This window comes from Eucalyptus grandis, chromosome 5 (assembly GCF_016545825.1).
Source record: "Eucalyptus grandis isolate ANBG69807.140 chromosome 5, ASM1654582v1, whole genome shotgun sequence".
Taxonomy (NCBI): domain Eukaryota; kingdom Viridiplantae; phylum Streptophyta; class Magnoliopsida; order Myrtales; family Myrtaceae; genus Eucalyptus; species Eucalyptus grandis.
In genome coordinates, this window is record NC_052616.1 from 45,709,689 (window position 1) to 45,781,777 (window position 72,089).

At 38.6% G+C, this 72,089-nt stretch overlaps 3 protein-coding genes across 3 annotated transcripts; all 3 read right to left on the reverse strand.

Annotated features, from left to right (window-relative positions):
• Positions 1–14,960: 14,960 nt before the first annotated feature.
• On the reverse strand, positions 14,961–28,833 carry LOC104447177 (UDP-glycosyltransferase 13). Its single transcript, XM_018873458.2, has 2 exons — positions 27,526–28,833; positions 14,961–15,104 (listed from the first exon to the last, which is right to left on the reverse strand). The coding sequence occupies exons 1-2, from the start codon at positions 28,831–28,833 to the stop codon at positions 14,961–14,963; spliced, it is 1,452 nt and encodes a 483-aa protein (XP_018729003.2).
• A 7,432-nt stretch (positions 28,834–36,265) lies between these two features.
• Positions 36,266–38,984, reverse strand: LOC104445237 (UDP-glycosyltransferase 13). The gene is made up of 2 exons (XM_010059060.3): positions 38,285–38,984; positions 36,266–37,375 (listed from the first exon to the last, which is right to left on the reverse strand). The coding sequence occupies exons 1-2, from the start codon at positions 38,861–38,863 to the stop codon at positions 36,563–36,565; spliced, it is 1,392 nt and encodes a 463-aa protein (XP_010057362.1). The 5' UTR covers positions 38,864–38,984; the 3' UTR covers positions 36,266–36,562.
• A 1,452-nt stretch (positions 38,985–40,436) lies between these two features.
• On the reverse strand, positions 40,437–53,703 carry LOC104445238 (UDP-glycosyltransferase 13). Its single transcript, XM_010059061.2, has 2 exons — positions 52,342–53,703; positions 40,437–40,667 (listed from the first exon to the last, which is right to left on the reverse strand). Exons 1-2 carry the CDS (start codon positions 53,701–53,703, stop codon positions 40,437–40,439), a joined length of 1,593 nt encoding a protein of 530 aa, XP_010057363.2.
• Positions 53,704–72,089: the final 18,386 nt, after the last annotated feature.

The following is a 72,089-nucleotide window of genomic DNA, read 5'->3' on the forward strand; positions in this document are numbered from 1 at the left end:
TTTTGAAAGATCGCCTTCGGTCTTTGGTCGAAGGTCAAACAGAAGAGTTCATGAAGTGGGCAAATTCAAAAGCAACACACCTCTCTAAAGCAGCTTTTGGAGAAGCCAAGCTTCATACTATTGGTTATACCCCCAGGCGAAAAGCCACTGGAGAAATTGGGAATGATAGACGATATATGAAGTTACCTTTTATAGTAAAATGGGTTCGAGATAAGGGGCACTAGATAAAATCACAAGTGAAGGCAACTTCCATTTCCGTGACTTTGATTCGTGAACTGGATGAGCTCAAACAGTTGAATGAAGGAGAAAACAGAAATGAGATTTATCTAAAACTCTTGAAGACAAGAAGCATTTCATGCTCAATTCACTTTGGTGAATTAACTTGGTTGATATAGAGTCAATTTTGTGGCATGTTTGCCTAGTAGCTCTTAAAGACCCTAATGCTTCCAAGAGTATTCTCAAGCTTCGTGCTCACTGAAAGTCCACATTCGTCATTTGCCAAGATATAGAATTGCCCAAAACTCTACCTCAGAACACATTAAATAACTGCCAAGCTAGTATGTTCGATGCAAATGATAGGCTTTGAACACACTACTTTGGCTAAATTCCAATTATGTCAGAAGCCCTTGCTTGAAAAAGAAAAAAAATGCAACGACCATAGGGCTTAAAGAAAGCCCACTATATGAGAGAGGGCAAGTACACACAGCAAAGATGCTTGGTAAATTGAACATTATGAACTTTAAGTTTCATCTACTCTGATGTCACCCTCATGTTGCAAGCTATTCGCTCTTCAGTAAGCAGACTTAGAACCTTGAAACATTGTCCCAACTTTCTCCAAAGCTTTAGCATAAAGCATGAGAACATCCTTGTGAGCATTAAGGTCTTTAAGAACTACTTGGCGGACATGTGATAAAGTTGACTCTATATTAACCACGCTAATTTGCCAGAGTGAATTGAGCATGACATCTTTTTTGTCTTCTAGAATTTTTAGACAAATCTCATTTTTGTTTTCTTCTTCATTCAATTGTTTGAGTTCATTCAGTTTATGAATCAAAGTCACGGCATCAAAAGCTGCCTTAACTTGCGATTTTATTTGGTGCCCCTTATCTCGAACCTATTCCGCTGTAACTTCATATATCATCTGTTCTTTTCAAGTTCTCTAGCACCTTTTTGCATGTAAGTATAACTAATAATATGAAGCATGACTTCTCAAAAAGTTGCTTTGGAGAGGTGTGTTTCTTCTGAATTTGCCTACTTCACAAACTCTTATATTTGACCTTCGATAAAAGGCCTAAGGCGATCCTTCAAAATATTTATAAGTTTTTCTTCCTTTTCATTTTGTAGCGCCTTTTTTTTTTCCAAACTTTTTGCCAATAGACCACATCATCTTGAGAATCTTCTTTAGCTTCAATCCTTGTGGAAGAAGCCAACGCATGTTGCCTAACATAATATTCAAACAAGTCACTCCCAAAAGGCATCCTAAACACGACTGAGGGTTCCAACATGGTGTCTTGGGTAACTCTTGCCTTTCGATGCTTGACATACACCTCTTTAAAGTAGCTTTTGGAGAAGCTAGGCTTCATACTATAGGTTATACCTCCAGGCGAAAAGTTGCTAGAGAACTTAGGAATGATAGACGATATATGAAGTTACCTTTTGTAGTAAAATGGGTTTGAGATAAGGGGCACTAGATAAAATCACAAGTGAAGGCAACTTTCAATGTTGTGACTTTGATTCATAAACTGGATGACCTCAAACAGTTAAATGAAGGAGAAAACAGAAATGAGATTTATCTAAAAACTCTTGAAGACAAGAAGGATGTCATGCTCAATTCACTTTGGCGAATTAACATGGTTGATATGGAGTCAACTTTATGGCATATCTGCCAAGTAGTTGTTAAAGACCATAATGCTTCCAGAGATGTTCTCAAGCTTCATGCTCAGACGAAAGTCCACATTCGCCATCTGTTAAGATATAGAATGGCCCAAAACTCTACCTAGGATAAAAACACATCAAATAACCGCCAAGCTACAATTATGTTTGATGCAAATGACAGGCTTTGAACACACTACTTTGGCTAAATTTCGATAATGTTAGAAGCCCTTGCTTGAAAAAGAAAAAAATGCAACAACCACGGGGCTCAAAGAAAGTCCACTATACGAGAAAGATCAAATACACATAGCAAATATGCCGGGTACATACAACACTATGAACTTGAAGTTTCATCTGCTCTAATGTCACCCTCATGTTGCAAGCTGTTCGCTTTTCTATAAGCAGACTTAGAACCTTGAAAAATTGTCCCAAGCTTCTTCAAGGCTTTAGCACAAAGCTTGAGAACATCCCTATAAACATTAGGGTATTTAAGAACTGCTTGGCGGACATGTGATAAAGTTGACTTTATATCAACCATGTTAAGTCGCCAGAGTGAATTGAGCATGACATCCTTCTTGTCTTTTAGAATTTTTAGATAAATGTCATTTTTGTTTTCTCCTTCATTCAATTATTTGAGCTCATCTAGTTTATGAATCAAAGTCACGACATCGAAAGCTGCCTTTTGTTGCAATTTTATCAGGTGTGCCTTATCTCGAACCCATTCCGCTACAAAAAGGTAACTTCATATATTATCTATCATTCTCAAGTTCTTTAGCAGCTTTTTGCATGTAGGTATAATTAATAATATGAAGCATGACTTCTCCAAAAGCTGCTTTAAAGATGCATGTTTCTTTTGAAATTACCCACTTCATAAACTCCTTTGTTTGGCCATTGACGAAAGACGGAAGGCAATCCTTCAAGATGTTTATAAGTTTTTATTCCCTTTCATTTTGTAGTGCCTTCTTTCTTTCATGAACTTTTTGTTGGAGAAATCCTTCTGGAATATTTTGAAGCTGACAAAACGTTTCTATCGCCTAGTCCGAGGTTTTGCAGACTCTACTATTAAAGTTTGAAGACCTCCTGGACTACCGAGACTCAAGACTCAAAATCTATTCTCATTGACGCTTTCTAATCCGTTGAAGAAAGGCTATCCAGAATTGCTTCATTAAGGATTTGGCCTTATCGATCGGAGAAGATCTCTTGGTGGATATGACATAATGGATTCCTTTATTCAAATCAAGAATGATTAAAGATCTGATGATTGGCGAAGTATTCTTGGAAGGTTCTACTTATGAAAACCAAGATCCTGATTGTATGGGCGAGCAGGATTGATGGGCTATCGACATGTTCCTTTAATAGCTCGAATAATCTTCCTAATTGATTCTGTCCAACGGGAGGATTGGAATAATTCCTTTGGTAAGTGCCAACGGGTATGATGGCATAAAGGAATATAAAAGGAAGACGTTCTAGTTGTTCGAGGTGGTGCACGATAGAAGAATTCCAAAGTCTGAAGCTCTTTGATTCTTAGTCAATTCACTTATTGAGCGAAATATTGTACGCAAAAGAGAGTCTATATTTTGAGATACCTTGAGGAAGTGTTGTAGAATATCTACACTGTGGAATCAAGGGAAAACATTGCTGTAACATCTCTTTTGTTCATAGTGAAAGCCAGCCGGTGGGTTGTCAGTGCAGAAGAGTGGACGTAGACTTGAAATAAGTCGAACTACTATAAATCTTGTGTTCAATTTTCTCTTCCATACTCTCTGCTTTACTTTGTTCATAGTTCGTTTTGTTAACTAAAGGAGAACTTCCTTTTTATTGTTTGCCTAGTATTGCTTTCATATCTCGAGAAATTATTTAAACACCTATTCACCCCCCTCTAGGTGCTATTACTAGCTATATCAATTGGTATCAGAGCTTGTGTACTCACTTTGTTTGAAGTGTTTTACTTCAGAGTTAAAGATCCATGGCTAGTATGCTAGCTCCGTGGCTGGTGGAAGGGCAAAGCAATACCAGACCACCTTACTTTGATGGAAAGGATTACAACATCTGGAAAAACAAGATGAAAACGTTCCTACGATCAAAGGATCCTTTGAAATGGGACGTTGTAGAAAAAGGAATCACTCCTAAAGCTGCATCTGTCTCAAAGAGAGGAAAAGAAACCGTTGAGTCAAGTGAAATGACTCAGGAAGAGATAATCAAGAGACAAGCTCTTGATGCAAAAGCAATTTATTCTTTATATTGTGCTTTGTCACCTACCGAATATAACAGAATATCTTCGTGTGTTACAAAGAAAAGAAGTCTAGGATAGATTACATATCACTTATGAAGGAACTGATCGAGTGAAAGAGACTAGAATCAACATTCTCCTCGGTCAATATGAAGCCTTCAAAATGAAATTAGGAGAATCTATAACTGACATGTTTAGTCGTTTTATAGAAATTGTGAATGGTTTTGAAAATCAAGGTCAACCAATTTCTGATCTCATGAAGGTAAACAAGCTACTATGTGGACTCTCCAAGGATTGGAATCACATAAAGACCTCAATAAGAGAGACACAAAGAATCATGCCGCTATCTCGTCGATGAGTTGGTTGGAACTCTTCGCCTTATGAAGTGGAACGAATCAATGAAGACGAAGATCCTAAAGGTAAGAAATCCATTGCCTTAAAATCCAATGATGATTTTGATGTCACAAATTCTGAAGACGATATGGACAATGAGGAGCTTGCTCTCATGATAAGAAGATTCAGAAAGCTAAATAGAAAAGGAAGAAGATTCAATCCAAAGAAACAGAGTTTTCAAAAGCAACAGACCAAGTCTGTTGATGATGATGAAAAAAGCCTTGTATGGATTAAAGTAAGCACCTCGAGCTTGGTACGAAAGGCTGAGTAAGTTTTTAATTCAAAATGGCTTTGAAAAAGGTAAAGTAGACACTACTCTGTTTATCAAAAGAGAGAGCAAAAGTTTTCTGCTTGTTCAAATATATTTTGACGATATCATTTTTGGATCATCTAATGAAAGTTTGTGCAAGAAATTCTCTAAGTCTATGCAGGATGAATTTGAAATGAGCATGATGGGTGAACTAACCTTCTTTTTTGGACTTCAAGTGAAACAATTGAAGGAAGGGACTTTTATTCATCAAGAAAAGTATGCTAATGATCTTGTCAAAAAGTTTGGACTGGAAAATTGCAAAAAGACTGAAATACCAATGTCAAGTTCCTTGAAGATAGACAAAGATGAAGGATGAAAGAAAGTTGACCGAAGCTATACATGAGTATCATCGGTTCACTTCTTTATCTTACGCTTCTAGACCGACATTTTGTTTAGTGTTTGCATTTGTGCGATTTCAAGCGTACCCTAAAGAATCTCATCTAAGTATCGCAAAGCGTATTATCAAATACATTGCTTCAACCTCAAGCATCGGCCTTTGGTATCCTAAAAAGGGAGACTTTACTCTTCTTGGATACTTAGACGCAGATCTAGCCGGTTGCAGAGTTATAGAAAGAGCACCTCGGGTACCTGTCAGTTACTTGGAAGCAGGATGTTGTCTTGGTTTTCAAGGAAGCAAAATACAGTAGCTTTTTCTACAAAGCGAAGTAGAGTATGTAGCTCTCGGAAGTTGTTGTTCACAAATTCTGTGGATAAAACAACATTTAAGAGATTTTGGAATTGAAGATTCATGCACGGAGATTAATTGTGATAACACTAGTGCAATCAATCTTACCAAAAATCCGATTCTTCACTCAAGAGCAAAGCATATAGAAATTCGACATCACTTCATTAGAGATCATGTTCAAAATGGAGAAGTTTCGATTCGCCTTGTTGACTCAAAGAACCAATCGGATATATTTACAAAGTATTTGGAGAAAAATCAATTTGAAATCATCTGTTCCAGACTCAACATCTTGAAGCTTGAAGAAGTTAAAGTCTAGAGACTCTCGCCTCGGACAATCATGGTTCTTGACTTCAAGTAAGGAATCTTTCGAAGACGAGAAAGATGTCGTCTTCAAGAAAGTCTTCGAGAATCGCAAGCAGGGGACCATGACGAATGAGTGAGGGGCCTACTCATTTTGATCTCACCGAGGAAGAGAAGTCACTAATTCAGCAGCAGAGCCCACAACATTCTCAGCAGCGTCATTCTCCACCATCTAGTCCATAGGATGCTGGTCATCAACAAGAAGAAGAAATCATTGAAAACGCAGATCCTGTAAGAGTTCAAAGGCCCTCTTTTATTTATAAGCTTTACCATGCTTTAAAGAGCACTGGTACTCCATTGAACTACATCGATGAGTTTCTTAAGGACAAGGGATATGAGAATGAGTACATCTTTTTGCGAAAAATGGCGAATTTGGAAATTGCTCCTAAGGGGTTGGCAGAAAAAACCCTTGCAAATATCCCAAGTGATCCTCGTGTTAGGCGATTTAATCCGATAGATGGGAATGATGATGACATATTGTACAGAGAATTTCAATCGAGAATGGGTGTTGTGGCGAAAATTCGAGGAAAAAGAACAGATTTTTTTAGATCGAAGGAACAGAAGGATCTATACTCCAAATTGTTGAAGCGTGGGGTGATAAACCCTAGGAGTGTGGATTTTGATTTCTTTGATGCCGTGAATGTCAATTTGAGGGAAAAGTTCAGTTTTCTTCAACTTGAACAGTTCTGTTTTGACACCACAGAAGCCTATGCTCAATTAACTGCATATTTCTATTCAAATCTTAGTTTTTTGGATGCGAATAGAATCTCTTTCAGTGTCCGAGATCAGGACTTTGTAGTGGATGTGGATATATTGGCGGATGTGATTGGGGTTGAGAGAGGGAGATATCAACCCATTAGTGTCTCTATAGCTTGTGCCACATTGGAACTTGTTAAAAACAGAAGGACAGAGGAAAGGATTTCCTACTCAAGGATGTGTGCGCTCAACGTTCTGCTTCACAAGATTATGATTAATTGTCTCAGACCGAAATCAACTTCCAAGACTGATGTTTCTAATTCAGAGGCAAAGCTGATGTACGCCATCAATGCTGGGAAAAAGTTTTCTCTTCCTCACACTATTCTGTTCCACATGTATAGAGTAGTGGTGAAGGACAAGGGCCAACTTCCTTATCCAGGTGTTGTGTCAAAGATATTCAGACATTTGAATATTCAGCCTCCACAAATTCTCTGTGTTCGACCATGTGACAAAATGGTGGTAGGACTGAAAATGGTGTCCAAAATGCGTCTGAAAGAATTCGACAAGGCGTTGGAGAAATTTAAGGAGAAAACCCCTGTCAAATCTCATCAAGTCTCTTCTGCAGCGAAAAGAAAAGGGAAGGAGCCCATGGTTGCTCAATCCAAAAAGAGAAAAGCTCTCATTACTGATGAAGATGATGAGGATGACCTCACAATTTCTGCTATAGCATTGAAGAAGCCGAGTCGTTGCTTTCGGAATCAATGGAACGACATGAGAAAGAAGCAGAGGAGAGAGAAGAACAGGAGAAAGAAGAAGAAGAAACAAAAATAGAGGAGCAAGAAGCAGAGGAGAAGGAAGAAGAGGAGAGAGAAGCTAAAGAAAGAGAAGCAGAGAAGGAAAGGTTTGAAGAAGAAGAAGACAGAGAAAATCAACGAAGGAGAGCATGAGGAATTCGTTCTCCACCAAGCCATGGAAACGGAGATGGTGAGAACAGAGGAATGTCCTCATATCCCGTTAACATGAAGGAGTTAGCCGCTCTTCAGCAGATCCAGAGGACATTCATGCCTCTCAATTTCCTGAGGAGGGACATGATACTTTATCGCCAAATCTTCGTGATTATGCTGATATACCATCATCTGCCTTTACTCCATCAGATCGTGCCGAAGCTAGTACGTAGACTGATAACTTAGCAGATTTTCGCAGAATCATTGATGTTCTCTTGGAAATGCGGGGTCAAATATATGCTTTGGAAAGCGAAGTTCAGAACTTGAAGAATGCAGGACAAGCTTCTTCCGTTTCATTATCTGATCAGATCCAAGCCTTTGCTCTTCAGAATCAAGCCAATGCTAAAGATGAAGAGGTGGATCAACTGAAGGAAGAATTGAAAAAGCTGGAAGGCATCATCCAGTCCATGGGATATTTCCAGCTTGTTCGCATTCCCAAGCAAACTTGACTCCATTCTATTCCCATCTCAACCTTTTTTATGATGACAAAAAGGGGGATAGATGCGAGATTTGAAATCTTTGAACTTAAACTTGTTGAATTTTTAGTTTGTTTTGATGTGTGACTTGTGTGTCTGTGTCTGGATGAGGATTGACTGATCGTGGATTTGAATTTGACTGCTACTTATATTAAGTACTATTGATATCTTATGAATGGCTTTACTCTTATGCAAGACTAACCTATTTTTTGTGGTTGCAGATTCTAGTGTTATCATTAAGCCATTAATCTTTATGAGATATCCATATTTGCTTGAGTAATGTTTTGCAGGTCAAAGTTATTTAAATTTGTAGGAAAGTTTTGTTACCATCAAAAATGGGGAGATTGTTGGAGAAATCATTCTGGAATATTTTGAAGCTGACAAAACGTTTCTATCAGTCTAGTATGAAGTTTTGCGTAGACTCTACTATTAAAGTCCGAAGACCTCTGGACTCTTGGACTCAAGACTCAAAGTCTATTCTCATTGACAGTTTCTAATCCGTTGAAGAAATGCTATCCTTAACTCGCTTCATTAAGGATTTGGCCTTATCGACTGGAGAAGATCTCTTGGCTGGATATGACATAACGGATTCCTTTATTCAAATCAAGAATGATTAAAGATCCGATGATTGGCGAAGTATTCTTGGAAAATTCTACTTATGGAAACTAAGATCCTAATTGTATGGGCGAGCAGGATTGATGGGTTATTGACATGTTCCTTTAATAGCTCGAATAATCTTCCTAATTGATTCTGTCCAACGGGAGGATTTGAAGAATTCCTTTGGTAAGTGCCAACGGGTATGATGGCACAAATGAGTATAAAAGGAAGACGTTCCAGTTGTTCGAGGTGGTGCACGATAGAAGAATTCCCAAGTCTGAAGCTCTTTGATTCTTAGTCAATTCACTTATTGAGCGAAATCTTGTACGCAAAAGAGAGTCTATATTTTGAGATACCTTGAGGAAGTATTGTAAAATATCTACACTGTGGAATCAAGGGAAAGCATTGCTGTAACATCTCTTTTGTTTATAGTGAAATCCAGCCGGTGGGCTGTCAGTGCAGAAGAGTGGATGTAGGCTTGGAATAAGCCGAATCACTATAAACCTTGTGTTCAATTTTCTCTTCCCTACTCTCTGCTTTACTTTGTTCATAGTTCGTTTTGTTAACTAAAGGAGAACTTCCTTTCTATTGTTTGCCTAGTATTGCTTTCATATCTCGAGAAATTATTTAAACACCTATTCACCCCCCCTCTAGGTGCTATTACTAGCTATATCACTTTTTGCCAACGAACTACATGATCTTGAGAATCTTCTTCAGCTTCAATCCCTACAGAAGAAGCCAACGCAAGTTGCCTAACATAATCTTCAAACAAGTCACTTTCAAAAAGCATTTCAAATACGGCTGGGGGGTCCAATATGGTGTCTTGAGTAATTCCTACATTTCCATGCTTGACATACGGCTCTCTAAAGTAGCTTTTGGAGAAGCCATGCTTCATACTATTGGTTATACCTCTAGGTGAAAAGCTGCTAGAAAACTTGGGAATGATAGACGATATATGAAGTTACCTTTTGTAGTAGAATGGGTTCGAGATAAGGGGTACTAGATAAAATCACAAGTGAAGACAACTTCCGATGTTGCGACTTTGATTCATAAACTGGATGAGCTCAAATAGTTGAATGAAGTAGAAAATAGAAATGAGATTTATCAAAAAACTCTTGAAGATAAGATGGATGTCATGTGCAATTCACTCTGGTGAATTAACGTGGTTGATATAGAGTCAACTTTATCGTATGTTTGCCAAGTAGTTCTTGAAGACCCTAATGCTTCCCGGGATGTTCTCAAGCTTCGTGCTAAAGTTTTGAAGAAGCTTGGGACAATCTTTCAAGGTTCTAATTTTGGTTAAAGAAGAGAGAACAACTTGCAACATGAGGGTGACGTCAAGGGAAACGTAGCTTTTAGTCATAATGTTTTATTTACCTAGCATCTTTGTTGTAAGTATTTGACCTCTCGTGTAGTGGACATTCTTTAAGCCCTTTGACCATTGCATTTTTTCTTTTTCAAGCAAGAGCTTCTAACATGATTGAAATTTAGCTTAAGTAGTGTGTTCAAAGACTGTCATTTGCATTGAACATAATTGTAGCTTGGCAGTTATTTGATGTGTTTTCATCCGAGGTAGAGTTTTAGGCCATTCTATATTTTAGTGGACAAGGAACACGGGCTTTCGGGCTGTCCTGTTATGAAAGTATGTGGTCTCCAAAGTCAAGGCCATGCTAGATGACCATGCAGCCTAGTGGCGATTGAAGAAGGGAGAAGATGATATGAGGAATTTATATCCATGAAAAAGGAAAGGGTATAGGTATAAAAAAAAAGAATAGATTGGGCATATAAGGCTCTGCTGAAAAAAGAAAAAATAAGGCCCAATGAGATCTTGTATTAACATAGAAGAGACATAATGTAAGCTTTTGCAATTGCATGGTTGCTTGCTTGATGCTTGATTAACTCTCTTTCTTTTTTGGATTTTGACCTTAGTTCTACGTCACAACTTATCATATATATGAGTAAATTCGTACTTACATTACCCGTCAACAAAATTCTGGGTGTCACATAATCTTTGGAAGAAACTCTTCTTGTTCTCTTCCAAAAAGGGACAGCTATTAACATCCGAACTTTTTCGGTGTTTTTTTATTTTTTATTTATTTTAAATATCCATTTACTTTTTGCAGCCATGTGGCCATTTTTTCCAACTAGGGTTGGCTTCTCTATTAGTACTTGATTGGGTTGTTCTTAGTCACGAGCAAAATTTGATGATGAAGGGTGTATTCACGTAATTGATGTGATAGCCAAATCAATGCTACAAAGGTTTTCTCCACTTATGAGTAATTCATTTTGGAAATGGTGAACTTCTTACTAAGATAACATATTGCATTCTCTTTGATCACTTGGCTTTTTTGGGCAAGCATGGCTCCCCGTGACTCCTCATGGATGGTCAAGTAAAGGACTAGTGGTATTCTCAGGACTAGTGGTACCAACACTGGTGGTGCAAAAGATTTTGCTTTATCTCTTCAAAGGCTTTTTTGCATTTGGCGTCCTACTCAATCTTAACATTTTTCTTCAGAAGTTTGAAAACGATTTGGCTATCTTTGGTAATTAAGAAATAAATCTTGCGACATAGATTTATATGCCCAAAAGGCTTTGAACTTCCTTGACAACGGAAGGAGCTTTGAGGTCATTGATAGCCTCAACTTTTGATGAGTCGATTTTAATTTCCCACTATTGACCAAGAAACCTAACAACTTCCCAGACTTTGCCCTAAATACACACATTTTGCGGGTTAAGTCTCAACTTAAATTTCCTTAGTCGGTCAAATAACTTCTTTAAAATGCGAACATAGTCTTCCTCATGCCTTGATTTGGCGATGATGTCATCAATGTATATCCCTATTTCCTCTTGCATCATGTCATGGAACAATGTGCATATGTCATGGAACAATGTGACCATCGCTCTCTGATATGTGGCTCCTGCATCTTTCGGACCAAACGGCATCACCTTATAGCAAAGAGTTCCTCATGGTGCAATGAAGAATGTTTTGCTTTTATCCTCTATTTTCATCAGAATCTGATTATATCCATAAAACCCATCCATGAAGGAGAATAATTCAAATCCTACTGTGCTGTTGACCAAAATGTCAATGTGAGGTAGTGGGAAATCATCCTTCGAGCTTGCTTAGTTCATGTCTTGGTAGTCTATGCAAACTCTGACCCATCCGTCCTTATTCATGATTGGTACACTATTAGCAATCCAGTTAGGATAGTGGGACACTTCAATAAAATCCACTTTTAACAACTTCATAACTTTCTATGCTTGGCATTGGTGTTGGCGATCAACTTGGTGACCAAGAGATTTCGGAGGGAGTGGCTCGGCAGGAGCAATTTGAATTGGGCATGCTGGGATCTTTACTACACCGTCCTTTGTGTTCTTGATTTCCCAAGTTACATTTTCTGGGCCAAGAAGTTTTGAGATCTTTGGACCTTTCTGTTGTTGCTTGTCACGACCTCCTTGAAGTCGGTGAACTACCTAGGGTTTGGCTAATAGATTACTAAACCCAAATTCCCAAGCCCATATCATATCAATTCATGGCTTAGGTTCAACTTCAAAAAATGCAAATGATTTTTCAATTAAAATTGCCACTAATCTATTTTTAGTGGGTCGATTAGAAATTAAGTAAAATAATGGAAGAATTATTTCACTTCTATAAACTAGAGATTAAATGAGTTCGGGGATTTGATTACGTTAGATTTCTCTAATGCACTTTCAATACATTTTCTTTTTCAGTTGTAAAAAAAAAATGTTTTGTAGGCAACTTGTATTGATTTTAAATTGCTCTTAACATGTGAGGTGACCATACGGGTGCGCAATCATTATTTAAAACTCAATAAAGCAAAGCAGTAAATAAATTGCGAGCATGAGAAGGGAGTACTTACCTCATAAAAACCAAAGCATCTGCAATGTTACTTAGAAAATCACATCAACAACTTAGATATTATTTTTAATTAAAACGCAATCACTTAATTTTTATTATTATTATTTATTTTCACTTGTTTAAATAAAACCTAATTTACATGCAATGCAATGCAATGACGTACACAAATGCCTAACTAAAATGATATGCAACATGCAACCTAATATGCGAATTATATGTCACGCATAGAGGTGTTAAATGGGTTGTGCAACCCATTTAAGCATAAATGGGTCGTTAATGGGTCAGGCCTTGAGAAATAAGGTACCCTGATGGGTTTTAAAAATAAAAGAACTAAAATAAATGGGTCTTAAATGGGTACCCATTTAAGACCCATTTACAAACCCATTAAAGTCTAAAGATGGGTTGTGCAACCCATTTATTTTTCTTTTCTTTTATTTTTCTTTCCTCTTCCTCCGGTCGCCGGCACGGCGATGGTCGGGCGACCGGCCAGGCGACCTCGAGGCTCGCCGGATGCGGGAGGCGGAGGCCTCGCCGACGTGCCGGTGAGCCTCGAGCCTCGCCCGATCCGGGCGAGCTCGAGGCTCACTAGATTCGGCGAGCTCGAGCTCGTCCGATGCCGGCGAGCTCGAGTCTCGCCCGACGCCGGCGAGCTCGAGTCTCGCCGGATCCGGCAAGCCTCCGGCCTCGGCGACGTCCGCAAGGCTCGAGCCTTGTCAGACTGGCGCGAGACTCGAGCTCGCCGGCGTCGGCGAGCTCGAGCTCGCCGGATCCGCGAGCCTCGAGCTTGCCGGCGTCGGCGGCCGGGCGAGCTCGACGCTTCGCTGTGGCCGGCCGCCGGCCGGATTAAAATAATTAAAATTTTATTTTTAAAAAAAAATTAAAATTCCATTTTTAAAATAATTATTTTAAAAATTATAAAAATTGTCCATTAAATTTGTGTTGTATAATAAATTAAGTTTAATTAAATGGGTTGGATGGGTTGGGTATGCGTCGGGTCGGGTGTGGGTCAAAATTTTTGCATTGTAATAAACGGGTCATAAACGGGTTAAATGGGTCGATTTGGGTCGGACCATTTATGACCCGACCCACCCGTTTAACGGGTCTAGTCACGCAACATTTATTAGATAACCTAATGTAATGACGGGCAAAAATTGATGCAACTAATCTAAATGATTCCTAAACATGCAATTTCTAAAAAATAGGTGAACTAACTCTATGTGACGGGCACATGATATTTTTTGGTATTTTTATTAAAATTTGTAACTAAAAATAGATTAAAATAGAGATAAACCTAAAGTAAGATATTATTTAATTTAAGTTAGGAAATGGACTCACCTAATCCTATCTTGTTTAAAATTGGTATCTAGCCTAGATATTATCTAAACACGCATTTAATTTAAATTGGAAAAATATCCACTAGTCCTATCATGCAATCTAAATGATATGATATACCTTGCAATCTTTTTGTTTTTTGTTTTAATTTATTAAAACTAACAATTCTATCTAAAATTTCAAAATCATTAAAAATATCAATCAATATTCAAATAAAAGATTACGATATCCAGAAAAATAATCCGTTATCTCACGTCTTAGATCAATAGATATCATAATCTTGATAAGGCACTTACTCAAAATCAAACGTAATCAAAATATGATCTGTTATCTCACGGCTCAAATTATAGATTATCGCAATATCAAACAACGTAATTATCCAATAATAAATTGAAATAATTAAAAAAATGATCTGATATCTTTAAGGATCAAATTAGTAATGAAATCAACTTTATCAATAAGCTCTAATTGGAAATCCGAATCAAATAATGAAATATTCCAACTGAATTGGATAAAGATTGTTACCTAATTCGAACACGCGTAATCCGGATCGGAATTGGATTGGGTCACGGCTTGTGGATGAGGCTTGGCAAATTACGAACGTCGGTGCTCACGATGGGGAGTTAATCGGCTCGGACTAGCGTTGATGAGGCCTTGGCTTAATGCCGACGTGTACAGCTAGCAAGGAAGCTCGTGCTGGTACTTGGTAAGGGCTCTTCGCGGCAATGAAGCTTGGACTGGGTGGGGTCGAGCTAGCTACTGGTAGTACTTGCTGGACAGGAAGCAGCGGACAAGGAGAACTCATGCAGGATGCAGCTACTGCCGTTGTCGAGCGCGAAGCGGTGACGGTTCACAGGACGGTTCGTCGTTGAAGGTTCGTAACGAGGATCGTCGTGGGAAGGAGTTGGAAGAAGTGCTGGTAATGATGGGCGGGGGCGAACAGTGCAACAACCTCGTTGTCGGACGGATCACAGACTGCAATTCATCTCGGCTGGATTCGCGGTGCAAGGGGGCCATGTCGTCAACGCTTGCGGCGTTGACCACTCACTGAAAAATCGGGAAACAACCTGCAAAAACAGAGACGCGGGTCATGGGGTCGAGAGGAAGCAGCAGCGCAGGGTTCGATCAGGCTAGCTGCGGCACGTCGGAGGATGACGGGGCTTGAGCGGGAATGGCGAGCCCCGTGGTCAGCAGCAAGAATCGGTGACCAAGCAACCGCCTCGTAGAGTCAGGGATCTCCTCAGTGTTGCAAGCCAGGGATGAAGGAGGCTGTGATTCAGAACAGATGCATGCAGCGGTTGATTCCACGAAAGCAGCAGCGACCCGGGTCGTCTTCAAGGATGGAGGCGGAAAGGGCAGGGCAACATCGCTGGGCCGGCGTTAAATTCGCAGCAAAGGAAGTGGCACCGGGTTGCAGAGTCGAAGAGGGTCGGTCCCGGAGACTCGCCCGAGGAAGAAGACGCTTCCTCGCTCTTCTTTTCTCTCTCTTTCTTTCTCCTTTTCATGCTACGTGTTGTCAGACCAGAAAAGAGAGGGCACACCACGATTTCTCTCTCGGTTATGCGTTTGGATGGGCATTTAGAAAGCCCATTTAGCCCCCAAAACCCCTTCAGCCAAAATAAGGGTGTTTGGCAACCCCTTGAAGGAGTTTTCAAATGAAAGTGAAGTCATTGGAAATGCTGAAAACATTTTTTTCCTTTCTAAACTACCCTCATTAATTTTTCATATTTCCATTATTGTCCCTGTATTTATTTATTTATTTTAAATGAAAAAGGAGCAGCCCTTCGCCGGTCCGGCGAAGGGCGACGGTCGCCGGCGAGCCGATCTGCGCCGCGACCGTTGGCTGAAGTCACTTGACCTTGGGCGACCTCCGGCGAGGGTCGCGCGACCCGGCCGAGGGCCGTCGGAGGTCGCTCGACCTCCGGCGACCCTCGCCGAGGGTCGCTCGACCCGTGGGGCCGCGAGACCCGGGCGGCGGTCGCCTAAGGTAGGGTGACCTCCGGCGGCCCTCTACCGGGTCGCGCGACCCTCGCCGGAGGTCGCCGGAGGTCGGGCGACCTCAGCGACGGGCCGCCGCGCGCAGATCTGGCTCGCCGGCTGGCAGCCAGCCCTTCGCCGGCCGGCGAAGGGTTTAGCTGATTTTTCAAAAAAAAAAAAGAAAAAGAAAAAGAATATATATATACACACATTATACCCATCAAAAGCTCCTTGCAAATGTTCTTCTTACCAAACACACATTCAACTCAAAGTTCATTTGCAAATTTTTTTTACCAAACACTATTGCATTTTTCCCAAGTAGCTTTAGGCTTTCAGCATTTGCATTGGACTCAAAGCCCATTGCAAATACTTTTGAACCAAACGCAGCCTATATGGCCCCACAAAGACTCTCTTTTTATATCCTTTTTCTTGCGGACTCTCTTGACATATTTTATTTCCTTTTATCCTCTGCAAAATATTCAGTCAATATTCATATGAAATTGGACTGAATCTTTTAAAGGCCAAGCGTACATGGATGGGGCTCTTCATATGCAATCGGTGGCCGCATATTTGTCACTCTCTCTTTATATTTATTCTTTAAATAGCGATTATGCACAAATATAATGAGGATTATGCCGATTGTTTCCTTCTCTGCCACATGACCAAAAGATTTCAAGATATTGCTTTTGAATTCGCCTTGATCTCAATGTCCATGGACTTGGCCAAAAATTTTCTTCTCTGTGGGCTTAGTCCATTTTCATTGAGTTTAGAGCAATCCATCTAAGTCCATTTGCCGCCAGTCTAATCAATTGCAATTAATTGAAATATGTTTCTAATAACTATACGTAATTTAACTTAATATTTTTGCTAAGGAACGAGGTCGAGCCCTAATATTCTATACAATGAATTACTAAATGGGATGTCAAAATTTAGGTGTCAACACCACTTTGACAATTTGGTCATCCTTGTCTTTACTTTGTTGGATAAGCTCTGCACTTTGGAGGACCATCCATTCTCGGTGCATCATCTGATGCTTGAATTTCATAGGGTTTAATGGAGTCAAAGCAAGACCAATGACTCTCATAAAAAAAGAATTAGGAAAAACAATCGCGTCAAGTGGAAAAACTCTAATGTGAAAGAAAAAACTATCAAAATCAAAATGGTTGCATTGAAAAGAAGATCATTGCAAATGCAAAAGTCATTAGAGAAAAGAGGAAAGCTCTTATGTTGAAATGATTAGCCAAAGAACTTCCAAGACCAATTAGATTTCAAAAGTCGAGTGCTTTTGAAAAACAAGATGATATGGTAATGATGCCATGACAATCACCAACTCTCAAATCCCTCTTTGAAAAAGTTCTAAGCCTTTTGAACCTTTCACTAAACCAGATTACGGCAAATTTTTAAAGTCTCTTTAGGTAAGGATGATTCGAGTGGAAATTAGGACTTTCCCAAAGAAGCTACCACTCAAAGAAATGGGCGCAAGGTTGTCTTGTCTCATTTTAAGGTTTCTTGACTTGTAAACCTGGCTAAGATGTTGGTTAATGATTATTTCCTTTCATAGCCAATGATGCCTATTCCGTGTGGAAACCATGACCAAGCTTGCATTACGATCCTTCTAAAAGACCTTTTAGATTGGTCAATGTGAACTTATTACAAATGATTCTCAAATCCTTCGGTGCTGGGAGGGCGAGGGGTATTGAGTGATCTAAAATCACTTGTCACATGAATGTATAGGATCATATAGTATTTTCTTGAGAGTATGTAAGAAGCCCTTGCTGACATATTCATGAGTAAAGATCATTTCAACAAAGATTTTTCTCTTAAGAGAATTAGATGATTGATGATATCTTTCAAGTTTGATGGCAACTTTGAGAGATTGAAGGATCCCAAGTGTTTACCAAATACTTGAAATCAGTTTTGTTTACTCATGCAATCAATGCTTTCTCACTGTTGGCACTTTATTAATATTGTCTCTCGTGGCATGTGTTAAATGACACTAATCTTGCTTGTCATGCCCTTGCTACCGGAGCATCTATTATAACACCTACTGTTGGATGTGCAGTGGCCATTTTAGAAATTTCTCGAATGGCAGGTTTTCCAGTGAAATCGTGCAATTTCAAAGAGTTTGCGCGTCAACTTTAAACTACATAATTTCAAAGGGTTTGTGGATCAACCTTAAACCACACAATTTCAAAGGGTTCATGGGGCAACCTAAAACCATGCATTTCAGTCGAAACCTGTTTTTACATGGTGAGACTCTCATTTCTAGTCCAAACCCATTTTTATATGGTGAGACCTCATTTTGAGTCAAAACCCATTTTGCATGATGAAACTCTCATTTCTGGTTGAAACTTGTTTTTACATGGTAAGACCTCAGTCCTAGTTGAAACTTGTTTTTACATGGTGAGATTCTCATTTTTGGTCGAAACCCATTTTTACACGGTGAGATTCTCATTTCTAGTCAAAACCTATTTTTTACACGATGAGACTCTCATTTCTAATCGAAACTCATTTTTACACGGTGAGACCTTATACCTAGTGAAAATCTGTTTTCACATGGTGAGATCCCCTTTCCAGTCTAGATTCGTTGTTACATGGTAAGACTTTTTCCTTTCTGGTTAAAACCTGTTATTACATGGTGAGATCCCCTTTTTCAATCTAGACTCATTACTACATGATAAAACTTTTTCCTTTCCAATCAAAATCGGTTGTTACATGGTGAGATCCCATTTCCAGTCTACACGGTAAGACTTTCCATTTAAGTCAAAACTCGTTACACGATGAGATTCCCTTTCCAGTCTAGACCCGTTACACACGGTAAGGCTTTTTCCTTTCCGGTCAAAACCCGTTGTTACACGGTGAGATCCCCTTTCTAACCTAGACTGATTATTACATGGTAAGACTTTTTCCTTTATGGTCAAAACCCGTTGTTACACTACGGTGAGACTCTCCTTTTCGGTCGGAAGCTGTTGTCACAATGGTGCGACAAATAAAAAAAAATGAAAACTAAAGTTGATGATGAATAAATAAAAAAATTCTTGTTCTTGTTACCCGTTAACAAAAACTTTAGGGTATCACCTAATCTTTGAAAGTAATCTTTGAGCAATCTTCCTAAGAGGCACATCCGTTGATACTCAAATTTTGATTGGCTTTTTAAGTATCTATTTTATTTTACAAAACTTAAAAATATATAAAAAGGGGGTTAAAAGATAAAATGTAAAAAAGTAAAAAAAAAAAAATGAAAACGAATACAAAAAAAAAAGAGAGAAAAAATGAGGAATAAAATCGTGTGGGCCGGCAAGTCGGGCCCGCTTTTCTACCTTTCAGCCTTCCCTTAGTGCATTTTCCTCTTTTTTGATCATGCTTAGCCCATTGTTCTTTATTTCCTTAAGCCCCAATATATCGGCCTAAGAGAAGAGATACGAAGACCTAAGTCCCCCAACACCTCAGCCCTTCTCTTTCCCTTTCGCACATGAGTGAGACACACTTGCGTCTGGGACGTGCGCAAAGCTGACGCCACCATACTGACGTGAGCAACGGAGGAATGATGCACTATCGTCAGGAGAGAGGTGGCAAATTCGGAATGGGAGAGGAGCGTAATGGAAAAGATTCCTCAAGCGAGTGACAAGTGCGTGAGTGAGCAGGGGTGTTGCGCAAGGTTAAAGAAAATAAAAAGAAGAAGAAGAAGAAGAAGAGGGACAAGATAGAGACGAAGAGGGGATCTCATCTTCTTTTTCGGCAAAGAACCGGATTGCAGGGAAAAAGAGAGTGAGGACCAGAGAGAGAACTGAAGATACGAACCGTTCGCCGAAGGATACCTTTGTCAGAGATGAGTTCGTTTGAGGAGAGTTCTGTCCATATAACAGAACACTCGACGGGCTGTTCCGCAGTAGAGAGAAGAAGCTTGCTGGAGTGAAAACATCTGCCGAAGGTCCCTTTCGAGTCGCCGGAAGCTTTGCTAGAAGCCGACTCGCAGTCTACTATCCGCCATAATTGATCCTTAAGCCAGTCTGCCGTGAATCCTCATTTTCGTCAGAGACCTCCCCCTTACTAGCCAGCCAGTGGTTCAAGGCCACTCCAGTCCGTTAATTTCCTTGCATTTTAATATGCTTACGATTGTGTTCCTATTAGAGATGTCAGGATTGAATGGATTTGTTTTGATGAATGTTGGTTGTTGATTTTTGTGGTCGCCGGAAGGAGGGGCCGGAGTTATTGGATGCCGGTTGGAATAGCGATCGGCAGTATGTGGTGGTTCGGCAGAGGCATAGGTGTCGGCGACGACGCGTGTGAAAAATGATATAGCGTCGATGATCCATGGTTCGGTGAAATGAAGTTGTCCGGAAGAAAAAGGGACTTCGATGGAGGAGATGGGAAGAAGAAATTCGCAGGCGAAAAGGACAAAAAAACAGAAAAAGACAAAAGAGAAAAATTAGAAAAGAAATAAAAAATTTAAAATTAGAAAAGAGGGGAAACGGGCTGGGATTTTGTTCGTGATGAACTTCGGTCTGAAGGCTGATAGAGCAAGGAGAGGAGCTCGTGAATAGGAGGCGGAGGAAGAGAGGGGCGTTGGGCTTGTTCGTTGTGGGCTTTCTTTTAGAGTTTGGGCCAAAAATGATTCATGGGCTTATTTAATTAATTCCGAGCGGGCCCTAGGGTCTTTTAGCCCAACCCGATCCGATAGGGTTCGGGTCGGGTCTTCGATCCCGTCTGAATTTCCTTTTTAATATTACAAATAAATAAAAATTCAGAAAATGATGAAAAGTTTTAAAATTATAGGAAATAACAAAAACATTTAAAAATTCAAAAATCATTAATAAATCAAAAACATCCAAAAAGTCATTAAAAATTTATAAAAAATTAGAATACCCTTAGAAGTTAAAACCTAAAATTGGATAAGCCTTTAGAGATTTACAATAGAGTTTCTTATTTTGTGTTGTCTTGTTTCTATTTATAAAGATGATATTAAGATGCTTGTATGCTTTCTTTCATGATTATAATTGATTGTGCATTTCAATATTTTGGGTGTTACTTTCTTGCTCTAAAATGATTAGGAATGAACCTTAGATTTTTGATAGGCTATTATGGCATAAGTTAGTACATGATTAGGTTAGGTACCGAAAGGGCATTAGCTTTACAGCTAATGTAATTAAGCCCCCAAGTCCAAACTTTTTGGTTGTGTAAATAGCAACATATCCTCCCATATCATATCGAGTTTCTAACTAACCCTCCAAAAGGAATAGTGGCGACTCCTTAGTCAAAATTTGCATAGGCTTAAACGATTTAAAATTTTAAACATTCGACATTGCGTAAGGTTTGGGCTTGGGAGAGCCCCAGTCAATGGAAAGTCGTCAGCCCGAAGTTGACAAATGCCCTTAAACCTAATAGTCTCCCTCGTGAGGGGTCGGGTTGTGACAACCACCATTTGCTGCTACAATCCATTGATCACAATTCATATTTAAGCATGTGATAAACATGAAATATTAACAAAGTAAAAGTCTTAGTCATACAGTAAAATCTTAAACTAGTGGTTTCAAATTATACATTAATTATTAAATACCATGGACTATTGCAAGATCATGCGAATATATAGAAAAATCACAAAAACTTATTCCAAGTTTTAGGTTCTAAGTTCCACCTAACTACAAATTAGAACCTTAAATCTACTAATCTAAAAAGGTTCCTTAATTTTTGGAACCTGAAACTTATCTTGTATATCATGGAACTGGAACTAGACATGTTCCCACCGATTTGATTCTAGGTTCTACCCTAGAACCATGCTCACCCCAACTACTCCCAAACAATTTCTGGTTGTTTTCTTCTCCTCAAGTGGCCTTCTGCAGTTGCATTCTCCTCAAGTGGTCTTCGACGGTTGCATTCTCCTTAAGTGGTCTTCAGCGGGTGCACCACGTTTCCCTGCTTCTGAAAGTCTTGTGCTTAAGCCCTCACGATCTCATGATCGTGTTCTCGGATGGTTGTTCCCTTAGAAACGCATGTCAATTGCTTCACGATCTCAACTGCTTTGGTGGTCTTCACCTTGTAACCGTGCTTCGATACTCCTCACGTAAACATTGGCCAGTTGCTCCATTATTTTAATTGCTTTGGTGGCCTTGAACTTTGAATTTTGTTTCAACACTTCTCATTTATTCAACGAATTGTACACTATCCTTTGCTCATCGGCACAATTGTTGATAATTATTAGTCATTTGCCATCGTATATTGACAATTGATTAGTAGTATTCATCAACATGTGTTGCTGATGTGTGTCAATACTGATTGCTAATATCAATGTGGTTGTCAACAATGGGTCACGAGCATGACAATGTCCATACATTAATCACATGTTCGTCACGTGATCCCCATGTTCATGCATTAGTCACGTTCTTGTTCATGTTGACGACTTGATCATTTTTTGGTGTGAACACCAGCATGAAATGGCCAGCCCTAAGGAACGGACCTATGTTAGGAGGTTGTGATGTCCTCATTGTTAATGGCATTCTTGGACGATCAAGAGATTATAGAGATTGCCAAATAGACGCGGAACAGAGGTTTTATGGTAATTGAAACAGATATTTGTTGCTGTAAGCAGATATCAGAGATTGCATTTGTCGAGCATTAGTTCGTGTTTCTCTATTGTATAAGCGACAAAATGAACAATGAACTAGTGTGGGTGGGTCTTTCTCGGCCAGGAAGTCTAGGTGGGTTCGTTGAGTCATGTGCAGGATAGATGAGGAAACTCAGATGCGATCTGCGACTTAAGGATTTTGGAATTAAACTCCTAGAAAATGATCTTTCTTTCTATGTTATATTTTTTTAAACAAATGTTATGTAGAATATGATTTACTCAAGTCAGCTCCTAGTTATTTGTGAACAGCTTAAATTTATGTCTTGGGAAGTGAATCGTGTAAAAGATAGTCGTATACAACCTTTATTTAACATCTCATGTTCCATGTGAATGGATTGGTGTTTCCCAAAGTTGCCACCGGAGTAATCGTCTTGGAGGTTGGCCAACATGGAATGGCCGAGTCTTTACATATGTATCTGTAACGGTAGGAAATATGAGTAAGACAAAGGGCTCTACCGAGGGAGATGCCTCTAATGGTGTGGCACATTTGAAAAAAACTTTGTGTGTAAAATTTGTCTTGTCACCAAAACAATCAGGATAAGTGTATTAAAAGTATGAAAATGCAATTGGATTCTAAAACATTTAAAAAGTGTAACCAAATCTTAAAATATTTAAATTTAGTGCAGTTGAGTCTATCTATTAATTGTATCCAATTTGTTGAAGGGGCTTTACTTTTTTAATACACGAGGCACCCATCAAGCGTCACATCAAGAAAGAAAACTTGAATTTTTAAAAAAGATAAAAGATAAATATTTAAAAAAAGGGAAGAGGATGTTAAAGAAAAAAAAATGATTTTTTTTTTTAAGAATCTAAAAATAAAAATTAAGGAAAATAGCAAGACATTGCCCATTGCCGACCTAGGTCGACCTCCATCCATTCGTCGATGCAAAACTGCAATTCTTCTTTCTCTCTTATTCTTCTTGTTCCATTGTCAAGCGCCTTTTTGCTCAACACGAAAAGGTACTTTCTCTGAATTCCCCTAAGCTTTTTGTCTTTTTCTTTTGACTTCTCGTGAATTCATACACCTACATTTCACTTTTCGCTGCACATTTCTTTCTGTTTTCCACTTTCTTTTGCAAAATTATTTAGTTAGGAAATGACTTATTCGTATCCCTTAATTTGTGGGACTGTAGCTGTGTTTTTCAGATATCTTTTTTCCAATTGGGTACTTAAAGTAGTCCTATAATTTGCTTTGTAATCACGGTACAAAAATGATATAGAATTATCACAATTCTTTTATCTAACTTTTGACACGCGGACTCCTGAGTGCCATAACTTAAATGCGAAATGAATATTTAAGTGTCGTGATTTATTTATGAAAGGTACACTTAAGTGTCAAAATCGGTGCAAAATGCATCACTTGAGTGTTAATTCGGCCAAAATCCAACCAAAATGCGATGTGTCAATTTTCCGGTGAAATGAGTGCAAAACGCCGTCGTTTTGGTGCCGACAAATTTAATAAAAATTTAATATAAAATTTAATATAATATAATTTAAATTTATTTAAAATATATTAAAAAATATATTAAAAAATTTAGAAAATTTAAAAATTATAAAATTTAAAAAATTTAAAATTTTAAAAATTTAAAAAAATTTTAAAAATTAAAAATTGAAATTTTTTTAAAATTTTAAAAAAAAAAAAAAAGTTTTAAAATTGAAAATTAAAAAAAAAAAAAAAAAATTAAAAAAAGGAGGTCCCCGCCGACCCTCCCCACCTTCCAAGGACGGCGAGGAGGCGGTCACGGCGAGGGCTTTGCCCTCAATCGCTGGCCGCCTTCCTCCTCCTTCTCCTCTGGTTTTTTTTTTTTAAATAAATATAAATTATATTATTATTTTGTTTTAAATTTAATTTAATTAATTTTTATATTATATTAAAATTCAAATTATGCCAAACCAATGTCGTTTTGACCAATTTAAGGGCTCTATTCTAACCAACACCCGAAATAACGTCATTTTAGTGTCAAAGTGGTAAAATATTTAATATAAAAATTAATTAAATTAAATTTAAAACTAAATTTATATAAAAATTAAAAATAAAATTTAAAACTAAATTTATATAAAAATTTAAAAATAAATTTAAAAATTAAAAATTAAAAATAAAATTTAAAAATTTAAAAATAAAATTTAAAAAATTTAAAATTTAAAAAATTTAAAAATTTAAAAATTAAAAAATTAAAAAAATTAAAAAAGAACTCTTATTTCTAATTTTTTTAAATTGTAAATTTTTTATAAGTTTTTAAATTTTTTTGTAATTTCTTAATTTTTTTTAAAATTTTTTAAAATTTTATTTTTTAAATGTTTTAAATAAATTTATTTTTAAATTTAATTTAAATAATTTTTATATTATATTAAAATTCAAATTATGCAAAAATGACGTTGTTTTGGCCGATTTAAGAGTTCTATTTTGGCCAACATCCGAAACGACGTCGTTTGGGGTGAATTCGAGCTAACTTAGCTCTTCCGGCGAGACACATTAGTGAGAAATATTAATATTTTAATGCAACGTATGATTTTCGGCCAACTTTGCCGGAGATGGTACTTAGGTGTCCCACTTTTTTTTAAAATATGACACTTAAGTGAACATTTCGTAAGTTGTGGCACTTAAGTGTCCATTTGTGCCAAGTTATGGCACTTAAAGCATTCTTTTGCCATTCTTCATGGTATTAGAGCTTTAAGCTCATTTTTCTGGGATAATGTTGCATTGTAGCCTTTATTGCTTTCATTTTGCTCTTAGTTTTGCTCTTCCCTTTTGAGTACTTTCCCCGCGCTTGGAAATATCCATGTCCAAGACAAAAATTCAAGACTTAGATACTTAGGGTCAAATTGAGGAGGCCAACACCAACCACATGACTGGAGATCTACAAAATGTGAGGGCAACTCATTGGTTGAATGAAAAGAATTATCTTAAATGGTCACAGTTCAACAAGACCTACTTGAACGATAAAGGAAGATTCAACCATCTTCTCAGAACAAGTCCACAACTAGAAGATTCCACGTTCAACGCATGGGATGAAGCAGATTCAATAGTCATGTCATGGCTACATGATTCAATTGATCTGACCTTAAGTGATACATGTATGTTTCTAAAGATTGCAAAGGAGATTTGAGTTTCCATTCATAGGACTTATTCAATGGCTCAAGATGCAGCACAAGTGTATGATATCAAGGTAAAGACAAGTGCAACAAAATAAGGGAGCAAAACTGTGATGAAATATGTTAATTCCCTTTAAAATCTATGTCAAGAACTCAATAATTAATGAGTATTTGAGATGAAGTACGTGGATGCTGCTGCAACTCTAAAGACCTTCATTGAAAAGGATTGAGTATATAATTTTTTAGTAGGTCCTAATTCTGAGTTTCATCAAGTCAGAATTCAAATACTTGGAAATGAAGAAATCCCTTCTTTGGAAAAGACAACCTCTCTAATCTGGGCAAAAGAAAGTTGAACAAGAATAATGCTAGAGCCTTAAACTGTGGAAGGCTTAGCATTAATAACTCATAATGAATTAACACAAGAAAGTGGAAAGATGGATGCTTACCTACATGGAGGGATAACCGTTATAGTATGTGGTGTACCTACTGTAAGAAGCCAATGCATACAAAGGAGCGTTGCTGGAAGCTGAATGGCAAACCAACAACCTCAAGCGAAGAATTGGGAGACAGAAGAGGATAGCCAAGGCCCATGCTCATTTTATACTTTATTTTTATTTTTATTTTTGGAACAAAAATGAGAAATAAAAACTCTTTTCATTGCTTACTCTCGCTATTAACTGGTTGCTTACCCTTCGCTACCTGTCATCTGCCAACCACCACCAATTGTCATTTGGGAGGGAGACATTTTGTGTTGTTATCAAAAACATATATTTATCTTAGAAATTTGTTCAGGGAATAAAAATAGACTAATATATTTTAGTTAGAAATTGTGTCCAAAAATAGAATGTTTATTATTTGTGTCCATAATGGGTAAAATGGATTGGAAACTTGATCAAGCGTGAATCTCTTCCATCCCTCAATAGAAAGTGGACCGCGGATATACACTATAAATCTCTAGAACTAAACACACTCTGAAGGTTTTTAATTGATGGACAAGTCTTTTGCCTATAATGCAAAATTAAGGCTCCGTTTGTTTTGTGAAAAATCAACAATTGAAAAAATATTTTCCTAACTTTAATTATTGTTATTGACAAAAATGAGTCGATGAAAAATACTTCCATGATAAACAGTAATCACTTCCTAAACATTTTTGTTGATAATAAGCATATTTTTTGTTATCTCTTTTTCTGAGAGATATTAATGATCATAATTATGAAAATCTTTCCTGAAGCATTGTTTTTTTGTGGAAACAAACGAAGTTTAAGTATCCAAGTTGTTGTTGACCTGGGCAATGTAGGGTATCTATACATGTGAGTCCATACATATATACATACAACCAATTTTATTCATTCTTGATTTAAAAATTGTAACTGTCACTCTATCAAATAAGTGATTTATAATCTCTTACCTTACCAAAAAAAAGAAGAAGTGATTTATAAGGCCAATTAAGTAAAATAATTTTTGCATTGGTGGTGCATGCTATACATTGAGAGATGGATCGATCAAGCGGATGGCAAGAAAACAAAGGCTCTTACTATGTTTATCCAAACATACAGTCTCCTTCCTACTGAATACTTCTTTAGAATGTACTTATGAAGTCACTAGCTAGTGTCATCCAATTCTGATGGGAGAGTAATCTGATTGATATTCCCCACCTTCCTTTGCATTGCAGAACATGCTCAATGTATTAAAGTCCCTGGCAAGTATCATACGATTCTAAAGTACGAGAATAACATATTATGATCTAGGCACAGACAATGAGATCGTGCTCGATTGGACAGTACCGGCGTTTGATTTGCTAAATTTGTGCTAACTGATCTTTGACTCCTTGGATCTTGCCACGATCACTTTTAATTCACCAACACCTTTTCTTCCCTTCTTAATCAATTGCTTGGCCATCCCTTCCATAATGCAGATGGTGAGCCAACACTTGGTGCAATATTTTCTGAAGATAACGGATAATTTTTATGGAAATGGAAGGATCAACGAGTTAATTACATCCTTAATCACCCTGTTAGAGCTCCCACCACTCCCAACAGCCTTCCTGGCCTCTTCTCTCACCTTCTTGGCTCTCTCTCTCAGCTTTTCATCTGTCATCAACTCCACAATCTTCCTCTCAATTTCATCCCCTTTCACAACCCCACCGACACCCCAATCCCAGTTCCTCTCCCACAGCCCCAATCCGGCGTCCTCCACGACCTTTGCATTCAGCCTCTGGTCCCCGTTTTGCGGCCATGCAAGCATTGGCACGCCCTGCCAGGCCGCTTCCATCACCGAGTTCCACCCGCAGTGGCTCACGAACCCTCCAATGGCTGGATGATCCAGTATCTCCTGCTGGTCCGTCCACCCTCTTATGATCATTCCCTTGTTCTTGGTTCTCTCCAAGAATAAATTGCTCAGGATGTCTTTCACATCCTCCTGGTCGTCCTTGTCTACTATGCTGGTTTTCAGGTTCCAGCAGAATCTACGCCCGGCCTTCTCCAACCCTCTTTCCAGTTCTTGCACCTGATCCTGGGATATTGCTGTTCTGCTCCCGAAGCTTATGTACACTACGGATTGGGACGGCTGGTTCTCTAGCCATGACCGGTATCGGTTGTCCCTGTCCTGCGGAATATGATACGGTTCTAGTGGCCCTACGGGCAGAATTGGCGGCAAGCTTGCTGTCACCCTGGCTTTGTTGAGAGTGCCAAGTGTCGATGCTTGGACATACTCAAAGGTGTTTGTCAAGATTCCATCAGCCTTGGATAGAGCCTGAGAGTTCATAATAGTCATCGAAGTAAAAATATTGCCGGGATCGAGGAGTGCTTGTGGGAGGCTCGACATGGCCATTGGTGGCAATCCTGGAATCTTGATTGTGGAAGCATTGTTGAACTCAGTCCGATTCGACGTAAGAACTGGAAAGTATGCCATGAGCGAGGTGGCCTCGACTGAGGTGGTGGAAACAACATAAATAGGGAGGTGGAGTTCCTTGGCAATTGGAGCAGTCTTAGCAACTAAAAAGAAGTCCACAAACATAGCCGAAAAAGGTGGAGATGACGAAGACAACAGAGGACGGAGGAGATGGATTGACTGATTGATGAGATCAAATTGGAGAAAGAAAGGGTCGGCAAGGGTCGAATCTTCTTGTTGGGAGCTAGGATTGAGCTGGAGTATAAGATGATTTATTTCAGGATTGTGGCGAAAGAACAAGGATATTTGGTCCGATTCAGCGTTGGACACAGTGGGGTGAGTGGTGATGACCGTGACAATGCAGTTTCGCTTTGCCAGCATTGTGGCGAGCCGGAGGACTGGCATCAGGTGGCCCATTTCAGCACCCGGAAAAAGAGCTATATGAGGAGGTTGTGTTGTGCTCATTGCTAAATTGGCCTTCTCCGATGATCAAGAGTGTAGATGAATGCAAATAGCAGCTGAAAACGGGCTAATATAGAGACTGCTGTGTTGCAGACTGTGGAGACTGCATTTCTCTTCCATTTGTTTGTGTCCCTTATAAAAGCAATTGTCAAGAACACAAAGGATGCGTGCAGGGGGGTTGGTGGAGTGAATGGTAGGTGGTTTGGTGGTGTGAACGGCTACATAAGTGAGCAACTCAGATGCTATCCATTGGACTTCGTTCCCGGCGTCAAAGAGGGATGCGACACATGGTACTAACCACAAAAAAAAAAAAAAAAAACAAGAAAAAAAAAAAAAAGGCGCTGCGCATATGGAAAGAAGTTAAAATTTGGCCTATTTAGGAAACTTCCCGCAAATAAGGAAAAATGGCAGGAAAACTTCCAATATAAATGTTTGAAAATTTGGTTGATTTAGGATGTATGAACTCGCGCTTTTGGTGGCCGGATGACAGGCCCAAGAGGAAAAATTTGTCCCGTTCAGTGTTTGGCGACACACTTTGAATCAGATACTTCCAAATAAAAAGCCAAGTAACCTATTGATTAAAATAAAAGAAAAAGGCAATAAATGAATAAAGCATGTATAAATATCGATTCGTATCAGTCTTGCTACCCAGTGGCGCCGTTATTCACCACTGCTCGGTGGTTGTTGACTTCCGACGATTGTCACCTGTGGTCACAACTCTCAAACATTTGATCAAATATCTATGTTGGAAGTTTTCCTGCCCTTTAGTCGGAGTAAACGACTAAGGTAAAGAATGGTAATTAATTATTTTAAAGATAGATGAGAGTAGGCACAACAGCCTGCCCTATTTATGAATGTTTATCTTGAGTACAGAAGATCTTATCATATATTCAGGGCACTGAATCTATAATTTTTCTTATAACATTTTGGGGCAAAAATTTAATTAAGTCATATCTTGGAATATTGAAGTCCAGTCCAAGGAATTTGGCAATTGTTTAACACACCCCTTTTTGAAAACCCACATTTAAAAGGAAAATCCATATGAATTAGGGAAATTGTTTATTCGAGGTCTTTAGTTGATACATATAAATGCAATGGGTCAGGAGATATGAGGTGATGCGTGCGTAGATGAGTGATTTCAAGAATGAGGAATTTTCCGGATAGTCTGTGTATGTGTGTGGATGGTTGTTGATGGATAAAAACAAATGCAAGGTATAATATGACCACCACTAAGGTTAAAAGGATGCACCGCCAATTGAGGAAGAAGATCAGGATTGACAAAATTCACCATTGAGGCATAAAGAATAAGCCACCAATTAAGGATAAAGGACTTTAGGATAAGAGAAGCTCACCACCGAGGGCTAGAGGGAAACCACTAACGAAGGAAAGAGCGCTTCTTGACTTACCACCAAGAAAGAATCCATCTTCCAAAGATAAGGAAATCGGAATAGGAGTTATTCACTATTCAAAAGCATTTGCTCGCATAGGAGAATATCAAATATTTTCATTCATCAAAATCTGCTGCCTTACAATTAAGATAATTTAAGAAAACACATAACTAAATAGAAAGGAAAATGCCTCGATAACAAAAAAAAGTCAAATAGCAAAAATTGGCATTCGTTATGTATATTAAAAAGGTTAATTAATGTAACGAGTGATTGATTAACAAGAATATACAAAAAAATTATAAGAAATGATTATCCAAAATCTAAGGTGATTCTTCTAAATACTTTATTGTCAATCATTTTTTTTCATTAATTAACCATTTAAAGATACACAATGAATCTTTAATTTTTGCTAGTCGACCTTTTAGGATGCATTTCCCCCCTTTTTTTTTTTTACATTTAATCCTGTCCTTAATATATTTTGTTAAGTTCAACTAAAGGGATTAATTTATGACATTTAATCGAACTTTGTTGTTTAAGATATTTATTTTTCAAAAATCAGTGCTGTTTTGTTTAAGACATTTAATCGACATTTAATCGAACTTTGTTGATAATTTATTCTATATTTTCCAGTTTTCACAGCAATAAAGGGTAAAAAGAGCGATTACTTTTACCTCATAAAATTTATGAATTGCACATGCTAACCGAGAGAGCAACTGAGTACAGTTGTAACAAAAAAGAAAAATTCAGTGATATAGCGTTATAGCTAAATGTTCAGGGTACAAAGAGTATATGACCTCCAAAGGTCAGTGGGCTGTTATACATTTCCCCCTAAGAACAATAAAATAGCAATCAAGTCTAGTGCCTCCAAAATTTCAACCCTTCAGCCTGGCCCTTCGGTGCCGTCCGGGCACGGGGCCCATGGTGGAGTCCTCAGTTATAAAAAAATAAAATAAAATTCGACCCTTCTCTGAAATCATGGCTTCGTCACTGTCCTATCGAAGTTCCTTTTGTTGTAATTCCTACATTAACCGTTGCACCTATAAGCTCTCAGAAATCCTCAACGAATATTTGTTTATGTGGTATAACACTTTGTATTCGAATTAACATATGATAATCCGAGCACAAAAAGTTGTGACAAAATATCGATCGCTCGAGAGACAATAAAATAGCCCACCCTAGCAGCTATGGAAAAAAAGAGAAAAAACTGAGATACCCATGAACCGCCATGTTTTTGATGTTCATAAAAGGGATAGTGACACAAATGGTTTTTGAATTTTCATTCGATATACAATGTGGTTAATAAACTTTTAATTTGTTCAATGTGGTCTCTGAATTTTAGCCTAATATTCAATATGATCATTGAACTTTTAATTTGTTTAATGTGATCCATAAACTTTTGATATATATTTAATGTAGCATTTGCCATATATTAAAATGATCAAAGTAGTCATTTCGTTAATTCAAAATAAACAATAACATTGAATATTTTCATATATTAAGGAACTATAGGAACATGTACCAAAAGGTTAAGGATTATATTTAACAAATTAAAAGTTCAAGAATCACATTGCACGTTGGGCTAAAGTTTAAGGACCGCATTATATATTAGGCTAAAATTTAGTGATCATTTGTATTATTTTCCCTTCATGAAACCACGGAGGATGTGCAGTAAGAGATAAAATGAAAGTTGCGAGAGTTCAGGGTAATCGATTCTAAGGTGAGTGGTTCCTACCCTGGAACCGAGAATCACCCGTTAAGGACTAGTTCTACAAAATAAGAAGTGAGAACAGCGTGTCGGTTTCATGGAGACCATGCAACCGGTCTAGTTCGGTAGTACCTCATTTATGTTGCATAATATGAAGTTCAAAATCTGCATTATGCAAGTCCAAATAAAAGGCAATAATACACTTAGTAAATTAGTACCTCATATATGATGCATGATATAAAGTTTGAACCCCACATTATGCAAGTCCAAACAGAAGGTAATAATACACTTAGTAAACTTTCTAATGCCCAAAGGAGCCTTACAAGGACCGTGTTCATGGAAGGGACAGTAAGAGGGCTTTTTTTTTTTTTTTTTTTTTTTTTTTTTTTTTTTCGGAGCGTGAATAATGTTCTTGACGTCTCACAAAGCTTGAGTTTTTCGAGTCATTGATAGATGTTAATGTCATCCCATTCACTCCTGTAAATAAGAGCAAGGCGCTGAAGTTTAGCGTCTTGGTTGCTATTAGTGCTGTGCTTATAATGATAGACACAGTAGCTACTTGGCTCGTGCGTTTTGAGTTTTGGACGTGGCTTTTTTATTGTACATAGTGATTTCAAGAGGAGCAGTACCCGTTACAGATCCTTCCGCTCTCCTTTCTACGCGGCCTTTTTTTTTGCTGTATCTACAAACAATAGGTTCTCTCTTCTCTTTGCTTGACATGTCTTCTTTGTTTTATATATTTATATATATACATATATAAAGAGAAAAGTACACTACAAGTGTCATAACTTTGCACAAAGGGACACTTAAGTATAATAATTTATGAAAGGTATACTTAAGTGCCACATTTAAAGAAAAGTGGGACACCTGTCACCTCTAGTGACGCCAGCCGGAAATCATACGTGACATTTAAATATTAATATTTCTCACCGAGGTAGCTCGCCGAGAGCCGAGTCAGCTCTAATTCACCCCAAATGACGTCGTTTCGGTGTTGGCCAAAATAGAATCCTTAAATTGGCCAAAACGATGTCGTTTTGGCATAATTTGAATTTTAATATTATATAAAAATTAATTAAATTAAATTTAAAACAAAATAATAATATAATTTATATTTATTTTAAAAAAACCAGAAACGGAGGAGGAGGAAGGCGGTCGGCGACGAGGGCTGAGCCCTCCTCGCCGCCGCCGCCGCCTCCTGCCGGCGCCGGAAGGTGGGGGAGGGTCGACCGGGCTGCCGAGCCCGGGCCGAGGGCCGGCGGCCCCACCAACCCTCGGCTAGGGCTCGGCGGCCCTAGCCCTCGTTGCCGGCTGCCTCCCTCCTCCTCCTTCGCCCTTCCCTTTTTCTTCCTCCTCCTCGCCCGTCGACTCGCTTCCCCTCCTCCTCCTCCCCCTTCCCCCACCCCGGCCGGATTTGGGCGAGGGCCGCAAGCCCTCGCTGATCTAGGCAAGGGCCGTCGACCCTTGCCGAATGGGGTGAGGGCTGCAACCCTCACCCCAGATTGGGGTGAGGGCTCACGAGTCCTCGCTGCCGGTCGGCTGAGGTCGCCGACCCCTGGCCAGGGCTCGACGACCCTAGCCAACCCTCCCCCCTTCGTCACCAGCCCTTCCTGGCGATGGCGGCGAGGTGGTGGCGATGGCTGAGGGCTAAGCCACCTCCCCACATTTTTTTTTAAATTTTAAATTATTAATTTTAAATAATTTAACTAAATTTAATTTAATTATTTTTTATATTATTTTTTACCACATCGGCCCAAAATGACGCCGTTTTAGCATTTTTTTGGCCATATCAGGCGTGCAAAACGGCGTCATTTTGCACTCACTTTGTTGGAAAAATGCCACGTATGCAATTTGGCCAGATTTTGGCCGGATTGGCACTCAAGAGAGCCATTTTACTCCGATTTTGACACTTAAATGTATTTTTCGTAAGTTATGGTATTTAGGTATCCCTACTCTAGGAGTCCACATCTCCATATATATATTATGTTTACATATGACACCGGTCCACTTGAGTGGTTTTAGGTTAGAATTGAGAACCAGATCAGACCCTTATGAACTGCCCGAAACTAGACCAAACCCCGTTGGGACAGACCGGTTTGGTCTGATTCTGGATAGTTCTGGCAGCTCTTGATTCTTTTGCGCCCCCTAACGAGAGCACTTTGACGAGGTCCAATAAAAATCTGTATCAAGCTTGCGCCTCGCCGAGATGCAATGACCACCAGGGCAATGCATATTTTGCTGGAACCGTGATTGGAGAAATTGATTCCAGTTCCTACTTTGGTGGGCTGCGAAGTAATCTTTCTAGATTCCAGTTCAGTTGATTGGAGAAATTGATTCCGGCTCAATCACAACACCAAATTGAAACGCAGTAAGAAACATAATTGATGGGATTTTCCGACTACTTCGTCCTGAGGTTGAGGTAGATAGAGTACAGGCCAAGCAAGGTGCACTTCTTGGGCTAGCTTGTGTATTACTCTGAGTTTGGTGTTGTTTTTTTGGCTGATTCGAGATGGGTTTTGGGTGAGATCGGCAACGAAACATCGGTCCCTAGAATTCAATCCAGTGTTGGGTGCTTTAGAGCCGGAGACATTGATGAAGTTCTAGACCGGTACTCGGATCTGAGGCGCAGGGAAATTGGCTCGTAACCCTTCGGTCATCACTTTTAGCCTGAAAGGTCGCGTGGAGTTGAAACGTTCAGAATTTGGGGGACGAGTTCGGTGGATGGTTTCACGTTTTCGTCTCGATGCAGATCTATTAGGAGGGGGCAGTGGTTCAGCTCTTTCTGGGATGTACTCAACATGGGGAGCATTGAGTATGCATCCAAATTGTTTGACAGAATGACCGTTAGAGATGTTGTCACTCATACCTTGATTGTTATGGAGCATTCTCATCTCGATGATCTTCATGCCCACAAGGCTTTACGGTTTGCCCATCATATGCAGGGATTGTTAGAATATTTAATACTAAACTAAGTCTTTATGAGAGCAGGAGCTTTTGAATTCAAATTTTTCCAGGTCTCTTATTTTCCTCACTTATTATGTATTTTCAGGCTTAGTATTGTATTTTCTGGCAGAAGGTCTCACAAAATCTTATAGGGAGAATGAGACAAAACCAAATCGAGTCACTCAAGTGAGTTTATTTCAAGTGACAGTAGAGTTGGGAGGACTCGGGATTGGTCCCTCTGTTCGTTATCCTGCATTTAGACGAAGAATTTGTTATTATGATGAATTGCTGAGAGATGCCTTATGTACATGTATGTCAAATGTGGGGTGCACAGATTGGCGGCCTTCCCTTTGGCAGAAATGGATACTAGAGGTAACTTTTACATCATTGCTTACTGCTTGCAGTGTGCAGCCACGTGGGCTTGGTAAAAGAGGGTCTACTCATTTTCAGGTCTATGTTTGAGGAATATTCAGATGTGCCCCCCAAAGACCATTAAAGTTTTGATAGATTTATTAAGTTGAGCAGGACATCTTGAAGAAGCTTATGATCTCATTAAGTGCCCTCAATCGAGACAAAACCCTTTAGCATTGGGGTCACTTGTAGGCTAATAGATTGTAAGAGATTGAGAGAGGGAAGAGGTTATTAGGAGGGCACCTCCTTGATTTATGATCCAACACTTCTAGAACTTAATGGATGATGTCTTTTTTGTGGATGGTGAACATTGGGATGATGTAGTTAGAATCAGATCCCTGGCTGTAAGATTTTAAATTCAAATAACTAGGCTTTATAAGCTACCTTTGTTATCCATTAGTTTTCATTTTAACTCCTGATAAGATAAGAGCGCCATGTCTTTTAATTAAATTATTGAATTTTTCTGCAGCCAATCCATATCAGAAATAAAGACAGCATACAAATTCTGTATGTGGCTTCACGTATTGGGAAGATAAGTTGTGTGAAACAGAAACACTTTCTGAAACGGTATGATTAAATGAACCTCTCTAATACAGTAACTGATAATGAGTCTTCTGAGGATGATGTGTATAAGACTGATGAATCAGGTAACACTTAAATTTCTCTTGGGTCCTAATAGGTTATTAGTAATTGAATTTTGTTAGCTAGGGGCACCTTGTTAAACACCTCAGTAAATGAAGTTTATTATCTTTAATGCATTGTCTTTCTCCTGTTTTGTGTAATCAAATGCATTGAAATTGAAAACATGTCCTTATTAACTATCACAATGCCCTTAACTATCAATGGCTATAGCTTGTTACTTTCCTACTTCATATGATTCATTGATACGAGTGCTTACAAACACTGGAAAGGAATTTTTTTTAAAATTAAAACCCATTTTCTTTCTTTGCATTACATTACATATATCATATATTGAAGGCAGTAGCAAACATGATACAAAACTAAGAATGCACAGAAACATCACGATCCTAGGCACAGATAATCAGATCGTGCTTCATTGACTTTTATTTCTTTTTCATGTGAAGGCACAATCGTGGATTGATTTGCAAATTTGCTTTCTTCATTGATCTTTAATTCACCAAGGGCAATCTTTATCAATCACTTGACCATCCATTGCATATTGTAGATTTTGAGCCAACACTCTTTAGTTCAGAGCTTCATATGACAAATGTACCTTCTGTTAGAAAGGAGTAATTAACGAATTAACTACTTCTCTGATCACCTTATCAGAGCTCCCACCTCTCCCAATAGCCTTCCTAGCCTCCTCTCTTACCTCCTTGACTCTCACTCTCAACTTCTCATCTGTCATCAACTCTACAATCTTCTTCTCAATCTCTTCCCCTTTTACAATAACATTGGGACCCCAATCCCAGTTCCTCTCCCAGAGTCCCAATCCCGCATCCTCCATGACCTGTGCATTCAGCCTTTGATCACCGTGTTGTGGCCAGGCAAGTATTGGGACTCCCTCTAGAGCTGCTTCCATCACCGAGTTCCACCCACAATGACTTAAGAACCCTCCAATGGCAGGATGCCTTAGAATCTCCAGCTGGTCAACCCACCCCTTTATGATCAACCCCTTGTCCTTTATTTTCTCCAAGAAGGAATGATTCAGAAAGTGTTTTGCATCCTCTTGCTCATCCTTATCCACTTTACTGGTTTTTAGGACCCAGAAGAATCTCCACCCAGTATTCTCCAGCCCTTTTTCCAACTCTTTTATCTGATCTCTGGACATCGCCGTTCTGTTACCAAAGCTAATATACACTACAGATAGAGCTGGCTGGTTCTCCAGCCATGACCTGTATTGATCCCCATCATCATCATGTGGAAGATGATATGGTTCTAATGGCCCCATAGGCAGAACGGGTGGCAAGCTTTTAATCACCTTAGCTTTGTTGAGAGCAGCAAGGGTAGATGCTTGGAACCACTCAAAAGTGTTCATCAAGATTCCTTTGGCCTCTGATAGAGCTTGACAGTTTGTAAGAATGGTTGACGTTGTTGGAGAAATCTTCTTGAAGTGTTTTGAAGTTGACAAATCGTTTCTATCAGTCTAGTCTGAAGGCTTGCAGACTCTGATATTTAAAGTCTGAAGACCTTGGGACAGCCAGACTCAAGACTCAAAGTCTATCCTCATTGACAGTGTCTAATTCGTTGAAGAAAGGTTATCTAGAACTGGATGTTTCGTTGAGGATTTAACCTTATCAACTGGAGAAGATCTCATGGCTGGAGAAGACATAAACGGAGTCCTTTGATTGATCGAAGATTGATTCGATAATTGAAGATCCGGTGATTGCCTAAATATTATTGGAAGGTTCTGCTTATGGAAACCGAGATCCTGATTGTATGGGCGAACATGATTGATGGGCTATTAACACGTTCCATTTATAGCTTGGACAATCTTCCTAATTGATTCCGTCCAACGGGTAGATTGGAGGAATTCCTTTGGTAAGTGCCAACGGGTATGATGGCATAAAGGAGTATATAAGGAAGACTGTCTTAGTTGTTCAAGGTGTGCGCGATAGAAGAATTCCAAAGTCTGAAGCTCCTTTTGTTTAGACAAATCCTTTGAGCGAATACTTGTATACGAAAGAGAGAGTCTATATTTGTGAGAAATCTTGAGGAGGTGTGGTAGAACACCTACACTGTGGAATCAAGGCAAAGCTGTGCTGTAACCTCTTTCTTGTTCATAGTGGAATCCAGCCAATAGGCTGTCAGTGAAGAAGAGTGGACGTAGGCTTGATATAAGCCGAACTACTATAAACCGCGTGTTAAATTTTATCTTCTCTCAGTCTTACTTTGATTATCATTTCATCCAACTGTCTAGTATTGTGCAATTGCTTGAGAAAAATTCTTTATATACCTATTCACCCCCCCTCTAGGTACTCATACTAGCTATATCAGACGTAAAAAGATCACTGGAATCAAGGAATACTGGTGGGATGCTTGACATGGCCATGGGTGGCAATCCTGGTATCTTGATTTCAGCGGAATTTTTGTTGAACTCAGCTGGGTTTGATGTCAGCACTGGAAGATATGCCATTAGGGAGACGAAAGCAACTGAGGTGGTGGAAAGAATATAAATAGGGAGGTCAAGGGTCTTAGCAATTGGAGCAACCTTGGCAACTAGAGGGAAGTCCACAAATATAGCGGAAAAAGGTGGAGATGATGAAGATAAGAGTGGATGGAGAAGAAAGATTGACTGATTGATGTGATGCATCTGGAGAAAGAAAGGGTCAACAGGAGCAGAATCAGCTTGCTGGAAGCTAGGAGCAAGCTGGAGTTCAAGATGATTGATTTTGGGATTGTGGTGAAGGAATGAGGATATGTGATCTGACTCCGTGATGGATACGGTGGGTTGACCTGTAATTACTGTGACGATGCTGTCTTGCTTTGCTAGCATTGCCGCGAGCCGGAGGAACGGCATCAAATGGCCCATTCCAGCACCGGGGAACAGAGCTATGTGAGGAGGTTGTGGGGTAGTCATTGTTAAATGGCGTTCTTGGATGATGAAGAGACTGTAGACGATTGGCAAATAGATGCTGAAAAGAGGGATTTGTAGTAAATGAAAGAGTTATATGCTGTTTGCGGACGTCGGGCAATACATTTGTCAACTATACGTTTGTGTTTTCTATATTATAAGCGATAGAGAAACAATGGATGAATGTTGGGTTTTATTCGGCCAGAAGTGTAGGTGGGTTCGTGTTGTCACGTGCTGGATTAGGTGAGAACTTAGATGCCATCAGCCACTCAATGAATTATTTTGATTCTCTCATTTAATAATGACCAAATGAGATAGGTCCCAAATATGTAGTTCTGATTTTTCTGGTAAATGTTGCAGTAAAGGATGTATTAATCCTTTGAATCCGGTACCAATGGGTTTCATCCCCCCATGAAATGATCTTCTTTTTCTTTTTCTTTTTTAAACAAAGGTTGCGTAGAATAGATTTTCCCAAGTCAGTTCCTATGTCGGTCGAGGTGAATTGTGTTAAAAATGTTTACACAACCTTTCTCTAACATCTACTGTTCCATGCGAAGTGGGAAAAGAGTTTGTGAATTGATATTTCCAAGAGTCGCCATCGGAGCAATCATCTTCAAGGTTGGCAAGCATGGATTGATCGAGTCCTTACAAATGTCTCAGAGCACCATCACATTAGTCGGAAATAAAGAGTAAGACAAGGTGTTCTACCAAGGGAGAAGCCTCTCCTTGGGGGCCGCATAATAAGAAAAAAACTCAGCATGTAAAAAGTACGTATCATCGTCTAAGTACTCCTTTTGGAGATATGGGCCCCCAAAGAGGGATAGGATAGGAGGGGCGGATTGGATACAACCCATCATGATGACTCTCCAATCTCCAGTTATGTATTATGTATTAAAAGAAAAAACTTCTAAATTTAGACCAGATTTGAAGAAAAAAGCTCTTTAAAATGGGAGGAAAGTAAGAAAAAGAAAACAGAAAACCAAATCAGCCAAGGCAAAAGGAAAAATAAATGGGAGGGAGATATCTGACACAAACCCTCCCATATATGAAGGATGAAGAAGAAAACTGTGTGAAGATGAGAGGGAGAGGAAAGAACCCTAGGATGGGGAAACGCAAAGTTCAAAAGACAGAAAATTAAGAACATGCAAGGTGAAGTGTCCTTTTATGTGCAGTGGCCAATAGGAAGAAAACAAACACGTCCGCTTGCCGATTTCTTCATCTTTGAGTATTGCGTGCATAGAAATTAATGTAAAAACACACCAGATCAAAGGCGGAGCATGATTAGTTCGGCCAGATTTGGCTCGCTTTAATTGAAATTATTTTTATTCAATGAGTTTAAATTCAAGATAAATTTTAATAATACATAATTGGAAATGAAAATAAAATCCCAATTCTAGGTAATAAAATTGAGCTTCATTGGCTATAGATTCTTTTTTATGTCAAGACACAAATCCATTCCATATGGTAGATCGTGAGCCAACACTCTTTAGTTTAGTTCATAGACTTATTCGATGTGACAATTTTCTTGGATAGTAGACATACCTTTTCATAATGGAATAATTAACGATTCGACTACTTCTCAGATCACCATATCAGAGCTCCCACCTCTCCCAACAACCTTCCTAGCCTCTTCTTTCACTTTCTTGGCTCTCCCTCTCAAATTCTCATCTGTCATCAACTCTACAATCTTCTTCTCAATCTCTTCTCCTTTCACAATACTGTTGGGACCCCAATCCCAATTCCTCTCCCATAATCCCAATCCTGCATCCTCCACGACATGGGCATTCAGCCTTTGATCACCATGTTGCAGCTAGGCAAGCATTGGGACTCTCCGTAGAGCTACTTCCATCACCGAGTTCCACCCGCAGTGACTCAAGAACCCTCCAACGGCAGGATGTCCTAGAATCTCCTGCTGCTCCACCCACCCCTTTATGACCAACCCCTTATTTTTTGTTTTCTCCAAGAAGGGTTTGTTCAGAAAGTGTTCCGCGTCCTCTTGATCATCCTTATCTACTTTAATAGTTTTTAGGACCCAGAAGAACCTCTACTCGATCTTCTCCAACCCCTTCTCCAACTCTTGTATCTGATCTCTGGACCTCACCATAGATTCAGCTGGCTGATTTTCCAGCCATGACTTGTATTGATCCCTGTCATCATCATGTGTGATGAGTTTTTTACATGATGGGCCAAGTTAAGCACGTCCGTCCATGTTGGGTCAAAACCCGGCCTGTAAATGAAGCGCCCATAAGAGAAAGTGCAGTTAATGTTGTATAAATATAAAAAATGAGGACGTTGAATTAAAAAAAAAATACAGTGAATAAAACAGAATGTACTTTTTCTCTCATTGGACAACAGTGTTTTCTCTCTTAATGAATGTAATTCTAGGTCTCGATTATTTCTTTTGAGATTGCAACAGTACTTAATCTATGGCAAACAAGGTATATCTATCTCCGTGTTATATCTTTTGATCGGTGTTACATGTTTCATGGGTATGTTTTTGCGTTCATTTTTGGTGTTCGATTGTTTGAGTATTGATTCGATTTTTTCGGAATCCATTTCCTATATTGGTATTCGAGCGATGTTGTTTATGTTTCCCAATCACTATTGATGTTTGTAATTTTTTTTTGGCCAAAATTTTGAGAAACGTCGCCGTCGGATGCTTTGGGACGGAAATCTTGACACCCGTGTACTGTTCACCATTCCTTTTTGATTTTCTGTTAGTCAAAACTCTTTTTTTGAAAGTGTAGGGTCGTAGTTCTCGTTGAGACGAAAAAAATGATGGGTGGCTTGTTGCCAGGGGCCGCCAGATGCGCCGCCACGTGCAGCTAAAGTTTCCCCAGGCATGTGCGCCACACATGTTTGCCGATGTCATCGTAACGTCAATCGGCGGTGCTTGTGCACGTGCGGGACACATGTTGATGACGTCACGATGACATCACATTGTCAGTCGGTCAGTTTGACCTAACCCGCTTGACCCAACCTGGTCATCTGTTGACCGCGTTGACCTTTGATCCTTGTTGATCGTTGACCTTATTTAAAAAAAGAAGAAGGGAGAATGTGTTTCTTTTTCAATTATATCCCTATGGATTATAAGTAACCCTTTTATTGTTCTACATTTGTTGTGGGAAAAATGCCTTCCCTTCGTATGCGTACACCTACTCATGTATAGTCAGAAAGACAAAAGGCGAGACTTGTAGGGGTAATAGTTGAGTTGGTTAATTATTGATGGGAAAGTGGTGATATAATTGAATATGTTTTCGAGGTCAATAAGAAGATACAACAGGTCATTTGGAAGGGTTATCCCATGTCCGCTTTTGAGATGGTGTGATTCTTCATTAACACTTTTCCATCTGAATGGCAAGGAGTGTTGAATTGTCTATGGGAGGTAACGTGGCTCATGATTATAAGAAGCTTGTAGTGGCTTTTTTGAAAGAATATTATAGGATTGAAGCCACAAAGATTTCAACCCAAGGAATGAGTTCAACCCGGCGGGCGATGAATGTGTGAGGGAGAAATCCTAAGAGATTTCTGTATATTTTTTCGTGGTTATCAAGTGTGCCTATAAAATTTTCAAAGGAAATTACTAAGAAACTAAAAAAATATTTTCCCTATTCATAGGTTAACTTGGCGTTAGCTATTTCTATTTATGGTTACTCAGTATGTTTTATGGATATCTTATATAGATAATTCCTAGCATATTGATGTTGTTGTAACTATTGATGTATTGGTTACATTATGTGGAAATGTACATATATTTTCTTTCTTTCCTCTCATTAATGGATATTCAATGTCAATTTCTTTTATTATTATTAATTATCGTGGGTAATTCATAGAAGTTTTTGTAGCTTCAAAGAACTTATTTTGCATAGAAAATTATATTAATGACAATTTCAATTTAGGATTTTAAATGATGATTGAAAACAATAGTGACCTTTTGATTCTGAAACTTTATTTGAAGTCCTTCATTAATACGATGAGTTTATGCAAAATGGATGCATAAATGATAGGCATTAATCCGTGCATATGTTTCTAATATTGTTCAAATTCAATGGCTTCAGTAATTAAGAGCATAGTCACTGAATTGAACAAATGTGAAAAGTTGAATGATAATTATGAAATATGGCATATAAAAATTTAATATGTGCTGGAAGAGCAAAATGCACTAGAAGTTCTTAACCTGATTATGGAGGAACCTGAAAATGAGAACATTGCACAACACAAAAGAGATAATGATGCATTTGCTGTGTGGAAAAGAAAGAACTCCCTTACTCGCATTATGTTGCTGAGTAACATGGAGAACGATGTCATATGAGAGTTAAGGCATTTTGAGAATGCCAAAAAAAATGTGAAAAGCATTGACGGCAAGATTTGGTCATACGTCGATGACCAAATTAAGACAGCTCATTATAAGGTTTGACTCTTACAATAAGCCTTATGGTTAGACCATGAAACAATACTTGAGAAAGATGTCAAAAATGATTAATGAGCTGAAGGATGTGGCCATGTTTTGACTGATGAACAACAAGTGCAAGCAAGGATCTGTTCCTTGTCTCAAAGTTGGGAGCAGATGAAGGTGTACCTAACATATAAAGAGAACATCAAAACGTTTGAGGATGCAATGCGCCATCTTAAGCTAGAAAAGGACCACCTCGTGGTGGCTAAGTCGGAAAATGATATTTATTATGCTGGTTCTAGCTCATAAAGGTTTGAGCTCCAAGCACAAATGTCCTAATTTGTTCAAAAGGTGGAAATGTAAGGGAACAAGATCTTTAGGAAAGAAATCAAAAGTTGACTAATGTGAAAGAGGAAAGTGTCAGCGAATGAAGAAATTGTCAAGGGTGAAGTGTTATAACTGTGACAAGAATAGTAGTATGTTCGTGACTATCATGAGCCCAAAAAGGTAAATATCCATTGTATTCTTGAGAACTTTGATTATGTATCAAGTTCTATATTCTTAATTGAATTTAACCCTTTGTGGACTGCAAATTCGGGAGCAATAGACCACATAGCAAATGATGGAGAATCCTTTGCGGAATTCCAACAAGTACTAACGGGAACTAAATGGATCTATGTAAGAAATAACTCTAGAGTTGGAGTAAAAAGGATTGGCACCTGCTAACTAAATATGTGTGGTGGATGCACTTTGTTCCTAAATTATATATATGCTTTAGAGATTCCTCGAAATTTAATGTTTGTGTTAGTGTTAGTTAAATTTGGTTTTAGTTTGAACTTCCATAATAATGTTGTGGATTTGTGTTTGGATACAAACTATTATGATTGTGGTTATTTTCTAGATAGTTTTATTGTATAGGATATTGATTATGATAATGTCAATGTTTGTTATTTTCTATTCACGTTTTATAATTCATATGATAATGATGTAAATGTGTAGTATGCTAGACTTGGTTATATTAGCCAACAATGTATAAATAGACTAGCCAAATAGGGCTTATTGGGCAACATTGAAAAAGTCGATTTGCCCATATGAGAGCATTGCTTAGTAGGAAAAATGACAAGGAAATCATTTGGAAAAAAAGATAAAAGAGTTGAATTTCTTTTACAATTAATTCATTATGATATCTGTGGTCCAACAAATGTGAGAGAAAAGTATGTGGCTATTTATTTCATCACATTTATAGATGATTATATTTGATTCCAATATGTCTATTTGATTTTTATTAAATCCGAAGAATTGAGTTGTTTCAAAAGATTTATGAACTTGATAAAAAATTAATTAGATAAGAAAATAAAAGCATTAAGATCCGATTAAGGTCGAGAATATCTATTTAATGAGTTCAAAATTTATGTGATGAAAAAACAATAGAAAGATAGTTGTCTATTCCTTATACTGCTAAACAAAATGGTGTTGTGGAAAGGAAAAACAGAATCCTACTAAAAATGGTTAAATTCATGATGGCGTATGCTAACTTACTTATCACCTTTTGGGGTGATACTTTATTAACTTTTGCTTATATACTTAACCTTATTCTTTCCAAATCATTTACTTTCACTCCATATGAGTTATAGACAGGTAGAAAACTTGACTTAAGTTTTCTTAAATCATGGGGTTGTATTACCTATACTCATGAGTTCTCTCACAAGAATGAAAAATTGGATTTCAGAGGCAAGAAGAGTGTCATAAGATGCTTAGAACATTCAAAAAGGTATGTGCTCATAGGTGAACAGGAAAATGTGAGTATAACTGAATTTGAATCACGAGATGTCATGTTTTTTGAGAATTAATTTCCTAAAAGGGTGAAATAGGTAAGGACTATTCCGTATTTAAAGCATTGGATCAAGATAATGAACTTCATAGAGTTCGTCCAAGTGGGAGTAACATAAGAAGTGATGAATTAAATTCAATTCATTCTCAATTACAACCACTTGATAAGACGATATCGTTATTATCTAATCCGAGTGGAAGTATAATGGAGAATAATATGTAAAGTGTACAATCTCCTGTACGGCAAGCAAGTCGTAAAAATATTTTTCATCGACGTTTTGACATTGAAGAGAAAACTTTTATGATCGCTCTACAAGATGAAGATGAGTCAAGAAATGTAAATGATGCTCTAAATTACCATAATAAGAAAAAAATGGATGCAATGCAATGGAAGAGAAAATTGAGTCAATGGCATCAAACCATGTTAGGGAATTGGTTGATCTTCTAAAAGGACGCAAAGCTATTGGGAACAAATATACTCTCAAAATAAAGCGTAAAGTTGATGGCTCAATAGAAAGACAAAAGGCTCGTCTTATGACGAAGGGGTATAATAAATAGGAATGAATTGATTATGAGAAAACATTTTGAATTGATTATGAGAAAACATTTTCTCCTATAGTAAGATTTACCTCAATTCATCTTATTCTGCCAATAGTGGCTAGTATGGATCTTGACTTACATCAAATTGATATAAAGACCGATTTTCTCAATAAAGAATTAGAATAAGAAATTTATATAGAATAATCTGTTGGTTTCATTTTGAAGGGCCAATGACAAAAAGTATGTCGATTTTTCAGATCAATATGTGGCCATAAGCAGTCGTCGAGACAATGGTATATAAGTTTTCATAATTCTATAATGACTACAATGATTGATGATGATCATTGTGTGTATATCAAAATATCCAAAGATCAATTTGTGATCATATCATTATATGTAGATGATGTACTGATTGCCGGAAGCAATATGGAGTTTGTTAATCCTTTCAAGAGTTGGTTATCTTCTAACTTTGAGATGAAAGATATGGATGAGGCTGCATATATTCTTGAAGTTAAGATTTCAAGAAATCGTTCAAAGAAATCATTGTCTCTTTCATAAGAAAGGTATATAAGCAAGGTTCTTAAACGATTTCGTATGCAAGATTGTAAACCATATACTCCTATTACAAAATGTGAATGATTAAGCCATAAAATGTGTCCAAAGACTTCACAAGAGAAGGAATAAATGCAACATGTTCTTTATGCTAGTGTTGTTGGAAGCTTAATATACGCTATGATGTATATAAGATTTGACATATATTTTGCAGTTGGAATGGTAAAGTAGATACCAATCCAATCTAGGTCAAGTACATTGGAAAGCTGTCAAAAGAATACTGAGGTATTCGAAGAAAACTATTTATTATACACCAAGTTATTAAGGAAATGATCTAAAACTTGAAGGTTATTCAGATGTTGATTGAGGAGGAGATTTAGATGAAATAAAATCTACCTTTGAATTTGTTTTCTTATTGAATAATGGCGTCATATCTTGGAGCAATAAGAAACATATGTATATATAGTCTTGTTCACGATGGAAGTTGAGTTTATGGCATTATAAGTAGTAATATAAGGAGGTGTTTGTCTTTAGAGATTTTTAAATCATTTAGGTGGTTATTAAAAATGCCGCAAACTCATTGTTGGTTAATTATGATAACCAAGTAGTAATAACGCATACCAAAGATCCAAAATATCATGGCAAGACTAAATATATAGATAGCAAGTATAATTTTGTCAAAGTTATGATTGCATGAAAAGATATAAACTTATAGTACATATCTATGCATAGAATAGAAGCAAATCTAATGACGAAACCAATACCTAGAGACGTATTCTATGGCCATGTAAACTCTTTAGAACTACGTAGAGGCTAATGTACCGAATATTATAATTTTAATACCTAGAGACGTTTATGAATACTTAGTGCACCATATAAAATTGATAAAGTATGTCAAATAGATAAGAGATTAACCTACTTATACGAGTAATCATCTCTATTTACTATGTGATAAATAGAGATGATATGGTTTTTAAACTCATTATCTAGGTGATAATCGAGAGCTTAAAATTAAAATATAGATGTAGCCGTAATCGAGTGTTAAGATGATGTCATAATATTTACTATGTTTGAAAGTAAAGTAACCCACATATTTTACTTTATCTGTCTTTGATGCCAAATTTGAGTTCCGATGGATTTTTTGAGGGAGTAGATAAGTGAATTCAAGTTAGACATTAGGTATGTCTGAACTATCATTTGTACGATATTGCAAATATAGACATATACTCCATGGGAAAAGAGTTAATACCATAATATGTATTTTATACTACGTATACATGAGATGATCAATAAGAGTGGTAAAAGTTTTGATATCAACTTTTGTACCATGTGAGACTCTTGAAATTGAAAGTTTCAAGAAAAGAGGAAGATCAAGTTTGAAGAATCACATTATAGTTTTGTATTCATTGGTCAACCAATTATGATTGTTTTGAGATAATCATAATTGTGAATACAATATATTATTATTGAAAGAGATCAAGAGAGATATAAATATGATCGATTGATCTAGATTACTGCATAGTATATCAACTAAAAAATGTGATATCCATTATAAGTTGTTATATATTTTTAACAGATGTATGTCAACGAGCTCTTGAAGTATGCTAGTTGCACAAATTATTTACTGGTATGAATATTGCAAAAATGTGAAGAAAGAGTTCTATTTAGCCCATCATGTGTGAGTGGGAGATGATGGGTTTTTTATTTAATGAGCCAAGTCAAGCCCGTCTGTCCATGTTGAGCCAAAACCCAACCCGTAAATGAAGGGCCCATAATAGAGAGTGTAGTTACTATTGTATAAATATAAAAAATGAGAATGCTAAATTAAAAAAAAAAAAAATATATATATATATATATATATATAGAGTGAACAAAACAGAACGTAATTTTTCTCTCATTGCACAATAGTGTTTTTTCTCTTGACGAATGGATTTTTAGGGTTTCGATTAGTTCTTTTGAGACTGCAACAATACTTAATCTGTGGCAAATAGGGTATGTCTGTTTCCATGATATATCTTTCGATTGGTATTACATGTTTTCCGGGCATATTTTCGTGTTTGTTTTCGTTCGATCGTTCATGTATCGGTTTGATTTTTTAGGAATCCGTTTCCTACAATATGATTCTAGTGGCCCTACGGGCAGAATGGGCGGCAAGCTTTTGATCGCCCTATCTTTGTTGAGAGCCGCAAGTGTAGATGCTTCAAGCCACTCAAAAGTGGTAATCAAGATTCTTTTCGCCTCTGATAGAGCTAGAGAGTTCGTAATAATAATCGACGTAAGAAGATGACTGGAATCATGGAATATCGGTGGGAGGCTTCACATTGCCATGGGTGGCAATCCGGGTATCTTGACATTAGGGTAAGTTCTGTTGAACTCAACTGGATTCGATACCAGCACTGGAAGATATGCCATGACCGACAGGAAAGAGACTGAGGAGGTGACAAGAATATAAATAGGGAGGTCGAGAGATTTGGCAATTGGTGCAACCTTGGCAACTACAAAGAAGTCAACAAATATGGCAGAAAAAGGTGGAGACGATGAAGATAACAATGGATGGAGAAGATTGATTGACTGATTGATGAGATGCATCTAGAGAAAGAAAGGGTCAACAGGAGGGGAATCAGCTTCCTGGAAGCTAGGAGTAAGCTGGAGTTCAAGATGATTGATTTTGGGATTGTGGCGAAGGAATGAGTATGTGGTCTGACGATGTTGCCTTGCTTTGCCAGAATTTCCGCGAGCTGGAGGAACGACATTAAATGGCCCATTCCAGCACTAGGAAACAGAGCAATGTGAGGAGGTTGTGGCATACTCATTGGTACAGAGCGTTCTTAGATGATAACGAAACAATAGATGATTGCCAAACAGATCTTGAAAAGAGGTTTTATAAAAGCAATGAATGAATGTAGGCGGGTTCGTATAGTCACGTACCAAATTAGGTGGGGAATTTTTTTTATGAAATGATCTTTCTTTATTTTTCTACAGAGGTTTCTAGAATAGATGTACCGAAATCAGCTCCTAGTTATTTTTGAAATATTTAAATTAATGTTGACAGACGAGAATCATATGAAAAATGTTTACACAACCTTTCTTTAACATTTAATGCTCCATGTGAAGTGGGAAAAGAGTTTGTTAATTGATATTATTGAAATCGGAGCAATTATCTGCGAGGTTGGCGAGTATGGATTGACCGAGTCCGTACAAATGTCTCGGACCATTACATCAGCCGGAAATATGGTGTATGACGACTTGTTCTGCCAGGGGAGAAGAAGCCGTGCCACATAAAGGGAAAACTCAGCGTGTAAAAATTCGTATCATCATGAAAGTATTCCTTCTGGAGATATGGTCCCCACAAAATGCGATGGAATAGGGGTAGATTTGATAGGACCCATCATGATGACTCTCCAATCTCCATTATAATCGGAACCCATTACGGGTTGTCTTACGAAATCCCAGATCCAACTTACTAAAAAAGTTGGGTACTTGCAACTTACTTGAAACTCGTCATAATAATTTTGAATCAGTAAATTATCTAAATGTGTATTGCGAATCAAAGAAAAAATATTATATGTAATCATGTATTTTTTGCTTATGTAAAATGACAAAGATGATGTTATTTTGTTTAGTTTATAAAAGAAACGTATCTTGCAAAAGACCAATGACACTTTTAGAGAAAATAACCCTACAAATGTAATAACCTTTATATAATGATCACTTCAGTGTCAAAACTTTTCAATTAATCACTTGAGTGTTATAATTTGATAAAAAATCAATTACTTCAATGCCATTACAGATTTGAAAAGCCAAAAAATCCAACATGGCTCACCGGCTACATCAGACTTAAATTTTTTTCTGCGTTGGACATCTTTTTAATTTTTTTCTACTCTTTCAATTTGCAGAGAATTACAATTAAAGATATCAATAATCATCCATGGTTCTTAAAGAAATTACCAAGGGAACAGAGCTATGTGAGGAGATTGTGGAGTAGTCATTGTTAAATGGCGTTCTTGGATGATGAAGAGACTAAGACGATTCCCAAACAGATGCTGAAAATAGGGTTTTATAGTAGATGAAAGGGTTACTTGCTGATAGCAGACGTCAGGCAATACATTTGTCAACTATTCGTTTGGGGTTTCTATTTTATAAGCGATAGAGAAACAAGGGATGAATGTTAGGTTTTCTTCGGCCAGAAGTGTAGGTGGGTTCGCGTAATTACGTGCTGGATTAGGTGAGGACTCACATGCCATCTACCACTCGAGGAGCATTGACATCAACATGTGACACGTGACACGACACGATACAACACGTTGACATATTATTTTACAAAAAATAAAAAATTTCGACATATTAGAACACCTTGTATATTAAATGGATATTTTTGTATATACATGATAAATAATCATTTTTATTATTACTTCAATCAAATTAATTTGATTTAAATTCACAAATAAATAATTAATAATAAAATAGTCTAAAATAAATTTACACAAAAACAATTTTGAGCGATACCAGCAAGAGGAGTGACACTCACCGAGAGAGGAGGGAATTGTGTGTGACGAAAAGTGAGGGTTAAAAGAGGAGAAAACTAGAATTTTCTTCTTTCCCATTTTATTTATTTATTTATTATTTTTTACATATTTGCGTTTTGACTCCTTATTTATTGAATTTTTTTAAATTGCATATTGAAAATCTAGACTCACCTGTCAGAGTATATTGAAAGAATTGATTACGTGTCGAATTTTCCAATATTTATTGATTGTATGTCGGAGCATGTCGGACAAATGATAGAATGTCCAACACTATACAAAGGCTCTAAAAAGTGTCGATGCTTTTAGTCTACGACTCAATGAATTATTTTGAGTCTCTCATTGATCAAATGAGATAGGTCCAAATTATGTAGCTCTGAATTTTTTGGTAAATGTTGCTTTCAAGGATGTACTAATCCTTTGAATCCGGCACCAATGGATACTATCCCCCCTATGAAATCACCATCTTCTTTTTTTAAACAAAGATTGCGTAGAATAGATTTTCCCAAGTCAGCTCCTATGTCAGTCGGGGTGAATTGTGTTAAAAATGTGAACACAACCTTTCTCTAACATCTACCGTTCTATGTGAAGTGGGAAAAGAGTTTGTGAATTGATATTTCCAAGACTCGCCATCGGAGCAGTCATCTTCAAGGTTGGCAAGCATGGATTGACCGAGTCCTTACTAATGTCTCAGAGCACCATCACGTTAGTCGGAAATATAGGGTAAGACAAGTTGTTCTACCAAGGGGGAAGCCTCTCCTGGGGGGCTGCATAATAAGGAAAAAACTCAGCAGGTAAAAGTACGTATCAACGTCGAAGTACTACTTTTGGAGATACGGTCCCCCAAAGAGGGATATAACAGGAGGGGCGGACTTGAACTTGATACGACCCATCATGATGACTCTCCAATCTCCAGTTTTGTATTAAAAGAAAACAACTTCTAAATATAGACCAGACTTGAAGACAAAAGCTTTTTAAAATGGGAGGAAAGTAAGAGAAAGAAAACAGAAAGCCAAACCAGCCAAGGAAAATAGAAAAATAAATGGGAGGGAGAGATCTAACTCAAATCCTCCCATCTATGAAGGATGAAGAAGAAAATTGTGTGAAGACGAGAGGGAGAGGAAAGAACCGTAGGGTGGGGGCACGCAGAAGTTCAAAAGACAGAAAATTAATAACATGTAAGATGAAAAGTCCGTTTATGTGCAGTGGCTAATAGCAAGAAAACAAACATGTTCTTCGCTTGCTGATTTCTTCATTTTTGAGTAGTGCGTACATATAAATTGATGTAAAAACACACCAAATCAAAGGCAGAGCACGATAGAAAAAAAATAAAAAAAGGCAGAGAACGGACTTTAATTGCTCGGCCAGATTTGGCTCCCTCTAATTGAAATTATTTTTATCCAACAAGCTTAAATTCAAGATATATTTCAGTAATACATAACTAGAAATGACAATAACATCTCGATTCTAGGCAGTGAAATTGTGCTTCATCGGCAATAGATTCTTTTTTATGTCAAGACACAAATCCATTCCATATGGTAGATCGTGACCCAATACTTTATAGTTTAGTCCATAAACTTGTTCGATGTGACAATTTTTCCGGATAGCAAATATACCCTTTACGGAATAATTAACGATTCGATTACCTCTCGGATCACCGTATCAGAGCTCCCACCTCTCCCAACAGCCTTCCTAGCCTCTTCTCTCACCTTCTTGGCTCTCCCTTTCAGCTTCTTATCTGTCATCAACTCTACAATCTTCTTCTCAATCTCTTCTCCTTTCACAATACCATTGGGACCCCAATCCCAGTTCCTCTCCCACAATCCCAATCCTGCATCCTCCGCGACTTGTGCATTAAGCCTTTGATCACCATGTTGCGGCCAAGCAAGCATTGGGACTCCCTGTAGAGCTGCTTCCATCACCGAGTTCCACCCGCAGTGGCTCAAGAACCCTCCGATGGCAGGATGCCCTAGAATCTCCTGCTGCTCCACCCACCCTTTTATGACCAACCCGTTATTCTTTGTTTTCTCCAAGAAGGCTTCGTTCAATAAGTGTTCCGCGTCCTCTTGGTCATCCTTATCTACTTTACTAGTTTTTAGGACCCAGAAGAACCTCCACCCGGTTTTCTCCAGCCCCTTTTCCAATTCTTGTATCTGATCTCTGGACATCGCTGTCCTGCTCCCAAAGCTTATGTACACCACAGATTCAGCTGGCTGATTTTCCAGCCATGACTTGTATTGGTCCCTGTCATCATCATGTGGAACATGATATGGTTGTAATGGCCCTATGGGCAGAATGGGCGGCAAGCTTTTAATCGCCCTATCTTTGTTGAGAGCCGCAAGTGTAGATGCTTCAAACCACTCAAAAGTGTTCATCAAGATTCCTTTCGCCTCTGATAGAGCTGGAGAGTTTGTAATAATAATCGATGTAAGAAGATGACTAGAATCATGGAATACCGGTGGGAGGCTTGACATTGCCATGGGTGGCAATCCCGGTATCTTGACTTCAGGGTAAGTTTTGTTGAACTCAACTGGGTTCGATGCCAGCACTGGAAGATATGCCATGACCGAGACGAAAGAGACTGAGGAGGTGGCAAGAACATAAATAGGGAGGTCGAGGGATTTGGCAACTGGTGCAACCTTGGCAACCACAAGGAAGTCAACAAATATAGCAGAAAAAGGTGGAGACGATGAAGATAACAACGGAGGGAGAAGATTGGTTGACTGATTGATGAGATGCATCTGCTGAAAGAAAGGGTCAACAAGAGGGGAATCAGCTTGCCGGAAGCTAGGAGTAAGCTGGAGTTCAAGATGATTGATTTTGGGATTGTGGCGAAGGAATGACGATATGTGGTCCGACTCCGCGATGGACACGGTGGGTTGACCTGTAATTAACGTGACGATGCTGCCTTGCTTTGCTAGCATTGCCGCAAGCCGGAGGAACGGCATCAAATGGCCCATTCCAGCACTAGGAAACAGAGCAATATGAGGAGGCTGTGGCATACTCATTGTTACAAGGCGCTCTTGGATGATAGAGAGACAATAGATGATTACCGAACAGATCCTGAAATGAGGTTATGTAGAACCAATGAATGAATGTAGGTGGGTTCGTGTAGTCACGTACTGAATTAAGTGAGGAAGTCAGTTGCCATCTACCGGTCAATGATGTATGGTATTTTTTTTTTTTTAATGAAATGATCTTTCTTTATTTTTTTACAAAGGTTTGTAGAATAAATGTACCGAAGTCAGCTCCTAGTTATTTGTGAACTATTTAAATTAATGTTCATCGATGAGAATCGTATGAAAAATGTTCACATGACCTTTCTTTAACATTTAATGTTCCATGTGAAGTGGGAAAAAAGTTTGTTAATTAATATTTCCAAGAATTGCAATCGGAGCAATTATCTTCGAGGTTGGTAAGTATGGATTGCCCGAGCCTTACAAATGTCGTAGAGCACCACATCAATAAGAAATATAGAGTAAGACAAGTTGTTCTACCAAGGGAGAAGCCTCTCATGGGGCGCCGCATGATAGGAAAAAACTCAGCGTGTAAAAGTCCGTCTCATCGTCGAATTACTCCTTTTGGAGATATGATCCCTGACAAAGAGGGATAAAATAGGTGGGGCGGATTTGATACGACCTCATGATGACTCTTCAATCTTCCATTAAATGCCAACCCCGCTATGGCTTGTGCTATGAATTCCCAAACCTACCTCACTAAAATAGTTGGGTACTAGCCACTTCCTTGTAGGGGTGAGCAGCGGTCTAGGGTCGACCCTGGATCGACCCTGGACCAGCCCAACCCTGCCAATCCTGGTCCGGCTCCAAGGGGACTGGGTCGGTTCTTAGTCTTAAAATTCCAGGACCAAGACTGTGTGGGTTGGTTATCGGTCCTAAGAGTTTTAGGTTGGACTAACCTTGTATATTATATTATATTATTTATAATTCTTTTATATATTCAAAACTAAGTAAAATGTCTGTTATATTATGTTATATTGAGATGTTCTATCAATAACACTAATAGTAATTTCAATTTAAAACTTTTGTTGAGTATTAATTATGTGTCGTTTGTTTTGTTTTCAGGTATTTAGAAGTTCAAGTGAATTAACAAGATGTGAAGTTATATATTCATGGTTTATATTAAGTATTTTGAACTTTTTATGGTTTAATTGTATTTTACTAATGAATTTCAGCTGTACTTTGCTTTTCAATTTGTGTCAAATGGTAGAAGTTTTTGAAGAGTAAAGTAGTACTGCAGTTGCTACGGTGATTTGCTAGTCAAGTGGTGTGAATCTCATTTTTTGGTTGAGTGGACTCTACGTGATCAAAGGCTAGTCAAGTGGTGTGAAGCTCATTTTTTGGTTGAGTGGACTCTACATGACTAAATGCAGGAAAACGCTTTTGCATATGATGTTATGAATATTAAAGATAGATGATTACAAGAACTTTCCATCTTGTCCCATATCTTGATGAGCGGTTAGCAAGTATGAAATTTCTATTATTGTGTCATCTTAAATTTGTTAAATATGTATTGGTATTTATAGTTTAGTTGCACAATGCCGCATTATCGATGTATGTGTAATTTGAATCTGTAGGTTTGCCTTTTTAGGGAGTATAAAAAATAAGACCAAAAAAATTATTGATCGGTCCTGGGTTGACCTTGAAACCGGACCAAACCCATTGGGTCGGTCCGGTTCTTGGTCCCAAGCTCAATAGGGTCGGTCCTCGGTCCTAAAAATTAAGGACCGACACTGCAAGGGTTGGTCCTAGGGTTAGGGGGTGGCCCGAACCAACTCGGACCATGCTCACCCCTACTTCCTTGAAACTCGACGTAAATTTTATAAATATGCAAATTATCTTAATGTGTATTGTGAATCATGTCATTTTTGTACGTTGCTTATATCTGTGCTAAATTTTTTCATTGGATCATTTAAGTTTCAATTAATTAATTATTTTTTTTTAAAAGCAATCATTTTAGTGCTATTGTCATTTTAAGAGGCCAAGAAATCTGACATGGCTTGCCGGCAAAAGCCACGTCAAAATTAAAATTTTGTCCATGTTGGACATCAAATCTATATTTTCAATTTGCAAAGGATTACAATGATATCAAGAATCATCCATGGTTCTCAAAGAACTAGCCGAGAGAACTCACGGAAACAGCTCAAACCCTATATTACCTGTGACAACCAGCGGCTATTCTCGTCAAAGCACCGGGGAAATGATGAACGTGGTGGGAGAGGCAAGAAACCCACCTCCAATAGCCAAGCCAGCCAAAGATTTAGGCCGGTTTGTTGATGAAAGATGAAAGACCTGGACGCAGATGTTGATCAAGAAGAAGGAGATGAAGATGAGCTTCTAAGGGCTAAACTACGAAGTTTCCCATTTGTTTGCCCTAAATTACGAATTTAGAATAAATTCAGTAAATTCGTTTTGTTTTATAAGACCCTAATCCCTCATCCGTTTTCTCTCTCGCCCATCTTTATTTACCACCGGTCTCTATCCCAGGGCCCATAATGTTGCCATTGTTGTTTACTCGCGTCATCGTGTAATTGCCCTCAAGGGTCACCCATTGGCTGGCCACGTTTTGCGTCCTTGTTTCTCTCCTTGAGACTGGTGACTGCTCGCGATTACAGCATTGCTGGTCATGGGCGACACCGGATCTATGGCTGCCCTTGGCCGACAAAGCTAGATCGGGGCTCGGTATCCTCAAGCGCGTGTCCATCTCTTGGTGGTCGATAAATATGCGACGTCCTAGGACGTGTAGCCAATCTATTCATTGTAATGCGCATGTGGAAGCGAATTACTAATCCCCTGACCACAACAAACGTGAGATAGAAAAACAAGACAACAAATTTCAAATCAATCAATACAGCTTTTATAAACAATCTGGTTTACAAACAGAGACCAACTCTAGGATCTAAGTACATGAGGTCTATCTCCAAAAAGAACTTCTGAGCCACCCATACTCCCGACCCTTCCGCCTTAAACTTCGGATTTTTCACACTAGGGACCTAAAAAGCTAAGCCCATGACGGGGTGAGATAATTTCTCCGCAAGTTCAACCCCTATTAGGAAGGAAATAAGCCTAGGGGCGACCTGTACAAAGGACTTACCTTGCCTTAGTTCCCTCCCGCACATCAGTACAATTCATATATCACATATGTATAGTAATAACATTCGATCAATTGGAGCGTTTCAAATCACATTTCTGTCAATCATCACATCTTAGTCAATCAATCTATCCATCATTCTACCACAAAGGTCCCAATTATAAGACAAAATCGTTATGACACGTCTCATTTCGTGTCACACAATTTCATCTCATAATCAGGCGCGGGTAAATTATATCGGCGGTTCAATCCACGCCCGATATTCACTCTCAATATTCCAATTCAACATCCCCACACAATATTCCAACTCCACGTTCCAACTCAATACTCATTCAATCATGCATTCTAAGTGATTACAGTCACACATGCATAGCCTATCATGTGTTTCAATTGATTACGGCCACACAAGCATGATCTAACCGTCACACAGCGGTCTTCCAGCGTAGCTGAGCGTTGTCTCATTCCATTGAGCACGGCTACGTCTTTCTAAGACGGCTTTCCATATAGGAGCATCGCCCACCCGACACACAACGGGTGACGAATTGTTTTAACACACGATTATCAAATCCCAGCCAAGGACATTGTGCTTTGCACTTCAACGCCTCAATTAAAATAATGTACTTGGCCTATTTTCACCGTGTTAAAAATACTCGATAAAATAATCGCGTGTGGGTATATGGTTGGTCTAAGCCAAAAACGAAATATCTTTCTTTTAAAAAATCCCACTATTTAATATAGTCTATAAAAACATTTGTGGCATTATAAACCGACGCCCAGTATTTTCTAATTAAAATACCAAAATCACACAATTTGTGATAAATACCCAAAATTACACTTTCCACTCAATTTGTACAAACCAGCACTCAATTAAATAAATCAAGCATACCATTACAATCAACACAAAATTTCGATCACTAGCTATCCCGGTATAATTTCTGGAAAATAATAAATAATTAAAAAATACAAAAAATAATTAAATAAATACCATTAAATACCATAAATAGAAACTTACGCTGGAAATACCTAATTAAATACCAAAACAGGCTTGGAAAATTTCCGAACCTATCTAAATAAATAGTACACCTTATCTAGTCTCTAATTAAGCCGATCTAACCACCTAACATGCATAAACGAATATTTAAATCGCTAATCCATTCTAACTAACTACCTAAACCATACTTAGCCTAAACTAATCAACCGTTAAGTATCATTAACTCCATAAGAAGAATTTAGTGAGTAAACTCACCGGTTTTGCGATCTGGTGAGTCCATGGTGACAGCATCGTGGAGACGGGCGACAAACCTTCTAGTGGCGACACCCGACAAGGCCCTAAAGCGGCCCAAAAAGGCCACAAAGCCCACAGCTGGGCTGCTCAGTTCTGTTTTTGGATTGAGCTGGCTTCAACGACTTGTAGTTGGGCTTGGCTCGGGATTGGGCTGAGCTGCGGCTGCACATGGCTGAAGATTTACTTCAATGGATGCTGGGCTTGCGTGAAAGTGGGCTGACTTAAAGAACTTTGGTGGATGCTGAAGTTGTCCGAAACTTGCATCGTGGACATGGAGAGGGTGTTGCTGGCGTGCAAAGGAGCTACTAGAGTCAACTTCGGCTTCGTTGGGTTGACTGGTGGGATGCTTCGGTGGAGGGAGAGACGTGTGGTCGCAGGGGTTGTTTCGGTGAAGGGAGACAAGCGTTGTTGGAGGGGTGTGAGGCTTGCGAAGTCAGCATTGAGGCTGCGCTGGAAGGGAATTGACCCGAACGTGGCAATAGAAGTGAAGAATTCGCTGGAAGGTGGACCACAATGGTGGAGCAGTGAGCAAGGGAATCGGTAAAGATGGGAGACAAACGTGTGGTGTGAGGCGGTGACAGCTTGGAGGAGGCAGCTGGTGTGAGTGTGGCGTTCGAAGGAAGAGGGAAAAGAAACAAAAACTGAGTAGTTCCCTCTCACGAGGTAGACGGCTTGCACAAATAAGAAGGGCGGCTAGCCTTGCGTGCTGGAGAAGCCACGGATGGTGAGCAGAAAGTTAAACAAACCTATCTCCAATTAAATGCTTGGTCCCCTAATTCTTTCTTGCAAGATAGTCCCACAAATAGCCAATTTTGTGCCAAATGTTGCAGCCCCCATATTAGCCTTCGAATTTCATCACTTTGGGCTTCAATTTCTTTACTATGATGTCCAATTTTGTTGAGGAAGAAGCCCACACAAATTCCACAATTTCCCTTCACCAAATAGCTCATTAAGGAGGCCAAACGTCCACTCAATTTGGCCCCTCCGAATTTCCTTTCTTTTTCGAATCGTTTGAATTGATTTTCCGAAAAAATCTCGGGCTCGTCGAAAATTCTTCGAATGATGAGTTGACATTCCAAAAATAAGTTGTGACATGCCCGAACTTTTGATTCCTGAAACCGGATTCAATTTCGTGGTTAATTTCAATCGGACATGATTTTAGCATGACTTAACCTACTGGGTAGCTTTTAGGAATTTTTAGTGCAATTGACCCGTAGTCGATTATTTTCGAGTCACAATATACATCTTCGACACATTGGCGACTCTCGATTGCCATGAAAATCTCGAGGTTTCAAATACGGACACAGGGTACCAAAACGATAGAAAAATCGGTCTAGTGCCAATCAACGAGAATTTTACAATTAGGTGAAATTACCCACACTTAATCACACACCTCTGTCGAATCGACCTATCTCCGGTCTCTGATGGATTTTAATAACCCTTGCAGATTAGCACGATCGAACAATCAATTTCTAGTCGAATTCTTAAATCTATTGTGTTAAAATTCCTTAATGGCTTCACCTGATAGGCTAGTTATCTTGTGAGTGGCCAACTCAGAGAAAAGAACTATAGGCGCGTCGATGAAAGGCCAACTTATTCAATCGAAAATAGAGCCTGAAAATCAGGATGTCACAACGCTTCTCCTCTTGTAAAAATTTCGTCCTCGAAATTTAAACCATTACCAATCTTTAAACAAAAAGGTGGAGGTACAGTTGTCTTATTGAATCTTCACTTTTTTAGATTGCTCCTTCAGTCCCATGGTGTTGCTAGACCATTTTGACCAAGGGGACTGTCTTAGTACACAAAACTGGCTCCTTCCGATCTACAATCTGAACCAGGCTTTCTACGTACAACACTCTATCGTCCACGTCTAATTCTTCAAGATTTAGCACGTAGGTCGACTCAGGCTCATACGTCCTTGACATCAACATGTGAAAAGACGTCATGCACTTGTGCCAACCTCGGTGGCAATGCAAGACGATACGCTAGGATCCCGATTCTTTCCAGAATCTCAAAGGGACCTACGTACCTTGGACTCAGTTTTCCCTTCTTACCAAAGCGCGAAGTATCTCTCATTGGTGACACCTTCAAAAAGACGTGATCACCAATTTGGAATTCTAATGGCCTTCGACGCTTATTAGCGTAACTTTTCTAGCGGCTCTGAGCGGTCTTTAATTTGTCTCTGCCAACGGCAACTGCTTCCACTGACTGTTGAACTAACTCTGGGCTTGTGATTTTTTGTTCTCCAACTTCATCCTAACGCATTGGCGTTGTGCACACTCTGCCATACAACACTTCAAAATAAGTCATCTAAATGCTTTACTGGTAGCTGTTGTTGTAGGAAAACTCGTCAAGATGAAGCTGTTCCTCTCAACTTCCCTTGAAATCTATCACACATACTCTCAACATGTCCTGGAGAGTTTGAATTGTCATTTTAGACTGACCATCTGTTTGAATATGATAGGTCGTATTGTACTGCAGCTTCGTTCCTAAAGCGGTCTGCAAACTTTTCCAAAATGCAGCTGTGAACCTCGGGTCTCGGTCTGATGTAATCGTCACCGGCACTCCATGCGGATGAACAATCTGACACACGTATGACTCTGCGTATCTATCCAATGCATAGTCCTTTTGTACGGTGATGAAGTGAGCAGATTTCGTCAATTTGTCAACCACAACCCAAAAGAATCATTACCCCTCTGACTCCTTGGTAAGCTCGTCACAACATCCATTGTGATGTGCTCTCATTTCTACTCGGGAATCTCTAGAGGTTGCAGAAGTTCTCCTGGCATATAATGATGTGCCAAGATATCAATAATCACCCATGGTTCTTAAAGAAATTACCAAGAGAATAGAGCTAAGTGAGGAGGTTGTGGTGAAGTCATTGTTAAGTGGCGTTCTTGGATGACGAAGATGTTAAAGAAAACTCTCTTATTTTGAAGTTGACAAAATGTTTCCATCAGTCTAGTCTGAAAATTTCAAGACTCAATTATTAAAGTCTAATGAACTCCAGACTCTGTCGTCAAAGTCTGAAGACTGCAAGACTCAAGACTTAAAGTCTACCCACATTGATAGTTTTTTGATCAACGAAGAGAAGACTTATCCAGATGTGAGTTTATCTTTAAGGATTCGGTTTGTACGGTTTGAAGAAGATCTTACGGCTAGAAATAGCACATTGTGATCAATTATTCTTATTGGAATTAATTTGGATAATCAAGATCTTTTGAAATGCGAAGTATACTTGGAAGGTTCTACTTATGAAAACCTAGATTCTGATTGTATGTGCGAGCAGGATTAGTGGGCTATCATCACATTCCTTAAACGACTTGACATTTCCTTGATTGATTCTGTCCAATGGGTAGATTGGAAGAACTCCTTTGGAAAATGCCAACGGAGATAGAGGCATGAATGAGTATATAAAGAAGATGCTCAAGTTGTTTGAGTGTGTGCATGAAAGAAAATTTCCAAAATATGAAGTTCTTAGTTCTTTGCTTTCTCAATCGCTGAGCTTAAGTTATATTCAAAAGAGAGATTAAACACTTGCGAGACCTTGCGAAAGTGTAGTAGAGTCTTTACACTGTGGAATCAAGGACGTGAGACTGTAAAAATCTCTTTTGGTTCTGTGAAATCCAGCTAGTAAGTTGTCAGTGTGTGAGAGTGGACGTAGGCTTGGTCTAAGCCGAACTACTATAAACATTGTGCTTCAATTCTCTTTCTTTATACTTCTTACTTTAATTCGTAGCTTTATTTAACTGCTTATAGTCTTTTACATATTCAATCTGTTATTCTTGAAAGTCGAGTTAACTTGTTAAAAGTCTAGCGTAAATTTGCTAAATCACCTATTCACCCCCCTCTAGGTGTCCTTACTAGCTCTATCAGAAGAGACTAACATGATTGCCAAATAGATGCTGAAAATAGGGTTTTATTGTAGGTGAAAGAGTTATTTGCTGTTAGCTGATGTCGGACAATACATTTGTCAACTATTCGTTTGTGGTTTCTATTTTATAAGTAATAGAGAAACAAGGGATCGGTCAAAAGTGTAGGTGGATTCATGTAATTACGTGTTGTATTAGGTGAGAACTCATATGCCATCTATTATTACTCAAATAGCGCCGACATCGACATGCGACGCTTGCTACGATATGGCATAACACCTTGACACGTCATTTCTAAAAAAATAAAAAATTTTGACACATTAAAACATATTATGTATTAAATGTATATACTTTTTATATATACATGATAAATTATTATCTCAATCAAATTAATTTGATTCAAATTCACAAATAAATAAATATTTATAAAAGAGCCTAAAAGGAATTTACACTAAAAACAATTTTGAGCAATACTAGCAAGAGGAGTGATGCTTGCTGAGAAAGGAGGGAATTATGTGTAATGAGAAGTGAGGATTAGAAGAGGAGAAGACTGGGGTTTTATTCTTTCCCCTTTTATTATTTTTATTATTTTTATTTGTTGCATATTTACATTTTAATCCATCATTTATTGATTTTTTTAAAAATTAATCTTGTGCATATCGGAATCGCGTGTTGAAAGTACAGACTCGTGTGTTAGAGTGTGCTGAGATAGTTGATCATATGTCAAATTTTCCGACACCTATTAATTTTGTGTTGAAGTATGTTGAACATGTGTCATAATGTTCGACACGACACGAAAATTCTTAAAAAGTGTCGGTCCTTCTAGTCTAGAACTCAATGAATTATTTTGAGTCTCCTAGCCAATGATAAACAAATGAGATAGGTCCAAATTATGTAGTTCTGAATTTTTTGGTAAATGTTGCTTTAAAGGATGTACTGTTGCTTTAAAGGATGTACTGATCCTTTGAATCTGGTACAAATGGATATCATCCCCCTATGAAATGATCTTTTTTTTATTTTATTTTTTAAACAAAGTTGTGTAGAATAGATTTTCTGAAGTCAGCTCCTATGTCGGTCGAGGTGATTTGTGTCATAAATGTTTACACAACCTTTCTCTGACATCTACCGTTCCATGTGAAGTGGGAAAAGAGTTTGCGAATTGATATTTCCAAGAGTCGCCCATCGGAGCAATCATCTTGAAGGTTGCCAAGCATGGATTGACCGAGTCAGACCAATGTCTCGGAGCACCATCACATCAGTCTGAAATATAGAGTAACACAAGTGTCTTCTACCAAGGACGAAGCCTCTCCTGAGGTGCCACATAATAGGGAAAAAACTCAGCCCGTAAAAGTTCGTATCATCGTCGAATTACTCGCTTTGGAGATATGGTCCCTGCAAAGAGGGATTATATACGTGGGGCGGATTTGACACGAACCATCATGATGACTTTTCGATCTCTATTAAATGCCGACCCCACTATGGGCTGTGCTATGAATTCCCATACCTACCTGATTAAAATAGTTGAGTACTAGCCACTTGCTTGAAACTCCACGTAAAATTTATAAATAAGCAAATTATTTTAATGTGTATTGTGAACCATCTCCTTTTCATACGCTGCGTGTATCTGTGTCAAATTTTTTTATTGGATCATTTAAGTATTAATTAAGTAAAAAAAAAAAAATTTCAGTGCTATTATTATTTTAAAAGGTTAAAAATCTGACGTGGATTACCAGCAAAGAACCACGTCAGACTTAAACTTTTGTCCATGTTGTACATCAAATTTAATTTTTCAATTTGCAAAGAATTACAATGATATCAAGAATCATCCATGGTTCTCAAAGAACAAGCCGAGAGAACTCACGGAAACAGCTCAAACCCTATATTACCAGTGACAACCAGGGCTACTCTCTTCAAAGCACGGAGGAAATGATGAACATGGTGGGAGAGGCAAGAAACCCACCTCCAATAGCCAAGCCAGCCAAAGATTTAGGCTGGGGTGTTGACGAAAGATGAAAGACCTGGACGCAGATGTTGATGAAGAATAAAAAGGAGAAGAAGAAGATGAGCTTGTAAGGGCTAAACTACGAAGTCTCCCATTTGTTTGCCCTAAATAACGAATTTTGAATAAATTCAGTAAATTTGTTTTGTTTTATAAGACCCTAATCCCTCATCCGTTTTCTCTCTCGCCCATCTTTATTTACCACCGGTCTCTATCCCGGGGCCCATAATGTTGCCATTGTTGTCAACTCGCCTCATGGTGCAGTTGCCCTCAAGCGTCACCCATTGGCTGGCCACGATTTGTGTCCTTGTTTCTCTCCTCGAGGCTTGTGACTGCTTTGCGACCACGGCGTTGCTGATCATGGGCGACACCGGATCTAAGGTTGCCCATGGCCGACAAAGCTGGATCGGGGCTTGGCAACGTCCGACCCGACATTTGGAGCCCCAATCCAATGCACAAGGACAAAGGAGAAAGCCCGGTGGCTTTCGGATCAATGTTCGGGGTTGCGCCTAGTGACTCAATACCGAGCTTGCGCTAACAAGGTAGCGGCAAAGAGTGGGGCGAGCTGCTGTGGCAGTGGCTTAGGGTGGCGGAGCCAATCGATTCTCGTCCCTTAGGTTGGTCGACTCTACTGTTTCTCCTCATATGAAGTAAATTTAGTCGCCATGTGGTCTTGTATTTTGTCCACGTTGGATTTCAATTTTTTTTTTAAGAGCCATATTGGAATTAAAAAAGTTCATTAGAAAAGCCACGTAGGACTCTTTGTCAAAATATGTCATCGGAGACATTTAGGTAACTGTTTTCTCCATTGAAGTGACACTCATGTGATGATTCCAAACTGAAGTGAATGTCGTACAAAGACTATGATACTTGTAACTTTCTTCTCCCATAGTTTTATAAGCGACTTAATGAGTTTGGGGTCACTTGCTAGGCAAATTAAAGAAAAACAACCCTACTTTATTATTATTATTATTATTATTATACCTAAATTTTGGTGACCCGATTATTCATTTATTTCATATAAAATTAGGGATTACCCCTAAATAAAAATATTAGAATTAAATTGCATTGCATTAGAATTAGCCAAACGTGTGATTTTTAAGGGACTCTTGCGAAATTTGGCGGTGGATGTTTGAAATTGCGGGCAAGGAGCCCACTCACGTATGAATTTTGAAAAATTGGCTTGGGCAATATCCAATAGTTGACCAATATTTCTGCTGAGGAAGATAGTGAAGGGAAAGGAAGTAAAAATTTAGAGATATTGACCATATATTTTCTTCACACGTATTTATGGCAGTATATTCGGTTTGTCTTGAAGAAATTTGTTTCATGGACACGACATGGGCAAATAAAGCAAATAAAAAGAAGAAAGAATTCGGCTGATTCTGCGAAGACGCGGGTAAGAAGATTGAGGAACATGGATGGAAAGGAAACTAAACTATAATATGCAGATTTATTCTCCTTCCTCAAAAACCTAGGTCATTCCTACCTATAAAAGGGCCATCTACGGACAAGCAAGAGGAGGAGGCCACGATGAGACAGTCTTTTTTTTTTTTTTCTCGGTCAAGAATATACACTCAAAGGGGTCTCTCTTCTTGTCTAGAGGTCAATAGAATATGCGCCGCATCCTCACGTTGCGCGCCTACCTCTTGTGCTGAGCTACTGCTGCCCTGCCCGACGAGCTGCTGCCTTCGCCTTGACGCGCCACGACACAATGCCGTCTTTGTGCATTGTGATCCTCGAAGGCGCTGTGGCTTTCTTCTCTGTTTTTGCAGCTTGCGGCTGTTACTGATTCATAAGGACGCCCCCTGCGACAAGCCCCATGGCCTCATCATCACTATCACATGCAGGAGACGCCACTTTTTGATTTCTTTTGAGATAAAGTGGTGGTCAAAGTGGTATGCCAGGTTGAAGAATCAAGTCTCCGGTGGAAGCTCGGACAAATAGATTCACGAAGAGATTTGCGTATTGAGGATCGAGGTACGCATCTGACTTGGTGGCTCACCAGCGATCCCCAAGCTCAAAGGTTGTCGTCCAACATTCAAATTTGGTAACGATATATGTGAAATAGGTAAAGTTATTATCCGAATTTAATTTGATTATGTTATTACTTAATTCGTTGATATCGTGAACAAATTCAAATCTCCAAAACCAAAGTTTCACCAATAGCTCTTTTAAATTAGGGACCATTCCCTAATTTCACAACGCGTATACAATTAATAGTCTAATTTCAGGCCCGAAATATGACTCGCAATCGCATGGAAAAATCGCCAATCCGATTTCACGCTTAAGATATGATTCGTAATTTCGTTAAAAATTGATCAATCCGATCTCATATACTAGATGTAATTTGTCAATTTATTTCTAAAATTAAGCGGACACAAATGATATCTTACTTGATTTGCTGCCGTGTTGTTTTTGATGCCTTTGCTTGAATTGATTTTGGTCTGTAAAAGAAAACTGAAATATATATATAAGTTGGATTGAATTCTCGGTAGAATACTGCTTGTTTGGGGATAGTTTGCATAGTTAGATTAGGCACTCTATCTATTCCAAATTTTTGAAATAAAAATCCCAAAAAACATTACTTTAGATGTTAGATGTTCTTTTCCTTAATTTAAATTGCATGTGTAATTAATGGGCACATTTAATTTCGAATTTTAATTAAAAAAATACAATCATGTGCATGTCACGCAAGATTAGTTCATTCATTACACCTCATTACTAAATTGCATGTTTAGGGTATTGGATGGCATGTTAGAATAGTTGCATTAATCTTTTCTTATCATTAGATTATGTCATTTAATAAATATCGCGTGATATATAATTCGCATATTAGGTTGCATGTTGCATGTCATTTTAGTTAGGCATTTTCGTACGTCATTACATTGCAGTGCACGTAGATTATTTTTCATTTAAACAAATAAAAAAAATGAGTGATTGCGTGTTAATTAGAAATCATACCTAGGATTATTGATGTGAATTCTAATCTAAAATTGCAGATAAGGTAAGTCCCGTAATTTATTTATTGCTTTCTTTGATGTTAAATTGATGGATTGCACACCCGCTAGGGAGTAATAAAATAAATTCAAGCTGCATGATAAAACATTTTTTCATGAAAAGAACAATACCAAAAGAACATCAGAAAAATCTAGTGTAATCAAGTTTCTGTATCCACAATCTCTGGTTTGTATGAGTAAAATAATTCTTCAATTATTTTATTTAAGTGTCTAATCGACCTATCATAAATTGATTAGTGGTGACTCCTAGATAAAATTCATTTGCATGCTGAAAATTTGAACTCTAAGTCGTTAATTGGTATAAACTTGGGAGAGTCCGAGTTAAATCTAGATTTAGTAGTCCATTAGCCAAACTCTAGGTGGTGCACTCAAGATTAGATTGCGACATATTATTTATAAATGAGAATAACCGCCTAACTCGCTTAGGACCTGCTATGGGTAGAATGGGAACCCGATCAAGCCTAGATTATCTTCCATCCCTGAATGCAATGCGGACTGTGGGCTTACGTTATAGAACTCTGGAACTAAATATATTCTACGGGGTGTTGGAGTGAATGGCAGGTGGAGTGAATGGCTTCACAACCAAGACTAGCAAAAAATTTGGCCTATTGAGTAGAAGAACGGATTGGAGACTGCAGTTTCTCTTCTCTTCCATCGTACTCTGTTTCCGCCAATAGATTCTTTACCTTATCATTCAAAAAGAACTTTTTTCAAAGTATTGTGAAAAAGTGCTGCCGCTTTGCATGCGGAAAGAAGTTAAATTTGGCCGATCTAGGAAAGTTTTTGCAAATATGACAAAAGAAAGGAATTTTTCCCACATAAACATTTGAAAAATTTGGTTGATTTAGCAACCATGAACTTAGCCTGTGTTTGGTGGCCTGATAGGACAAAAATTATCATGTCTAGCATTTAGTCACACACTCCGGTCAGACAAATCCAGCTAATAAGTCAGATATTCCATTCTGAGCTTTGAGTTGGCATGAAATTATCCTATCTGAACTTAATTAGAAAAAAGTAAAAAAGGGATGGAGCATATACGAATAGTGGTTCGTATTTGCCTAGCTACCCAGCGGCGACAATGCTTGGTGGTCACTAACCTCTGGCAACGCATGGTGGTGGCATCTCTTTTATGATTATCGGATGGTGGTTGCCTGATAGTTTCACTCTCCATCGCAGGTGCAGTTAGGGGTGTGCATTGGACCCGGGAACCGCCCGGACCGCCCGGAACCGGACCGGAACCGCCCGGAACCGGACCGGAACCGCCCGGAACCGGCGGTTCTTGAGGGAACCGGTCCGGTTCCCGGGTCCAATTGTTGAGAACCGGTGGGAACCGGTCCGGTTCCCGGTTCCGTGGGCGGATCCACCCGCCCGCCCACCCGGACCGGACCGGTACTATTTATAATTAAAAAAAAAAAAAAAAAAAACAAAAGTCGCGAACGAAGCCCCCTGCCCCTAATTCGCGAAGCCCTAATCGCGTTTCTTCTTCTTCAACCTCCGACTCTCTCTGTTCCTTTCCTTCTCTTCGTCTTCGATTCCACGGTTCCACGGTCCACCTTGAGTATCCACGCCGCCGCCGCTGCTCCTCCTCCGCCACTGTCCGCCCCCTCGCACCGGTCACCACTCGCCAGCGGCCAACCGCTGCTCCTCCGCCTCTGCAAGAACTCTTGACCGAGCCGGCGAGCCCCTTTTCCATCACTCAACAAGGTAAGAAGCCCTAATTTGCTTCTCATCTCTTGATTCTCTTCAGATTTCTTCCTCAGTTTTTGATTATCTCTCTGTTTCTTCCTCAATCTCTTCTCCTCGTCTTCGATTCCTCACCAAGCATTCACGCCGCCGCCGCTGCTCCTCCTCCGCCACTGTCCGCCCCCTCGCGCCGGTCGCCACTCGCCAAAGCCGCTGCTCCTCCGCCTCTTGTTTCGCTCTTGAAAACCAGAATTTTTCCGCCTCTTGTTCTGCTGCTCTTGTTTCCACAGCGGCGGTCCGGGAAACCAAAATTGTTTCGCTCTTGAAAACCAGAATTTTTCACGTCAAAATCGGTTCCATGGATCCACCCAACAAACGGGTGGATCCCGGTTCCGATTTTTCGGAACCGGTCCTTAGCGGGCGGTTCCCGTTCTCTAGGTCGGGAACCGCCCGCCCGGACCATGCACACCCCTAGGTGCAGTGACCAGATGTCACAACCCCACGCCTTTGCTCGGTGGTCTTGCTTCGGAGGCCACTGGGCAGTAGTTGCCCTATGGGGCGACAATGACCACCGCATGTTATCGTCGGTCGTGAGGGGAACACCACTGTAGTGACTGCCAAAGTGTTTTGCATTTAATTTAATTTTCAATTTGGATTTTATCCCTCCTTTAATATATTTCTTTTCATGGAATTCATTAACAAATATTTGAGGTTAAAATCAGTTTCGGTTTGCTTCATTATAAGGGTTCAAATATCAAAGATCTAGCTAGTATGCAATTAAAGAAGGGAGAATAATTAAGTATTTAGGTTAAGCCTCGTCACCACTAAACCACAAAAGCTCCATAGGCACTATACGTTAGCTAAAGAAGGGTTTATTACTCCACCAGTATTTGACATTAGTGAAGGTCAATAATTATTGATGGAACTCATTGTGTTCATGCCCCTTGATGTCTACTGTTTACGAAAAGCAAGTTAGACCATGCAACAAAATAAAGTCTTCCGAGGGGAAACATAGCTTATCTGTGCCAAACACCGAGGAATTTATTGTAGTCTTTTTTAATGATATTAAAATAACTAAGCTGTAAAATCTACCTTTATTATCCAAATCTATATTATAGAGTGCTATTTATTATAGTCATTTTAAGTTGTTAACCCCTCGACAAGATGATAGAGTGCTATGTCTTTTAATTTAATTGTTAAATTTTTCTGCAGCAAATCTATATTAGGGATATTTAGGGAAAAGTAGCAAAAAAAAAAAAATTCCAAATCTATTGAACTTGTTCTAATTCAATCATAAATCTTTCAATTGTATCAATTAAATTCTAAATCTTTTGACCATATGTGGTCCATCGAGCAATTTTTGATAAAAAAAAATTCGTTAACATGAACGTTAGCAGTCCTACGTGGCATGATTAGCAGTGACATCGACAAAAATTACAAATTTTTAATATTTTAATTTTTTTTAAGTGACCCTTGTCAACCACTGAGTGAGAACTGCAACCCTCCAAGGGGCTAGGGAGGGTCGTGGTCCTAGACTAGGCTATTGCCAACCATGAGCAAGGGTCATGAAGACCTTGCAAAGTCTAGTAAGGGCTCGTCGAGGCATGGGTCGCAATGAAAAAAATATTATAAAATAAAATAATTCAGAAAAAAATAAAAAAACGTAAAATTTTTCTACATTAGCACCTGTCATACTACGAAGGACGACTATCGTCCAACAAGGGAGGGTAGTGTCCCTTGACTAGGCTATTGCTAGTCGTGGGCAAGGGTCAGCAAGACCTCGCAAAATCAAGCGAGAGCTCGTCCGGGCATGGGTTGCAATGAAGAAAAGAAGAAAAAAAAAGAATAAAAAATTCAGAAAAAATATTTAAAAAATGTAAAATATTTCTACATTAGCACTGGTTGTGCTACAAAGGACAACTATCGTCCATGTCAATAATTTCAACTAAAATTGGCTGAATAGACTATATTGGCAAATCGTTAAACATTTAGGACTCAAATGGTACAATTAATATGGCATAAGTATAATAAGTTTAGGACTTTTTTTATACTTTTCCTAGGATAAAGACTACATATATGTGGTCCATCTGAGGTGCGTCGGAATAAGATGCCCATTGTAGGGATTCCATGGAAGTCTAGATGAGATCCATAAGTGACTTGATCGAATAGCTTATGATCCGATGAAAATCCAATTCGAGGGTGGATATTGAAATTCATGATGAATTAAATACACTTGGCATGTGTGTTCGTGTGTGGTTTGCATCACATCTTGGTCAGTTGCATCACGGTCTAATGCTAATATTATTGTGCTTTGTTTGTAGTACATATGAATGTTAATAAGTGTGACAATGGAGTGGTTGATGTGATAGTATGTTCTAGTCTATGTGTGCTGCTTATTGTTGAATCTTGCATTTTTCTTAGTGACTAACAAATCATCTAGTTTAGGGCCCTATTGTTTCTTTACTGGGCATTACTCATTTCTCCATCTTTTTCGGATCGTTAGAATGGATGTTTCACCTATGACACAATACGGGGTGATCGCTTATCTCAACGTGTCTTTCCACAATGTTTACAATCCCGACATTGAAATAACCTACACCCGATATGAAGCCACACTATGGATGGATGATGGGGGTGTTGACTAGATCCCTATGCGGTTTGAGGCTCAGTTCATTAACCATGAAGAAGAGCTGTTTGGACCTCTTCGGTCCGGTGATGGTGGGCCTAAAGCAAGTGGTGCTTAGAGAACCTAGTTCATGTGGAAGCTGAGGACGTTTTGTTTCTTTTTGAGTGACATGGGTTAGCTTAAGGGGTAGTGAAGATAGGCTCATTTTGACCTCTTCCCAGGCTTGAAGCATACACTTTTGGTTCATGTCATGTAAATATCTCTCTATGTATGCATAGTACATGTAAGCTCCCATGTCTATGTCAGTAAGAAATAGGTGATAATCGCAAAAGGAAATGAGATGGTGCCACTTATATGATGGATTGGGTATGTTCATAGATGGACTGTTGATATTAACAATGGGACGAGACAACCGTGCCTTAGAAGATTTCAAGACTTTGTAATACTCATGTTATACATGCTAATCATATATGCTAGAATACCTTAACATAATTATTGATAATTAGTTTCTGCTTGCGTTTAGTATGACATTGCCAGGACGTCACATGAAATCTAACTCAAAGAATTATACAAATTTTAGTTACAAGAAATCAACTTGGTAAATCACTATAGGGTGTAATTACGACAAGCAAACTCTCATGAGAAGAGCTCTTTGCACGATTCTCCTTAGTTTAGTGTCAAAGTTCGTTCTCTCTCTCGCCCATTAAGAAGAAATTTGGAGTGCTTCATATCTTTTCAACTGCCCCATTTATAATGCAAAATTAGAGAGTTATTGCTCATGGGCTCTGTTGACACCTAAAT

Coding starts and splice junctions, on each gene's coding strand:
- LOC104447177 (XM_018873458.2), bottom strand. CDS start 28,833: ATGGGCCACCTGATGCCAGTCCTCCGGCTCGCCACAATGCTGGCAAAG. Junction 15,105..27,525: donor CTAACAGGGTGATTAAGGAT/GTAATTAACTCG, acceptor TCTGAATCACAG/CCTCCTTCATCCCTGGCTTG.
- LOC104445237 (XM_010059060.3), bottom strand. CDS start 38,863: ATGACTACCCCACAACCTCCTCACATAGCTCTGTTCCCCGGTGCTGGA. Junction 37,376..38,284: donor TTGATTCCAGTGATCTTTTT/ACGTCTGATATA, acceptor ATTTCTCCAACA/ACGTCAACCATTCTTACAAA.
- LOC104445238 (XM_010059061.2), bottom strand. CDS start 53,703: ATGAGTATGCCACAGCCTCCTCATATTGCTCTGTTTCCTAGTGCTGGA. Junction 40,668..52,341: donor CTGATACGGTGATCCGAGAG/GTAATCGAATCG, acceptor ATGCTTGCCTAG/CTGCAACATGGTGATCAAAG.